We start from the raw sequence: 72,089 nt of genomic DNA on the forward strand, positions 1-72,089 counted from the left end.
GAGACTTATGATACATGAGTTCAATCCCTGGATCAGGAAGATTCCCTGGAGGAGGGCATGGCAACCCACTCCAGTATTCCTGCTCAGAGGATTCCAAGGACAGGGGAGCCTGGTGGGCTATGGTCCAAAGGGTCGCAAAGAGTCAGACACGACTGAAGCGACTCAGCACAGACACATGCATACTGACTATACGCTAGATATTCTACATAAAGTGTACTTACTATATGCTGGGTTATTGTTTAGTCACTAAGTCACATCCGACTCTTGCGACCCATTTCAGTCTATGGGATTTCCCAGGCAAGATTATTGGAATGGGTTACCATTTCCTTCTCCAGGGACTCTTCCTGACCCAAGGATCGAACCAGCATCTCCTGCGTGGTAGGTGGATTCTTTACTACTAAGTCACCTGGGAAGCTCAATACACACTGGGTACTCTAAACAAATCCTGTCTATCATATCCAGTGTGTTCTACATAAAGCATGCCTGTTGAATGCCTGACTTAATACACAAAGAACATCTACTATGTGCTGGGTGGTCTAAAAGAATCATGCCTACTATGTGCCAGGTACTGTATATAAAATATTCACTCTGAGCTCTACACAAAGTACACCTGCTGTGTGCCAGAAGTTCTGTCAACAAGATAATACATCATCCTTCCCTCAGTGCTCTGGGCCAGCACCCTGGGATCAGGCAGAGACCCAAGTGATGACAAGTGGGGAGATACCTATGAACGGAAGACCAAACTGAGGCTCAAAGAGGGCAAGCCTCTAGCCTAAGTTGAAGAACTGGAAGGAACCCATGTCTGTCATATCACCAGGCCTAAGCTTTTCCCCTCTGATGCTCCACCCTCATTCACAAGGGACAATGCCCTGTTAATCCAGGGATACTCATAAAGGTGTAATCTCAGGCAAAATGGTGACCCCAATGGGGAGATACCTTGAGATCATACTGCCATATCCAAAGGATCTCCAATGAATGAATCTCCAATGAATCTCTTCATTGGCCCTGTGGGGTGGTCTCTGGTGAGAGAGAACTTGAAGGATGGGGCTCCTGGCAGAGCTACTGATCAGGAAAGTAGTGAGGGGAGGAAGGAATCCTCCTGACACTAGTGGGATGTTGGGGAGAGCCTAAACCTCCTCCCCCAACACTGGCCAGGGGAATCAAGTGGAAGATCCTAAAACTGTCAGTGGGATGGAGTGCACCATGCCCCCAGAATTTCCTTCCCCTCTGTAGATTTCACCTCCTGACAGTTCCATTCACATCAGGGTTAGGCAGGCAAAGCCAGAATATGATAAACCAAGCAGCATCCTGGGATACGCAAGAGAAAGAGTCCCCAGTGCTCAGAGGAGTCAGCTAACTGCGGACCTACTGTGTGCTGGGAATAAGCAGGCAGCCTAGGGTATTAATTGTAGCCAGCACACCAGCATTTTCCAACATAAGCCACTGAAGCTGTTTTAAGCCCCTTCCCTGGGTAGCGAAGACCCCTGGAGAAGGGACTGGCTGCCCACTCCAGTATTCTTGCCTTGAGAATTCCATGGACAGAGGATCCTGGTGGTCTACAGTCCATAGTGTTGTAAAGAGTCGGACACAACTGAGAGACTAACACACACACAAGTATATTAACTTTTTTCATTTTATATAGTTGAGGAAACTGAGACGTGAACATCATGTGAGTGACTCACACAACGCCATACAGCTGGTGGAACCACGCTCTGCCCCAGGCTTCACATTGGGTACTCTGAACCTCTAAGCGTTGCCTTTTCCATCTCTGTAAATGGGCATTTCATTAGCACTACTTTCCAAGGTGGTGGAAATCACTGAAAGAGACAGCAGATGTAAAACACATCGGATGGAGGAAGGGCTCAATAAAGTCATTATTGCTCTTGACATTGCTTTTGTTGTAATTATCCGACAGCCCTGCAAGACCAAATTCACTACCTGTTTTTACAGAAGAGGAGCTGGAGATTTCAGAGAGGTGAGGCAATTTGCTCCACCCCACCAGCAATGTGACAGGACGGGTGACAGCAAAGCCTGGCACATAATACCTACTGATTAAATATCTGGGGAAGAAATATTTTTGAACTATGGTTGGTTGAACCAGTGAATGCAGAATCCACAGATACAGAAGGCTCCCTGTATTTGTCTTTCTCTAACATTTAATTTAGCAAATGCCCTCATGTTGTTCCATACACATTGTCACAAAGGAGCAAGCTTTCATCTTTCTCATGACTGAATAGTATTCTAATGTATATCATACTTTCTTCATCTATTGATGGACAGTTAGACTGCTTCCATATCTTGTCTGTTGTGAATAATGAGGATGGGAGTGCGGATATTTCTAATAGATACTAATTTCAGTTTTACTGGCTCTTATTTTAATTTTATTTTAAGTTTTTAAAGATTCTTTCAATTCTGGTTTCCTCGGTGTGTATACCCAGGAGTGTGATTGCTGGGTCATATGCCAGTTCTATTTCCAGTTTTTTAAGGAATCTCCACACTGTTCTCCATAGTGGCTGTACTAGTTTGCACTCCCACCAACAGTGTAAGAGGGTTCCCTTTTCTCCACACCCTCTCCAGCATTTATTGCTTGTTGACATTTGGATAGCAGCCATTCTGACTGGTGTGAAATGATACCTCACTGTGGTTTTGATTTGCATTTCTCTGATTATGAGTGATGTTGGGCATCTTTTCATGTGTTTGGTAGCCATCTGTATGTCTTCTTTGGAGAAATGTATGTTTAGTTCTTTGGCCTACAGATGAATGGATAAGAAAGCTGTGGTACATTTACACAATGGAGTATTACTCAGTCATTAAAAAGAATGCATTTGAATCAGTTCTAATGAAGTGGATGAAACTGGAGCCTATTATACAGAGTGAAGTAAGCCAGAAAGAAAAACACCAATACAGTATACTAACACATATATATGGAATTTAGAAAGATGATAATGATAATCCTGTATACGAGACAGCAAAAGAGACACAGATGTATAGAACAGTCTTTTGGACTTTGTGGGAGAGGGCGAGGGTGAGATGATTTGGGAGAATGACATTGAAACGTGTGTATTATCATATGTGAAATGAATCGCCAGTCCAGGTTTGATGCATGATATAGGATGCTCTGGGCTGGTGTACTGTGATGAACCAGAGGGATGGGATGGGGAGGGAGGTGGGAGGTTCAAGGGGGGTTCAAGATGGGGAACACATGTACACCCAGGGCAGATTCATGTCAATGTTTGGCAAAACCAATACAATAATGCGAAGTAATTAGCCTCCAATTAAAATAAATAAAAAACAAAAAAAGAATCTTCATGCTGTTTTTCATAGGTGTACCTGTAATTTACAGTATCTGTCATTTAAGTATAAGATTTCCAGTTTCTCCACAAACTCATTGGCACCTGGTACTGTCACTCAGTTTTCCCCCAGCCATTATTACAGGAATGATACATTCCTGTGATCTTAGTTTGCATTTCCGAATCGATGCTTTTGAACTGTGGTGTTGAAGACTCTTGAGAGTCCCTTATACCTTAAGGAGATCCAACCAGTCCATTCCAAAGGAGATCAATCCTGGATGTTCATTGGAGGGACTGATGCTAAAGCTGAAACTGCAATACTTTGGCCACCTCATGCGACGAGTTGACTCACTGGAAAAGACTCTGATGCTGGGAAAGGTTGGGGGCGGGAGGAGAAGGGGACGACGGAGAATGAGATGGCTGGATGGCATCACCGACTCTGTGGACATGAGTTTGAGTGTACTCCGAGAGTTGGTGATGGACAGGGAGGCCTGGTGTGCTGTGATTCATGGGGTAGCAAAGGGTCTGTCACGACTGAGCGACTGAACTGAACTGAACTGAACTGAACCTAACCTATTGGATCATAGATTTTCAAGGGATTTGTGATCTATGCTGTTACTGTGTACTGTGGCTTAGGTCCCAAACTTGGATTGGTAGTCAGGAAAGCGCCTAGCTTCGCTAGGAATCAAAAGTTCAAAGCTAGATGGAGCTCTAGCTCCAAGAGCATCTCTGAGGTTAAAGGTCAATCAGATTGGGACTGCGATGGGTTTTTTCCTTTGGTAACGCTACTCTTAGTGGACCAGAGGAGGCTCTTATACTGGTGTGGTGATGCTTGGAGGGAACATCTCGGTTTTATGTTCGTATCGGTCTTATTGTGGTCAGGAATATACTCAGGGTCGTGCACAGGAACTCAGGTGACGAATGTTTCCCCCAGCAGTTTAGCCTGGAAGGCATTCCAGAAGGTTACTCTGATTGCACCCCAGGCGGCATCAGAGAAAACAAGGTTTTAATGACAAAGAGCTGGACGTCAGTCAGAGATGCCATCAGGTCTACCCCTGGTGCATCCCCACCCCACCTCGGTGGTAGAACCGGGAGGGATGAGTACGGCACCTGCGTCGGTAAGGGACAGACTAAGTCTGACTAGGAAAGAAAAGCTTTGGTGTAAATTCTGTCTACACCCCCATCTAGAGCATGGAGGGATGCCTCTGGTAGAAAGATGGCGCTGGTAGCTTTTTTTCTCTCTTACAGATGGGAGCTAACAATTCCAGCCTCAGTCCTGTGAACTGTATCCTGAAAAACTGGGATAGATTGGATCCCCAGGGCTTAAAGAAGACACACCTGGTTTTCCTATGTGATATTGCATGGCTGCGGTACCCACTGGAGAACGGCGAACGGTGGCCAGTTGGAGGGTCTCCTAAGTATAATACTGTTTTACAATTAGACCGGTTCTATAGAAAAAAAGGGAAATGGGTAGAAGTAGCATATGTGTTGCCCTTTTTCTCTCTGTGAAATATGCCAGACTTATGTTCTAAGGGTATAGATTTGGGTGTGAAACCTTCCGCTCCCTCCTGTCCTCCTACTTTGCCCCCATACCCGGGGCTCCAAACTGAACAAACTGAAAGCCAAAGAACCCCCCCCCCCCCAAGAAAAAAAAAAGGGTTGCCTTTTTCTCAGTGGAAACGCAGATTCAAACTGCCTTGGTCTCAGTGGAAACCCAAACTGAGGTTCAAACTGCCCATGTAGAGGTCCAAACAACTCCTGACTCAGTACGACCTCAGACTACTCTGGTTTCAGTAGAAACTCAGACCATCGAAGTAAGAGATGAGATGGAGGACAGGAGACAAAGAGATAAAGAAAAGCAGTTTTCTCCAATCTATCCCTGGGATCATATGTGCAGAGCAGCCAGAGAGACTGAGGAACAGCCACACAAGCTGTTGCCTCTTCATGAAGCACTCACTGGGAGAAATAAAGAGTCTATGAGAGTTAATAAGCCTTTTTCTTATCAAAAAATACAAAGAATCAAGGAGGATCTGGGAGACTATTTAGAGGACCCATAAAAATATATTAAAGCTTTTGAAGGTGTTTCTCTGCTTTATGACCTTACTTGGAAGGATGTGATATATATTTTGGGACAAACGCTGACTCCCGACTGAAAAAGTTGAGTTTTGGGAAAAGTGGTTGCTTGTAGAGATGAATGGCTTGGTAATAAATCAGTAGAAAAGGGGGAGGACAAGATAACTGCCCTCCCCACTGAAAATCAGACGGTCCCAATTACAGAACCAGACTGGGACTATAACACAGCTAAAGGAGGATGGGATCAGAGTCATTTTGTCAGATGTATTCTTGAAGGACTCAGGCAGGTGCGTTCTAAGCCTTTAAACTATGACAAACTGGCAAACATAGAACAGGAGAAGGAAACTCCTGTAAATTCTAGATAGACTGAGAAAAGCCCTTCACAGATTCACTGAGATTGATCCCGAAGTGAAGAGGGAAAAGTGATCTTAAAGGATAGATTTCTCACTCAGTCGGCTTCAGATATCCACTGTAAGCTATTAAAACGGGCATATGGACCAAATCAGTCTTTAAGAAACCTGTTACAACTGGCTCAGGCAGTCTATTATGGTAGGAAATACGAAAACAAACAAACAAAAAAGGACAGAAAAAGACAAAGGAACAGGCGGAAACCCTCGTGATGGCTATGAAAACCGTTCTTAAACAGCCTGGGAAAAATGCCCAGAGGGACCCAGGTGAAAAGGGATGGGCTTGCTATTACTATGGAAAGGAGGGGCTCCTCAAGCCGGATTGCCCTCTGGCATCTAAGCCGCCCCCGGCTCCATGTCCGGTCTGCAAAGGAGCACACTGGAAGAGACTGCCCCCAGAGGTGTAAGTCTCAGGGATCAGACTCTCAAGACAATCAGGATTGAAGGTGCCCGGGGGTCCCCACACAAGCTCCCATCCTAATTACACCTTAGGAACCCCGGGTATTAATAACTGTGGAAGGGCAATTCGTCGATTTCCTTTTAGATACTGGGACAACTTACTCTGTGCTTACTGAAGCCCCTGGCCCACTTTCTTCCTGATCCACTTCCGTAATGGGACTGTCTGGATGAGCCAAAAGGTATTATTTCAGTTATTCCTTATGTTGTAACTGGGATTCTGTGCTATTTTCACATGAGTTTCTGATCGTGCCAGAATCTCCCTCACTCCTTTTGGGGAGGGATATACTGAGCAAGGTCCATGCCTCTGTTTTCATAAATATGGAGCCCTCCCTTTCTCTCTCTTTAGGTGAACAAAATGTAAATCCTAGAGTATGGGCTGATGGAAAATCTGTGGGTCGATCATAAAATGCTATTGCTGTAGTTGTCAAGCTCAAAGACCCGAACTTATTTCCACTTAAGAAACAGTATCCACTGAAACCTGAGGTTAAAAAAGGGTTAAAATCCATCATCAAAATTTAAAAGAACAGGGACTATTAGTTCCCTGTAACAGTCCATACAACACTCCTATTTTGGGTATAAAGAAATCAAATGGTAAATGGAGACTAGTCCAAGATTTATGAATAATAAAAGAGGCTGTAGTTCCTTTACACCCCTTGGTGCCTAATCCTTATACTCTATTGTCTGAAATTCCTTAATGAGCCAAATATTTCTCAGTAATTGATTTAAAAGATGCCTTCTATTCAGTGCCTTTGGGGGAGGAAAGTCAATTCTTATTTGCCTTTGAGGACCCTACACAGCCAGCTTCTCAGTTAACCTGGACAGTTTTGCCCCAGGAATTTCGTGACAGTCCTCACTTATTTGGACAAAGTTTGTCACAGTATCTACAAAACTTTAATAGCTCTGAAGAGGTGGTGTTACAATATGTAGATGATATTTTGCTCTGTGGTGAGACAGAGGAAGCTTGTTTATGAGCCTCAAAAGATTTCTTAAACTTTCTGACAGGCTGCAGTTACAAGACATCAAGAGAAAAGGCTCAGCTTTGTCAACAGTCTGTTAGATATCTGGGCCTAATCATATCATAAAGGACTAGGGCCATAGGCCCTGAGAGAATTAAACCTATACTAAATGGTATGGAACTAACAGAAGCACAAGATATTAAGAAGAGGTGGTAAGAATACACAGAAGAACTGTACAAAAAATATCTTCACAACTAAGATAATCACAATGGTGTGATCACTCACCTGGAGCCAGACATCTTGGAATGTGAAGTCAAGTGGGCCTTCGAAAGCATCACTACGAACAAAGCTAGTGGAGGTGATGGAATTCCAGTTGAGCTATTTCAAATCCTGAAAGATGATGCTGTGGAAGTGCTGCACTCAATATGCCAGCAAATTTGGAAAACTCAGCAGTGGCCACAGGACTGGAAAAGGTCAGTCTTCATTCCAATCCCAAAGAAAGGCAATGCCAAAGAATGCTCAAACTACCGCACAATTGCACTCATCTCACACGCTAGTAAAGTCCTGCTCAAAATTCTCCAAGCCAGGCTTCAGCAATATGTGAACCGTGAACTCCCAGATGTTCAAGCAGGTTTTAGAAAAGGCAGAGGCACCAGAGATCAAATTGCCAACATCCGCTGGATCATGGAGAAAGCAAGAGAGTTCCAGAAAAAACATCTACTTCTGCTTCATTGACTATGCCAAAGCCTTTGACTGTGTGGATCACAATAAACTGTGGAACATTCTGAAAGAGAATGGGAATCCCAGACCACCTGACCTGCCTCTCAAGAAACCTGTATGCAGGTCAGGAAGCAACAGTCAGAACTGGACATGGAACAACAGACTGGTTCCAAATAGGAAAAGGAGTACGTCAAGGTTGTATATTGTCACCCTGCTTATTTAACTTATATGCAGAGTACATCATGAGGAACGTTGGGCTGGAAGAAGCACAAGCTGGAATCAAAATTGCCAGGAGAAATATCAATAACCTCAGATATGCAGATAACACCACCCTTATGGCAGAAAGTGAAGAGGAACTCAAAAGCCTCTTGATGAAAGTGAAAGAGGAGAGTGAAAAGGTTGGCTTGAAGCTCAGCATTCAGAAAACAAAGATCATGGCATCTGGTCCCATCACTTCAGGGGAAATAGATGGAAAAACAGTGGAAACTGTGTCAGACTTTATTTTTTTGGGCTCCAAAATCACTGCAGATGTTGATTGCAGCCATGAAATTAAAAGACGCTTACACCTTGGAAGGAAAGTTATGACCAAACTAGATAGCATATTAAAAAGCAGAGACATTACTTTGCCAACAAAGGTCCATCTAGTCAAGGTTATGGTTTTTCCAGTGGTCATGTATGGATGTGAGAGTTGGACTGTGAAGAAAGCTGATCACCGAAGAATTGATGCTTTTGAACTGTGGTGTTGGAGAAGACTCTTGAGAGTCCCTTGGACTGCAAGGAGATCCAACCAGTCCATTTTAAAGGAGATCAATCCTGGGTGTTCATTGGAAGGACTGATGCTAAAGCTGAAACTCCAATACTTTGGCCACCTCATGCGACGAGTTGACTCACTGGAAAAGGCTCTGATGCTGGGAGGGATTGGGGGTGGGGGGAGACGGGGACGACAGAGAATGAGATGGCTGGATGGCATCACCGACTCTGTGGACATGAGTTTGAGTGAACTCCGAGAGTTGGTGATGGACAGGGAGGCCTGGCGTGCTGTGATTAATGGGGTTGCAAGGAGTTGGACACGACTGAGAGATTGAACTGAACTGAACTGAACTGAAATCATCCCCTACCTATGACTTTAAGATAATTGAGAGGATTTTTGGAAATCACAGGCTACTGTCATATTTGGATTCCGGGTTATGGGAAACTTGCCCAGTCTTTATATAAACTTATAGCTGAACTTCACCAGACCCAAATGGACAAACTGGTTTGGTCTCCAGATACTCAAAAGGCTTTTAAGTTTCTTCAGACTGCTCTCCTGCAAGCTCCCTCTTTGAGCTTGCCCACAGGGTCAAAATTTAATTTGTTTGTCACAGAAAAAAAGGTATGGCCTTGGGAGTTTTAACACAACCCTGAGGGCCTCACCAGTAACCTATTGCTCATCTAAACAGAGAATTGTATGTAATTTCACGTGGGTGGCCCCACTTCCTAAGAATAATTGGAACAGTGGCTTTATTAGCCCCTAAAGCTTTAAAAATAATTAATGGATGAAATCTTACTGTACTGACTTCTCATGATGTGAGTGAAATTTTAAATTCTAAGGTTAATATTTAGTTGACAGACAGTAGGCTTCTTAAATATCAGTCATTGTTGTTAGAAAGACCAGTTCAGTTCAGTTCAGTTCAGTTGCTCAGTTGTGTCCGACTCTTTGCGACGCCATGAATCACAGAACGCCAGGCCTCCCTGTCCATCACCAACTCCCGAAGTTCACTCAAACTCATGTCCATCGAGTTGGTGATGTCATCCAGCCATCTCATTCTCTGTCGTCCCTGTCTCCTCCTATCCCCAATCGCTCCCAGCATCAGAGTCTTTTCCAGTGAGTCAACTCATCACATGAGGTGGCCAAAGTATTGGAGTTTCAGCTTTAGCATCAGTCCTTCCAATGAACACCCAGGATTGATCTCCTTTAAAATGGACTGGTTGGATCTCCTTGCAGTCCAAGGGACTCTCAAGAGTCTTCTCCAACACCACAGTTCAAAAGCATCAATTCTTCGGTGATCAGCTTTCTTCACAGTCCAACTCTCACATCCATACATGACCACTGGAAAAACCATAGCCTTGACTAGACGGACCTTGGTTGGCAAAGTAATGTCTCTGCTTTTTAATATGCTATCTAGGTTGTTCATAACTTTCCTTCCAAGGAGTAAGCCTCTTTTAATTTCCTGGAGTTAACTATTCTCAAACCTTGAGTTAACCAATGCATTTTTCTTTTGGAAATGTTTTCCTTAAGCTATGTTAATGTACTATGCATTTACCCCAGACTCTATCTTCACGTCAATTCCGCCTAATGGCTCAGAACCTACTTGACAAACCAGTATGTTATACTCAGATATCGTTCCCTTAATCTATGTAAACAAAATTATTTGTAGGGTAATCTGCCCTTCTACAAGATTCAAGTCAATCGTTTTATGGCCCGGGATGAATCATCTGGTGTCGAGATTATCCCAAACTGCATCTTATGGATGAGGAGCCTGGTGCCATTCTGAGTTTTAAGACATTCCTTTCTTTCATTAACAGACTACTAGTGACTATATAACATCCAGCTGAAGACTAGCAGGGGAGTACTCTTTTTGCCCCCTTCTGATGACTATGTCAGAAGCTTTCTCTATCACCTTTATCCTTTAATAAAACTTTATTACACAAAAGCTCTGAGCGATCAAGCCTCGTCTCTGGCCCTGGATTGAATTCTTCTCCTCCGGAGGCCAAGAATCCTGGCGTCTTTTCGTTCAGCAACAACCTTTCACCACTAAACCACCACCACGCAACATCTTAATGACAGAGTGTTCTGCTCTATGACCATTTTTTATCTTTCCACTCACTTGGGTATTTATGGATTTCTTTCATCTGTGGCTTAAAGTTTTCATCCTGGAATTCATGAATATATTTTGTTAGATTTATTCCTGAGTATCCCACTTCTTCCAGTGAATGATTCTTGAAAAATGGTGTGTGAAAACATTTCCCAATTGTTTGCTGCTAGTGTATAGAAAGTGAAAATGAAGTAGCTCAGTCATGTCCGACGCTTTGTGAGCCCCGTGGACTGTAGCCCACCAGGCTCCTCAGTCTATGGGAAGGAGGTTACTGGAGTGGGTTGCCATTTCCTTCTCCAGAGATTTTCCCGACCCAGGGATCAAACCTGGGTCTCCCGCATTGCAGGCAGACGCTTTACCATCTGAGCCACCAGGGAAGCCCCTAGTGTATAGAAGAATTACTTTCTTGCATATCTTTCAAAGATAGGCCATAAGCCAGGTTTGGTCCATAAACCACAGTTTGATAACTCCTGGAATACAGAAATAGAATTAAATTTTGTGTATTTAACATGTATCCTGAAGTCTATTGGATCATTCCTCAGTTCAGTTCAGTTCAGTCGCTCAGCCGTGTCCGACTCTCTGCGACCCCATGAATCACAGCACACCAGGCCTCCCTGTCCATCACCAACTCTCGGAGTTCACTCAAACTCATGTCCACAGAGTCGGTGATGCCATCCAGCCATCTCATTCTCTGTCATCCCCTTCTCCTCCCCCCACCAACCTTTCCCAGCATCAGAGTCTTTTCCAGTGAGTCAATCCGTCGCATGAGGTGGCCAAAGTATTGGAGTTTCAGCTTTAGCATCAGTCCTTCCAATGAACACCCAGGATTGATCTCCTTTAGAATGGACTGGTTGGATCTCCTTGAAGTCCAAGGGACTCTCAAGAGTCTTCTCCAACACCACAGTTCAAAAGCATCAATTCTTCGGCGATCAGCTTTCTTCACAGTCCAACTCTCACATCCATACATGACCACTGGAAAAACCATAGCCTTGACTAGATGGACCTTGGTTGGCAAGATAATGTCTCTGCTTTTTAATATACTATCTAGTTTGGTCATAACTTTCCTTCCAAGGTGTAAGCGTCTTTTAATTTCATGGCTGCAATCAACATCTGCAGTGATTTTGGAGCCCAAAAAAATAAAGTCTGACACTGTTTCCACTGTTTTTCCATCTATTTCCCCTGAAGTGTTGGGACCAGATGCCATGATCTTCGTTTTCTGAATGTTGAGCTTCAAGCCAACCTTTTCACTCTCCTCTTTCACTTTCGTCAACAGGCTTTTGAGTTCCTCTTCACTTTCTGCCATAAGGGTGGTGTTATCTGCATATCTGAGGTTATTGATATTTCTCCTGGCAATTTTGATTCCAGCTTGTGCTTCTTCCAGCCCAACGTTCCTCATGATGTACTCTGCATATAAGTTAAATAAGCAAGGTGACAATATACAGCCTTGACGTACTCCTTTCCCTATTTGGAACCAGTCTGTTGTTCCATGTCCAGTTCTGACTGTTGCTTCCTGACCTGCATACAGGTTTCTTGAGAGGCAGGTCAGGTGGTCTGGGATTCCCATTCTCTTTCAGAATGTTCCACAGTTTATTGTGATCCACACAGTCAAAGGCTCTGGCATAGTCAATGAAGCAGAAGTAGATGTTTTTCTGGAACTCTCTTGCTTTCTCCATGATCCAGTGGATGTTGGCAATTTGATCTCTGGTGCCTCTGCCTTTTCTAAAACCTGCTTGAACATCTGGGAGTTCACGGTTCACATATTGCTGAAGCCTGGCTTGGAGAATTTTGAGCAGGACTTTACTAGCGTGTGAGATGAGTGCAATTGTGCGGTAGTTTGAGCATTCTTTGGCATTGCCTTTCTTTTGGATTGGAATGAAGACTGAACTTTTCCAGTCCTGTGGCCACTGCTGAGTTTTCCAAATTTGCTGGCATATTGAGTGCAGCACTTCCACAGCATCATCTTTCAGGATTTGAAATAGCTCAACTGGAATTCCATCACCTCCACTAGCTTTGTTCGTAGTGATGCTTTCGAAGGCCCACTTGACTTCACATTCCAAGATGTCTGGCTCTAGGTCATTCCTAATGGAATACAAATGATGTTTTCACCTCAATCTTAAAAAAAAGAAAACACTTTCAATTGACCCTGTAAGAAATAAAAAGCTTTAAGTGGTCCATTTTTAAGAATAGCTAGCTTTGAGTGACCACTTACTGGTGTAATAGCTGATAACCATAAGGCTTACACAACTGGAAAGTCTGGGAAAACAAAGGGAGGGCGGGATGCCTAGAATTTTCTGCAGGGTTCATTCTGTTGGTGAATTCAAAACACAAGAATGGGAATAGGTGCGCAGGAAAGGAGGAAACAAGATGTTACGGAGGGGCCAGTCCATAAAGAGAAAGGGAAGAAACCTAGGACACATCTGGGAAGATTGCTCACCCCATAATACTCAGCCAATGAGGAACTGGAGGAGAGATTTGTGTGACAGGATTACTTGCTCTGTGCAATGACTCTGGGTGTGCCTGCCCACCAGACACCCGATCTTGCAAGACCATCATCAAAGCCTTGCTGCATCTCAGGTCTCCAAGTCCATTCTTTCAAGTTTGGGCTGGTGAGCATCTTTTTCACAACCCCATTTTCCCATGAGTTAATACACTATGTTTTTCCCCCATTGTGGAGTTAAGCCCTTCAAAGAGTTATGTATACTTGGGTGTCAAATGTCTCCCCTTTCACTGGACAAAGGCTTTGACTTGCCACTCAAGGCTGTGATGGTGAATGAATGAGACAGAGGGAGGAGGAGAGGTGTGGTCCCTGTGGGACCCCACATGGTGCTGCACCTGTGGGTTTAATTCTCAGTACACACCCAGCCCTGGTCCTGTCACTGGCTGCTATGAGGGTGTCCGTTCCTCTCCTGAGTGTTTTGGAGGCTCCTTCTGCTGGAAGATTTGGAAAGAACAAGCTCTAAGACATTTGGTCTCCAAGTCACATTTTCTTTTATTAAATCTTTTAAATTTTGTATTAACAATGTTGTGATAGTTTCAGGCGAACAACAAAGGGACTCAGCCACACATATTTGTTGTTGTTCAATCGTCAAGTCGTGTCCTGCTCTTTGCGATCCCATGGACTGTACCATGCCAGGCTCCTCTGTCCTCCACTACGTGTATCCATTCTCCCCCAAACTCCCCTCCCATCCAGGTTGCCACGTAATATTGAGCAGAGTTCCCTGAGCTATACTATAGGGCCTTGTTGGTTATCTATTTAAAATATAACAATGTGTTCATGTCCATCCCAAACTCCCTAACTATCCCTTCCCCCAATCCTTCCCCGTGCAACCATAAGTTCTATTATTTTATTCTCTAAATCTGTGAGTCTGTTTCTGCTTTGTAAGTAAGTTAATTTGTATCATTTCTTTCTAGATTCCACTTATAACAGATGTCATATGCTATTTCTCCTTCTCTGTCTAAAGTCATGTTGTCTGGTCCTAAAAACTCTTCTCTTAATTATTGGCCTGTTATATAGTGAGGAGTATGAGCTCGGATCAGTAACATTGTTGTAGCCCATTTTATCATCCTGGGTCAGCGTCAGGTCCATATGCCCTTGCAGACAGGAGTTTATTCACCCGCTGTATGCCTGGCCAGTGCCTTTGCCCATTAACTAAGCAGACACCTGAATTAGGATAAAAATTCTGTTTCTCCCCCTGCAGGCTCCCTCCTCTCCTTTTGAGTGATGGAGAAGGGAACAGCAACCCACTCCAGTATTCTTGCCTGGAGAATTCCATGGACAGAAGAGCTTCGTGGGCTACAGTCCATGGGGTCACGAAGAATCGGATATGACTGAGCAACTAACACTACTTTTGAAACTTACCCACATTCATTTTTTTTTTTTTTTTTTTTTTGGAGAGGGTGAGAAACACCCTTCCTCCTCCACAGGGATGTACTCTATTAATCCCCTCTCCAATCTTCCCACTTTTGGGTGGTGGGGGTGGTCAGGCTACTTTTCAGAACGGGTATCAGCAAAAAATCCCATCCATGGCAAATTGAAGCTGATTGTCATGTCTTCAGGACTTTCCTGAAATGTTCCTTGTGTCTTATTTTTTTTTAAACCAGTTTATGTATTCTCCTGGTACCTATGCCAAGAAGTTGGCAATACCAGCTTACAGATCTGCCCTGACTCAGTGTGCCTTCAGGGTCTGGTTAAATTTCCTGACCTTTATTATGGTAAGTGAAATACAGTAACTGCTTCCTGCTTGTGTCTGGCCAGACTTCACCATCAGTGTGAGTCTCCAGTATAATTCGTTCTTACTTCCCCCTTGGTTAGACATGGAGGAAAATTGCCTCACTTTCTCCATTTATCTCAGCACATCTGAGGAAGGAAGCAAAAATGATACTTTTTAAGTCCATTTGATTGCTCCATCTTGTGCTGTGTCCTTTCAGGGTTGGCTAGGCTTGGGGGAATGTGTGTGGGGTTGATCTTTATTCACTACCCACTTCTCCATGTCATTCAGGTCTTGCTCAAAGGTCCTAACAGAAAATAACAAACCTGATTCTATATTGTATCTATTCCTTTACCTTTAATCTCTGTGCTCTGTTGTCTGTGCTTAGTCTGAAATACACAGTGGTAGCCCATTCTCAAGGCTCTGTCTTCCAGGCTTGACATTTAAGGGTATAAAACTTTTTTTTCATATAGGGATAAAAAGTTGTGGCATAAAGAATAACATTTGTGTTACTGGAGGTTTACAGGAACATTGTAACCGGACCTTTGTGGATAACTGCAAGAACAAAGAGTTCTAGCATCAAGAAGCTTGCAACAACCAGTTACACCCCCAATCCTCCTTTGAGAATAAAAGAAGCTTGAATTCTAACTTCAGTAAGATGGTTCTCAGCTTAATTGATGACTCAGTGAGTAAAGAATATGCCTGCAATGCAGGAAACACAGGACCCTCGAGTTCAGACCCTGGGTAGGGAAGATACCCTGGAGGAGGAAATGGCAACCCACTCCAGCATTTTTGCCTGCAGAATCCCACGGACAGAGGAATGTCCTGAGTTACAGTCCAGTCACAAAGGAGCAGGTATGACTGAGCACAAGCACAAGATGGTCCTCTGTGACATCAGTCCACCATCTCCTTGGTCTTCCAGCTTTCCAAATAAAGTCATCACACCTTGCCCCAAACCTCTTATCTCGATTTAATAGCCTGCCTGGCAGTGAGGCAGGCTATTTAAAGTTTGGACTCTGTAACAGGGCTACCTCCTCAGGAAGGCTCTCTTTGATTGCTTCATTCAGAAGAGCCCCCACGGACACTTTCTAGCAGGCCACACTATTACTTTCCATCATCACTACCACCTTCTTACTTGGTCTAGTTTCCTGTTTGCTTCCCCCATGAGACATGAGCGCACAATCCAGACACCTTGTCTGTCTTGTTCATTCTGTGTTTGGGCCCCAGCATTGTGCATGGCGCAGAGTGAGTGGCCAGGTACAGTTTGTTGTTGAGGAGTGAACTACCTGGGAGGTATAAACCCACCTCTCTATTTACAGGAGAGGACATGAAGTTTCGAGAGGGCAATCGACGGGCCCAAGGTCACACAGCCAGCAAGTGGTAGAGCTTGGATTTGAACTCAGTTCTGCTGAAACTAGTGCTTATTTCTTCACTGCAGGCAAGGAAAGGAGAGACAAAATGCCAGCCAGCAAGCATTCTGCAAGCTTGCTCTAGAGAGACCCCTGACTGTTTCCTGGGAGATGTGTCTTTATGGTGACACAAAATAAGAACTGCTCACCTGTTTGGGCTCCAAAATCACTGCAGACAGTGACTGCAGCCATGAAAATTAAAAGACACTTGCTCCTTGGAAGACAAATCTATGACAAAACCTAGACAGTATATTAAAAAGCAGAGATATCACTTTGTGGACAAAGGTCCATATAGTCAAAACTATGGTTTTTCCAGTAGTCATGTACGCATGTGAGAGTTGGACCACAAGGAAGTCTTGAGCTATGAAAAACTGATGCTTTTGAATGGTGCTTGAGAAGACTCTTGAGAGTCCCTTGGACAGTCAGGAGATCAAACCAGTCAATCCTAAAGGAAATCAACTCTGAATGTTCATTGGAAAAACTGATGCCAAAGCTCCAACATTTTGGCTACTTGATGCAAAGAGCCGACTCATTGGAAAAGACCCTGATGCTGGGAAAGATTGAGGGCAGGAGGAGAAGGGGGATACAGAGGATGAGATGGTTGGATAACATCACCGACTCAATGGACATGAATTTGAGCAAGCTCCAGGAGACAGTGAAGGACTGGGAAGCCTGGTATGTTGCAGTCCATGGGATTGCAAAGAGTCGGACAAGACTTAGCAATTGAACAACAACAATTGTACCCCTCACTGTGCCAAATCCTTATTTCTTTTTAAGATTGTGTTCTAGTGGTAGAAGTTCTAGCAGCTCAATGTGGGTGAAAAATGCACTAGAGACTTCAATTCTACTTCCTACAATTCTACCATGATGTGCAGGTTCTTCTGGATTTTTTCAATGCATATACAAACATGTTCCCCCACACACACATTCACAAGTTTTATTTATAGATAGAACCTTTATTCACATACCATTTTGAAACATACTTTCCCCTGCTGTTTCTGCCTGTGTCTAATGGGATGCTTTTCTTTGTGAGGTATTATTAGGTCCATTTTAGATGTGAAGAGTGAGGTTCAAATGGTTGATGTGCTGTGCCCAAGCTGGTGACTCACAGTGACTGGTCCCACGTGCCTGACACAGGTTTGCCCTCTGGCTGACTCCGGGTTGGGGTGGAAGGACCTGTGAAGATGGGGCAGGGGGCAAGTGGGTCCTCACTTTCCAACACTGGCTGAGGAATATTACATAAGCCAAGCTTGTGTGATTTGGCAGCTGAGATGCTCCTTGTTTGATGAAAGTCTTTTGACAATGACCCAGAACTTTCCTATCGGTGAACAGAATGTCCCCACCTGTGGCTTCCTACCTCTTGTTCTGGTTCCTTTCCCCTTCTACTGAAACCACACACTTCATCTCAGGATTTATTGAAGCTGTTTCTTTTATCTTGGTGCAGAAGAATTCCGTGAGAGACAAAGTAACAGATAAAGAGTGAATTTATTAGCATAGGATGCTTATGAGAGATACAAGTGGGCAGGCAGAAGCGAGGACCTTAGAAGCGAGTAGGCTTTAGTTTTGTAAATGAAAGAAAAGTGGCAAAGATCTCCTTCTTGCTCACTTTTTGAGTAAATGTCAAGTTTTTATCATTAATTCCTCCTACAAGTCTTGTGGGAGAGTTTTTGACCCTATATGGCCCAACCAGGAGTGTCCTGGTGCTATGTAAAAGAACAGAAGGCTGGCAACATACACACACTCACGGTGAGTCATCTTAGGTTTCAGTATGATGTCACCTTCCCCTAGTTTCTCTCACTTCCCCCCCATATTCTTGTGGAAGCTGTGTACAAGAAAGTGCTTTTTCAGAGTCCATTATCTTATAGACCTCACCAGGCCAAATGCAGATCTCATATCCATTGTTCGGTGGCATGCCTTATTCCTGATCATATAAACTAGTGGCCTGTTTAGTTTTAAAATATTCTGATTGTCGTTTAGCTGTCAGATGTTCTGGGCATCTCCTGTTTGGTGTCTAGCATTTGGTGATCTCCATGAGTCCCTCTCTATCTTCCCCAAGTGGTTTTCTAAACTAGCTGTGCAACTATCCTCTTCTGTCCCTTTCACTACCACCTGATCTAGGAAATCAGAGGAGCCAGGTGATAGAAGAGGAAGTCCGACACTCATTTATAGCTTCCATATGGGCCAGAAGTTGCTGCCCATGTTGGCCTTCCCAAATGTCAATTACATGATGTCAAATGTTAGGCCGAGTGTCAAAAGAATAAAACCCACTTGTTTTTTTGTGCAGTCTGGGTTTTCCCCCTTGTTCTGTTCTTGGAGGCTCTCCTTCCCCATTCAGGTCTCTGCTCACCCTGGCTCCTGGGCTATGGTAGGACCCCTTCTCAGGCACATCACTCATCACTGTCTGACACTCCTTGGTCATTTGTTCCATCACAGGCCATCTCCCCACAAGATGTGAGCCCGTTGACAGCAGGAATGACATCTGCAGTGCTCACTGCTTCATTTCAAGTGACCAAAATAGTGTCCAGCTCATAATGTTGCTGTTATTGTTTAGTCACTCAGTCATGACTGACTCTTTTGTGATCCCATGGAATGTAGCCTCACCAGGCTCCTCTGTCCATGGGATTTCCCAGGCAAGAATATTGGAGTGGGTAGCCATTTCCTCCTCCAGGGAGTCTTCCTGACTCATGGATCAAACCCGTGTCTCCTGCATTGCAGGTGGATTCTTTATCTCTGAGCCACCGGGGAAGCCCAGCTCATAATATGTGGTGCACAATCGTATGGTTATAGCCGCAGGAGATATAGATTTTTCTCTTTATTTTACAACTGAAAACAACTCTGAGAACCAGAAGGGTGGAGGCATTGGCTTCCTGCATCCCTTGCAGAATCCAGACTCCAGAGTCTTAAAGCAACACTTCCTAATACTTGAAGAAGTGTACACAGTTCCCCAGCAGACCTAGTTAGATGCAGTTCTGAGCCTGTGTTTCCATGTGGGGGTGTGAGATTCTGCATTTACTGCAAACTCTCAGGTGATACTGATTATGGGAGGGAGGTGGTTCAAGCGTCAGAGTTTCAGCAGCTGAACTTTAGAATCCACTCTTTGAAACTTTTCTGTCTTTCCCAGATATTTAATGAACATGTACTACATGCCAGGCTTTTCAGTCAATTGTAATATTGTATTTACCTAATTTTCTGGGAGGCTGGAGAAAGTTGTTTCAGCTGTTTTGATCTCCATGTCCTCTGTAAAAACAGGCTCATGATCTTGCAGGTCTATTGGATGATTGCATGAAGAACAACCACAACAGCAACAACAGCAAAACAATGACTTGAATTATTGGGTCCTTCCTCTGTTCTTTGTGTTTTACACTCATGGTCTCCCTTAATGATTTCCACCATCTTGGGAGGTGGTGCTAAAGAAATGTTGATTTATAGATATGGAAGGAGTAGAGCTTAGTGGTTCAGAGTCCCCAGGGTGAAGCCTGGGCACAGCCTGGTCTGACAGCTGTGTGGCTTTGGGAAAATCACTCACATAGTTTTGTCTCAGTTTCCTCATTTATAAAATGAAAATATAAAAGGTTAATATACTTAGAGAGCTTAAAACAGCTTCAGTGGCTTATGTGGAAAAATGCTTGTGTGATGGCTGAGGTCCTGCTGTAGGATGCCTGCCTATTCCCAGCACATAGTAGATCTGCAGTGAGTTGAACCCCTCTGGGCAATGGTCTCTTGTGTGTCTCTTGTGTGTCCCAGGACTCTGCCTGGTTTATCATATTCTGGCTTTGCCTGCCTGACCCTGATGTGAATGGAACTGTCAGGTGGTGAAATCTACTCCTGCAGAGGGGAAGGAGATTATGCAGAGGTGTGTGTGGAGGTGCACCCCACACAACTGAGGGTTTTAGGATCTGTCTTGAATCCCCTCACCCGGGTTGGGAGAAAGGAGGTTTGGGGCTCCTGATCCTTCCTATTTTTCCATGAAATCCTCTTTGGTGCCCCTCTCAAAGCTCTCATCCAACAATGCCATTTGCTGGATGGGAAGACTGAGCCCAGGGAAGGTCGGCACAGTCCATAGTCACGGTGAGGTTGCCCACTCAGGATATTCCAGCTCTTCCCTCCCCTGTTTGGACCATGTTCCCTATGAGCCCCTTGCAGCCTTACCCTCACACCTCTAGATGTCCTCTTCCAACTGGGCCCTTTACCCTCTGAATCTGATGCAGGTAATCCATAGCCAGGCTGGATTCTATTCTGTTCCCAAAAGTCATGTCTCACTGTAAACTTGAGATTCAGAGTCACCCTTTCCCGCCCCCCAACTTATTATCGTGGGAGGTCCTGAGTCCTGCAGATCCAATTTTCACACTATGGTACTCTGAGCTGATTTGCAGACCTCTCTCAGTAACAATCTAGCCCCTCTTACTTCAAAGTCTATTTGGGCAGCTGCCAGGAGTGGGGTGGGGGAGGTAAAGAGGCTGTGGGGATTGGCTGACTGGGCTGCCAAGCCCAGCCTCCCCTAGATCAGAGGTCAGGCCAGGGAGAGAGACCTTCTAGGAGGAGGGGACAGGAAACCTTGTGACAGCAAGCTGCTCCTGACAGAAAGTGCTAGGTTGGGAGACAAGAGGTGGGTGGTGGGAGGGTGGGGGTGGTGCCATAGCTAGGCGTGGGGAACGCTGCCCTAGGCAGTGGTTCCAGGTAATAAGCTGGCATGGGAAATGAATAGATACCAGTGGGTAACTAACACACACACTCTATCTGTGTATGTCTTTCTCTCTCTCTCTCTGTCTCTCCTCTGAATTTCTCTGGTTCTCCCTTTTGTCTCTGTCTGTCTGTCTCTCCTGCTCCCTCCGAATTCCTGTTTCTCTGTCCCCTCACCCAGCGCCTGTCTGCCTGTCTCTGAGCCCTTCTGGCCCATCCCCAGCACTCACCCTGCCCCGCACTCCCTTGCTCCTCTCCCTCTGACCGTCTCTGCCTCACAGCTCACCATCACTGCCTCTTCCTTCCCCCTCAGGACTCACCCTGCACCCCGTCTGACCACAGGATGCTGGAGCTGAGCCTGTCCTGGCTGGGACTTGGGCCGGTGGCAGCCTCCCCATGGCTGCTGCTGCTGCTGGTTGTGGCCTCCTGGCTCCTGGTCCGCATCCTGACCTGGACCTACACCTTCTACAACAACTCTCGCCACCTTCAGTGTTTCCCACAACCCCCAAAACGTAACTGGTTCTTGGGTCACATGGGCCAGGTGAGTGTGAGCAGCAAGACAGATCTGGGAGATCAAGGTGGATGAACTTCCTGAGGATCATGAATAGACCTCAGGGTTTGGGCTGGGGTCTAGGACAGCAGAGAAGCCAGGGAGGCCTGGGAGGCCGCTCTTCCCTCCCTCACTCATTCCTCTGCTCTGCCATCGAGAGCTTCCCCACATCCTGTTTTTCCAGCCCTGGTCTGCTTTGGGGTCTATTTCCTGCCTGCCTTGCACACATTAGTGCACCTCTGAGGCCGGGCTGCACAGAACCTGCTCCTTTGGCCTCTCCATTCTGCATGGTGACCTTGAGACCTCCTCAAGGGCACTGTGCAGGGTCTGCTCTGCATGTGGCCACTTTCCTGTGTCTTTTCATTCTGGATTACAGCTTCCTCCCAGGAAACAGCTATCACCTCACCACCCTCACCTATGGCATAGAGCTACCCACCCCCTCCCCTTTCAGGGACCCCTTCCTCTTCTTTTACTCCTCCTCAACCAAGAGGTCCCACTGGTCCCCTCGCCCCATCTGTATAAAGTTGTACAATCATTTCCTCTTTCAGAAGCATTTTTAGACCTTCCCCTCCTCCACACCTGCCCACCTTGTGCCCCAGACCTTGAACTTTCATTGGCCTTTCTCATGATAAATGAACAGTGAACTGTCCAGTTTTACTTATTAACCACCTCCCAATTTGATGATCTGGAGAAGGAAATGGCAGCCCACTCCAGTACTCTTGCCAGACACTACAGTGCCAAGTGCAGGGCTGGCATATACTGTAAGCATGCAAAATAAATGCTTGAAGACCTAAGTAATGAACTTTCCATCACCTCCCTCGGTCAAAGTAAAATGAATGGGTATCCAGCACCTTCTGCCTACCAGCCCAGCTAAGAGATGAACACAACTTTTCTTTCCTGCTTGGGATGAGAGCTACAACTTGGGGAAGAACTTACTGCAATTTTACTGTTTATTATGGAACATTCAGAAGGGAAATAGATTCTAAAGCCTGCAGGGAAGATTTCCTGAGATTCCTGGGTTTTGAAATGGTCTCAGCAAAGTCAGGGGGAAGTAGGAATGTTACAAAGTCACTGCAGTTCTGCCGTCCCCTCTAATGGCTTGGCGGTGGGGTCTGGTCTTGGTCACTTTTCCTTTCTCTAGCCCCTCTTGCTGTGTGACCTCAGATAAGTGACTCTTCCTCTCCAGACCAATCTCAACTGCTTTGAGTGCTCAGGTGGCCTTTGGGGAGAGGAAAGCAAGTCACAAATGTGAAAGTGACTTATGTTCACTTGCCAAGAGCATCTGAGGGTATTTGTTAGACTTGAATGGGACACCCAGATGGAGAGGATTCTGACAGTTTCACCAGGAGACAACCTTCCCTTCTTCCCGCTTTGGGGAACATGGCCTCTGTTTCTGCTGTGTAAATGGTACGCCTATATGTTAGACAGGATACAGAGCCCAGCCAGCAGAGATTAGAGCTGCTCTCCTGATGGATAAACAGAGTTCACGTCTGTCCCTTGCAGTAGATCAGGACTGGAAGGTCCTAGGTCAGCAGATCTTTCAGCATGCAAGGAACTGGAGGCTATGTAGATGGAACAGAATATGAAATGAAGTGAGAACAAATCCAGGGAGGAGTCCTGAGGCCACCCTGCTATCTACAAACCTCCCCAGTGGGCATCTCCTTCTGTGGCCACCCCTTGGGGCTGAAATCACTCCCAGGACAAGAAAAACTTGCCTTCTCAGGCCAAGGTCAGCCTCCCTGTGGGCAGAGAGCCTGTCTTTTTCCTGTGCTCTGGGGTATATCCTTGGAACTTGGAGATGCTCCAGGACCCTCTCTCCCCCAGAGGGAAGGAGGAAGCAGAAGTTCCCTCTGTCTGTGCAGAATCCCACACACTGTCCACTGTGGTGGCTTCTTTAGAAGAGTGATGGCCCTTACCTTGCTTGCAGTATCCCTCCACGGAGAAGGGCATGCAGGACTTCACCCAGCTGGTAGCCAACTATCCCCATGGATTTAGGATCTGCCTTGGCCCTGCCATTCCCATCATCATTTTCTGCCACCCTGACATGATCCGGACCGTCGCCAATGCCTCAGGTACCCATGCAGAGCTTGTGGTGGTGGGTGTCATGACACACCTCTGGGCTTCCAGCTCCTCCCTGCCAAGCTTCTATGTGGCCCCTACCAACCCCACTCCACCTCCCCTCATCTCTCTCAGCCATCTTTCTCTTTCCTTCAAATATTCACCAATACCATTCTCACTGCTTCTTCCCTCCTCCCAAGGCTGTCTCTATTCCACTCTGGTGTTCTGGGTGAAGGACACCCTTAGCCTTGAGGTCACATATCTGGTGTGGTAGGTCAGCACCTGGCCAGAGGAAGATGTTGGGCTGTGACAACCCAGAGAAGAAGCAAGGTTTTCTGCTGGGGCATGCTGGAAGGCTTTCTGTAGGAGAAGTTTCTGGAACTGGGTCTGGAGTGATGAGCAGACAGTTTTTCAAGCAGAGAGTAGAGGGATTCATAGGCATCCATGGCCTCCCAGACCCCTTTACAGGTCTGGCATCATCCCACCCATCCCCTGTCCGAGAGCAACGAAGGCTTCTAGCTGGTGCAGAATCTGGGTTGCTATTTCCATGACATCTACCTCTCTGAAGGGTCGGTTTCTTTGACCCAGTACTGGGACTTGACCACTTCCAGTTCAGTGTCCTCCTTCTTCAGTCCCCGGAAATCTTCCTGAGGAGACTCTACCAAACACTGGCTTCCTTCCATTGTCCTCTGCCCCACCCACCCTTAGACAGTCCAGGCAAACAAAGGGAGCAGACAGCATGCTGCAGAAACCTTGACTCTGACACCAGAATGTTGGGTGAGCCTGGGAAGCACCCTGGCTGCCTCTGACTGTTGAAGTTATCTTTCACTGTTAGTAGTGGGGAAAAAAAAAACCCACCCTACTATGAACTTCGCCAAGAAATAAATTGACTTTGAAGTCATCCTCCTCGAGGGTGTATTCAGGCCTAGCTGGGCCCCAGAATCTAAATAATGTCATCAGACATCTGTCTTCATCATTTAGTCCTGAGTTCATCTGTGATGGCTTCCCTCTCATCCTGGTGAAGATGAAACCCAGAAGCTCAGAAGCCACAGAAAAGTCAGCTCATTCACAACATTTCTAGGAAAATGATAGGATTTCCTTTAATTTCCCTTGCCAGATTCATAGGACCAATTTCTGCATCCGCAAGCCTCTGAGTGCCTGGTCTTGGAGGCACAGGGTCCTCTGAGCTATTGTTGGGGTTCAGGGCAGTTTAATGGCTAATAACTCAAGCTCTGTGTTTGGGCAGATTTGGACTTCCACCTCAGGCTTACTATCTGTGAGAATGTCGGCAAAATACTTTATTATGTAGAGCTAGAATTTCTTCACCTGAAATATGGGGACGGAAGAGAAGTTGCATGAAAATGGTGTTTGGGGTCCAAACAGGGAAGTCCCTTTTCTATCATGTATCCTTGCATACGTGCTGAGTTGCTTCAGTCGTGCCCAACTCTGTGTGACCCCATGGACTGTAGCCCACCAGGCTGCTCTGTCCGTGGGATTCTCCAGGCAAGAATACTGGAGTGGGGTGCCATGCCCTCCTCCAGGTGATCTTCCTGACCCAGGGATCGAAACCCTATCTCTTACATCTCCTGCATTGGCAGGTGGGTTCTTTACCACTAGCGCCACCTGGGAAGCTCATTCTGTACCCAACAGATCCCAGTTCATAAAATATGTGAGAGGGACCCTGGGAAGAGACTGAGAACAGAGGAGCAGCTGCTAGAGGTAATCCACGGGTGCAGGTGTCAATCACTGCCTTGCCAGTCCTTGCCTCTGGCAGCCTAGAAGAGTGTGAATTGGGTCCTTTTTGTTCCTCTCCAGATTCGGAGCTAAGAGGAAGGTCTCCTGTACACACAGGGCCTGACCAGCACCTATGGGGATGTGTGCTGCTAGTGGGTAGGCTCCTGGAATGCGATCATCCTCATCTTCCACCCCACCTGCATCAAGCCTGTGCTCTTTGCTCCAGGTAGATGCTTCCCTGGCTACAACTTGCTTGTTGCCATGGCCAGAGTGTTGCTTTCAGCTGTGTGGGTGACCAGGGTGCAGACAGAGGGGGGCGTGGCAGAGATACTAATGTCTCTCTCTCACCCGGACCCCTCATCTGCCTGACCTCCAGACATGTCTACTCATGCCTAGGGCTTGTCTGTGTGATGTGGGCTGCACAGCCATGTCTGATCAGGTTTATATGTCTACCTGAAATCTGGTTACAGCTGGCATGTTATACTGGGGACACCTGATATATGTTTACACCTGAGCTCAGAGATTCACGTCTGAGGCTCAGTTGTGGCCAAAGATATCTGAGGTGTGTTAGGGCTTGACTGGTTCTTTTCTCATTCTCCTGCTGGTCATGTTTGGGCCACGTTTGGGGCCTGTCTGAGGTCTGGTACTCAGGGTCACTCTGAGAAATGCCTGAGACCTTATGTGAGTCTCGTCTGATGCAGGTTTTAGGTTATGCTTCGGTCACCTGGTTCAGGTCTGGTTCAGGTCATCAGTGTATTCAAGTCCTGTCTGGAGCCTGCATGGGGCACACTGAGGTCAGGTCAGATGGTCTTCAGGTCCATGGCAGAGCTGTTGGGTCATATTAGGTTGTGTCATGCATGTTGGGGCTATGTCAGGACATGTTAACACATGCGGCCATGTCACATATCTCAGGAGAGGTCAGTGCTGTGGCAAACGTGGTGTTCTAGATCCCCATAAAGACGTTTTGTAGAGTGCTGGGCTATGCCTGTGTCTTCATAGCATGTTGGACCATGTAGGAGCCATGTCAGGGAATGTTGGGGCATGTTGTGTCATTTTGGGTTGTGTGTGTCTAAGCACACAGAGTTGTGTCTATGGACTCTGCTTTGCTCTTTTCTGTTCTGCAGCCTAGTCTGGTCCCCCCTTCCCGTCACCTCTCCACCTGGCTTCTGGCATCCTATGCTCTTGATCCCATTCTTGCTATGGAGGGCTCAGAGCAGGAATGCAGATTCCTGGCTGGGATCCTCTATTCCACACAAAAGATCCTCCCCTCCCCCTCTCCCTGGCCCCTGATGGTCCTCCTTCATGTCAGCTGCCACTGCACCCAAGGATGTGATCTTCTATGACTTTCTGAGGCCCTGGCTGGGTGAGTAACTGTGAGTGAAAGGGGTTGGGGATGACCCTGGGGACCCAGGGAAAGGTCTTCTTTTGCCCACTCCCCGTGGCTGTCTCTGCTAGGGGATGGGCTCCTCCTGAGTGCTGGTGACAAGTGGAGCAAGCACCGTCGCATGCTGACACCTGCCTTCCACTTCAACATCCTGAAGCCCTATATGAAGATTTTCACCACAAGTGCAGACATCATGCACGTAAGTCTCTTGAATCCAGGGTCCCAGCTGGATTTGGGGGGACAATGGAGACTCAAAGACATCGTTTTGGAATTCTGACTTTTCTGGGAAGCTTGAGTCCATTGTTCTTTCTTTCTGAGCCTCAGTTTCTTCGGCTGTAAAAATGAGTACGCTGTGATCCCTGCTTTGCGGGTGGTCGAGACAACATATGGAGCCATGTCTCTGGCTCATAGTGGGTTTTAGTTTCTCTGTTTCCGTTAGGGAAGCCTTGAAATCTTGGAACATGTTTGGTGATAATGATGCATACTGTGTAGTGGTTATTCCCGAGTAACAACTTTGAAACAATGAGAGTTTAGTATTGACAGCAGGACTGTGAGTCAGTTGGCCGGTCCTTGTGGAGGTGGATGAGGCCGCCCATGTATCTGTGATTATCTGTGGGTCAGATAGGAAGCTTTGCTGAGCTGAAGTTCTGTGCTCTGTCACATTAGGGGCTTGGCTGACTTCAGTTTGATCTAGGACGACCTTGCCTGGGGCAAATAGGCTTCCTTTCATGACTCTCTTCCTTTAGAAGGTATCTGAGGCTTGTTCACATCACAGAAGCAGGGTTCCATCAGATTAAGGGGAACTGCAATGTCCCTTGGGATCTAGGTTTGGGATGAGCATCTCATCATTTTCAGTATGGTCTACTGGCCAAAGCAAGTCCAGGAGCAGGTCATAAATGAAAGATGGTGAAATAGGCTCCATGTCATAATAGAAGCTTCTGAAAAATTACATTACAAAGTCTTGGGATATATACACAGGGAAATGAAGGACTAGAAGGCAGGCTTCTGTGAAGCGCCTGGGATTTTTATACATACAAGGTTCAATTGAGCTTGCTACTGTTTCATGGATTCTGCCAGAATACATGAGGTCCTGGGTCAGAGACAAAGGACAGTTTCTTACTTTTGGCACAGCAAACAGCATGTGCTTCTAGTTGGTTGCATTCTTCCTCCATGTCACCAAATCCCATGCAGATGCCACAGGTGGACTTCGATTGCTGCCTGCTCATGTAGCGAGTTGTATTACTGGGGGTAGGAGTATAGGTTTAGGGACTTCGAATTTTACAGAATTAGAAGAAAGCTTGATATTTGTCCAGGGGGAAACATAGCCTCATCCCTCAAGGTTGTTGCCTATAAATATAACCCTGCAATATGGTTAAGGTAAAGGATGGTAGAGGTCTTGCAATTTTTTTTTCATACCCAACATTAAAATGAGCAGGGTTACTCAGGGCTCATGTAAGACTACTTCTCTCAACATAGGGGACATTTTCTTAATCAGTTTATAAAAATAAGCAGGAAGAAAGTCAACATTTGCTGTGCACCCACTTTATGCATTAATGTTACCACAGGATACAAAGATGTAGGAAGCAGAGCCAGGATTTAAAAAACCCAGATCTCCTGACTCCTAGCCATGGGGACTTCATGTCCTAACAGTAACAACTTTCATTTCCACCCAAGCCTGGTTCTTCCTAGAAAGGCGAGCCCAGGCCCAGGATGCAGGATCTGGGGGAGTCCATCCAACCGAACTCTCAGTGGTTCAGACTGAGGAGAGGCTCAGAGGAACCAGATTTCAGCCCTAACCCTGTTCCCTTCTCTGTCCAGGCCAACTGGCAGCGTCTGATCACAGAGGGCCACACCCATCTGGACATGTTTGAACACATCAGCCTCATGACCCTGGATAGTCTACAGAAATGCGTCTTCAGTTACGACAGCAATTGCCAAGAGTGAGTCTTGGCCAAGGGACTGGGAACATGAGACATAGACCCAAAGGAGTAGATGAGGGATGAAAGACTGGTTAGACAATCAGAAGGGACTTCCTGGAGGAGGTGGGTCAGAGCTGGAAATTGAACAACAGGAAGGGAAAGGAGAAGGAGATATCCTTTTCTTTTTAAATTTTTTCTTTATTTTTTCTTCTTTTTTTAAAATGTAAATTTATTTATTTTAATTGGAGGCTAATTACTTTGCAATATTGTATTGGTTTTGCCATACATTGACATGAATCCGCCAAGGGTGTACATGCGTTCTCCATCCTGAGCCCCCTCCCACCTCCCTCTCCATATGATCCCTCTGGGCCATCCCAATGTACCAGCCCCGAGCATCCTGTATCATACATTGAACCTGGACTGGCAATTCGTTTCACACATGATAATATACATGTTTCAATGCCATTCTCCCAAATCATCCCACCCTAACCTTATCCCACAGAGTCCAAAAGACTGTTCTACACATCTGTGTCTCTTTTGCTGCTTCGCATATAGGGTTATCATTACCATCTTTCTAAATTCCATGTATATGGGTTATTATACTGTATTGGTGTTTCTCTTTCTGGCTTACTTCACTCTGTATAATAGGCTCCAGTTTCATCCACCTCATTAGAACTGATTCAAATGTATTCTTTTCAATGGCTGAGTAATACTCCATTGTGTATATGTACCACAGCTTTCTTATCCATTCATCTGCTGATGTACATCTAGGTTGCTTCCATGTCCTGGCTATTATAAACAGTGCTGCGATGAACATTGGGATACATGCGTCTCTTTCAATTCTGCTTTCCTTGGTGTGTATGCCCAGCAGTGTGATTGCTGGGTCGTATGGCAGGTCTATTTCCAGTTTTTTAAGGAATCCCCACATTGTTCTCCATAGTGGTTGGACTAGTTTGCATTCCCACCAACAGTGTAAGAGGGTTCCCTTTTCTCTATGACCTCTACAGCATTTATTGCTTATAGACTTTTCGATAGCAGCCATTCTGACTGGTGTGAAATGGTACCTCACTGTGGTTTTGATTTGCATTTCTCTGATTATGAGTGATGTTCAGCATCTTTTCATGTGTTTGGTGGCCATCTGTATATCTTCTTTGGAGAAATGTCTGTTTATTTCTTGGTCCGTTTTTTGATTGGGTCATTTATTTTTCTGGAATTGAGCTGCGGGAGTTGTTTGTATATTTTGGAGATTAATTTTTTTGTCTGTTGCTTCGTTTGTTATTATTTTCTCCCATTCTGAAGGCTGTCTTTTCACCTTGCTTATAGTTTCCTTCGTTGGGCAGAAGCTTTTAATTTTAATTAGGTCCCATTTTTTAATTTTTGCTTTTATTTCCAATATTCTTGGAGGTGGGCCATAGAGGATTCTGCTGTGATTTATGTCGGAGAGTGTTTTGCCTATGTTCTCCTCTAGGAGTTTTATAGTTTCTGGTCTTACGTTTAGATCTTTAATCCATTTTGAGTTTATCTTCATGTATGGTGTTAGGAAGTGTTCTAGTTTCATTCTTTTACAAGTGGCTGGCCAGTTTTCCCAGCACCACTTGTTAAAGAGATTGTCTTTTCTCCATTTTATATTCTTGCCTCCTTTGTCAAAGATAAGGTGTCCATAGGTGCGTGGATTTATCTCTGGGCTTTCTATTTTGTTCCATTGATCTATATTTCTGTCTTTATGCCAGTACCATACTGTCTTGATGACTGTGGCTTTGTAGTAGAGCCTGAAGTCCTGCAGGTTGATTCCTCCAGTTCCATTCTTCTTAAGATTGCTTTGGCTATTCGAGGTTTTTTGTATTTCCATACAAATTGTGAAATTATTTCTTCTAGCTCTGTGAAAAATATCGTTGGTAGCTTGACAGGGATTGCATTGACTCTATAGATTGCTTTGGGTAATATACTCATTTTCACTATATTGATTCTTCTAATCCATGAACACGGTATATTTCTCCATCTATCAGCGTCCTCTTTGATTTCTTTCACCAGTATTTTATATTTTTCTATATATAGGTCTTTTGTTTCCTTATGTAGATATATTCCTAAGTATTTTTATTCTTTTCATTGCAATGGTGGATGGAATTGTTTCCTTAATTTCTCTTTCTATTTTCTCATTATTTGTGTATAGAAACGCAAGGGATTTCTGTGTGTTGATTTTATATCCTGCAACTTTATTATATTCATTGATTAACTCTAGTAATTTTCTGGTGGAGTCTTTAGGGTTTTCTATGTAGAGGATCATGTCATCTGCAAACAGTGGGAGTTTTAATTCTTTTTTTCCAATCTGGATTCCCTTTATGTCTTTTTCTGCTCTGATTGCTGTGGCCAAAACTTCCAAAACTATATTGAATAGTAGTGGTGAGAGTGGGCACCCTTGTCTTGTTCCTGACTTTAGGGGAAATGCTTTCAATTTTTCACCATTAAGGACAGTGATTGCTGAGGGTTATCATATATAGCTTTTATTATGCTGAGGTATGTTCCTTTTATTCCTGCTTTCTGGAGGGTGTTTATCACAAGTGGATGTTGAATTTCATCAAAGGCTTTCTCTGCATATGTTGAGATAATCATATGGTTTTTATTTTTCAATTTTTAATGTGGTGTATTACATTGATTGATTTGCGGATATTGAAGAATCCTTGCATCCCTAGAATAAAGCTGAGTTGGTCATCTTTTTAATGTGTTTTGGATTCTGTTTGCTAGAATTTTGTTAAGGGTTTTTGCATCTATGTTGATCAGTGATATTGGCCTGTAGTTTTCTCTTTCTTTTTGTAGCATCTTTGTCAGGTTTAGGGTGATGTTGGCCTCATAGAATGAGTTTGGAAGTTTACCTTCCCCTGCAATTTTCTATAAGAGTTTGAGTAGGATAGGTATTAGCTCTTCTCTAAATTTTTGGTAGAATTCAGCTCTGAAGCCGTCTGGGTCTGGGCTTTTGTTTGCTGGAAGATTTCTGATTACAGTTTCAATTTCCGTGCTTGTGATGGGTCTGTTAAGATTTTCTATGTCTTCCTGGTTGTTTTGAAATGTCGTACTTTTCGAAGAATTTGTCCATTTCTTCCAAGTTGTCCATTTTATTGGCATATAATTGCTGATAGTAGTCTCTTATGATCCTTTGTATTTCTGTATTGTCTGTTGTGATTTCTCCATGTTCATTTCTAATTTTATTGATTTGGTTCTTCTCCCTTTGTTTCTTGATGAGTCTGGCTAGTGGTTTGTCAATTTTATTTACCCTCTTAAAGAAACAGCTTTTGGTTTTGTTGATTTTTGCTATGGTCTCTTTTGTTTCTTTTCATTTATTTCTGCCCTAATTTTTAAGATTTCTTTCCTTCTACTCACCCTGGTGTTCTTCATTTCTCCCTTTTCTAGTTGATTTAGGTGTAGAGTTAGGTTACTCATTGACTTTTTTCTTGTTCCTTGAGTTATGCCTGTATTGCTATGAACCTTCCCTTTAGCACTGCTTTTACAGTGTCCCACAGGTTTTGGGTTGTTGTTTTCATTTTCATTCATTTCTATGCATATTTTGATTTCTTTTTTGATTTCATCCGTGATTTGTTGGTTATTCAGCAGCGTGTTGTTCAGCCTACATATGTTGGAATTTCTTTTTATACTTCAGTATCATTTTTTTTATTGGAGGCTAATTACTTTACAATATTATATTGGTTGGTTTTGCCATACATTGACATGAATCTGCCCCGGGTGTACATGTGTTCCCCTTCTTGAACCCCCCTTCCACCTCCCTCCTCCCCATATCCTCCCTCTGGGTCATCCCCGTGCACCAGCCCTGAGCATCCTCTATCATGCGTCAAACCTGGACTGTTGATTCGTTTCACATATGCTAATATACATGTTTCAATGATATTCTCCCAAACCACCCCACCCTCACCCTCTCGCACAGAGTCCCAAAGACTGTTCTATACACCTGTGTCTCTTTTGCTGTCTCGTATACAAGGTTAAGGTTACCATCTTTCTAAATTCCATATATATGCCTTAGTATACTGTATTGGTGCTTTTCTTTCTGGCTTACTTCACTCTGTATAATAGGCTCCAATTTCATTCACCTCATTAGAGCTGATTCAAATGTATTCTTTTTAATGGCTGGATAATACTCCACTGTGTATATCTACCAAGACTTTCTTATCCATTCGTCTACAGATGGACGTCTAGGTTGCTTCCATGTCCTGGCTATTATAAACAGTGCTGCAATGAACATTGGAGTACATGTGTTTCTTTCAATTCTGGTTTCCTCGGTGTGTATGCCCAGGAGTGTGATTGCTGGATCATATGGCAGTTCTATTTCCAGGTTTTTGAGGAATCTCCACACTGTTCTCCATAGTGGCTGGACTATTTTGCATTCCCACCAACAGTGTAAGAGGGTTCCCTTTTCTCCACACCCTCTCCAGCATTTATTGCATGTAGACTTTTGGATAGCAGCCATTCTGACTGGTGTGAAATGGTATCTCACTATGGTTTTGATTTGCATTTCTCTGATTATGAGGGATGTTGAGCATTGTTTCATGTGTTTGTTAGCCATCTTTATGTCTTCTTTGGAGAAATGTCTGTTTAGTTCTTTGGCCCATTTTTTGATTGGGTCGTTTATTTTTCTGGAATTGAGCTGCAGGAGCTGCTTGTATGTTTTTGAGATTAATTCTTTGTCAGTTGTTTCATTTGCTATTATTTTCACTCATTCTGAAGGCTGTCTTTTCACCTTGCTTAGAGTTTCCTTTGCCGTGCAGAAGCTTTTGATTTTAATTAGGTCCCATTTGTTTATTTTTGCTTTTATTTCCAATATTCTTGGAGGTGGGTCTTGCAGGATCCTGCTGTGATTTATGTCGGAGAGTGTTTTGCCTATGTTCTCCTCTAGGAGTTTTATAGTTTCTGGTCTTACGTTTAGATCTTTAATCCATTTTGAGTTTATCTTCATATATGGTGTTAGGAAGTGTTCTAGTTTCATTCTTTTACAAGTGGTTGACCAGTTTTCCCAGCACCACTTGTTAAAGAGACTGTCTTTTCTCCATTTTATGTTCTTGCCTCCTTTGTCAAAGATAAGGTGTCCATAGGTGTGTGGATTTATCTCTGGGCTTTCTATTTTGTTCCATTGATCTATATTTCTGTCTTTATGCCAGTACCATACTGTCTTGATGACTGTGGCTTTGTAGTAGAGCCTGAAGTCCGGCAGGTTGATTTCCCCAGTTCCATTCTTCTTCCTCAAGATTGCTTTGGCTATTCGAGGTTTTTTGTATTTCCATACAAATTGTGAGATTTTTTGTTCTAGCTCTGTGAAAAATATCGTTGGTAGCTTGATAGGGATTGCATTGAATGCATAAATTACTTTGTGTAGTATACTCATATTCACAATATTTCTTCTTCCAATTCACAAACACGGTATATTTCTCCATCTATTAGTGTCCTCTTTGATTACTTTCACCAGTGTTTTATAGTTTTCTATGTACAAGTCTTTTGTTTCTTTAGGTAGATATATTCCTAAGTATTTTATTATTTTCGTTGCAATAGTGAATGGAATAGTTTCCTTAATTTCTCTTTCTATTTTCTCATTATTAGTGTAGAGGAATGCAAGGGATTTCTCTGTGTTGATTTTATATCCTGCAACGTTACTGTAATCATTGATTAGCTCTAGTAGTTTTCTGGTAGAGTCTTTAGGGTTTTCTATGTAGAGGATCATGTCATCAGTGAACAGTGAAAATTTTACTTCTTCTTTTCCAATTTGGATTCCTTTTATGTCTTTTTCTGCTCTGATTGCTGTAGCCAAAACTTCCAGAACTATGTTGAATAGTAGTGGTGAGAGTGGGCACCCTTGTCTTGTTCCTGACTTTAGGTGAAATGCTTTCAGTTTTTCACAATTTGAGGATAATGTTTGCTGTGGGTTTGTCATATATAGTTTTTATTATGTGGAGGTATGTCCCTTCTATTCCCACTTTCTGGAGGTTTTTTTTTTTATCATAAATGGATGTTGAATTTTATCGAAGGCTTTCTCTGCATCTATTGAGATAATCATATGATTTTTATTTTTCAGGTTGTTAATGTGGTGTATTACATTGATTGCTTTGCAGATATTGAAGAATCCTTGCATTCCTGGGATAAAGCCCACTTGGTCATGATGTTTGATCTTCTTAATGTGTTGTTGGATTCTGATTGCTAGAATTTTGTTAAGGATTTTTGCATCTATGTTCATCAGTGGTATTAGCCTGTAGTTTTCTTTTTTCGTGGGATCTTTACCGGGTTTTGGTATTAGGGTGATGGTGGCCTCATAGAATGAGTTTGGAAGTTTTCCTTCCTCAGCAATTTTCTGGAAGAGTTTGAGTAGAATAGGTCTTAGCTCTTCTCTAAATTTTTGGTAGAATTCATCTGTGAAGCCGTCTGGATCTGGGCTTTTGTTTGCTGGAAGATTTCTGATTACAGCTTCTATTTCCTTGCTTGTGATGGGTCTGTTCAGATTTTCTATTTCTTTCTGGTTCAGTTTTGGAAAGTTGTAGTTTTCTAAGAATTTGTCCATTTCTTCCAAATTATCCATTTTATTGCCATATAATTGCTGATAGTAGTCTTTTATAATCCTTTGTATTTCTGTGTTGTTGGTTGTGATTTCTCCATGTTCATTTCTAATTTTATTGATTTGGTTCTTCTCCCTTTGTTTCTTGATGAGTCTGGCTAGTGGTTTGTCAATTTTATTTACCTTCTCAAAGAACCAGCTTTTGGCTTTGTTGATTTTTGCTATGGTCTCTTTTGTTTCTTTTGCATTTATTTCTGTCCTAATTTTTACGATTTCTTTCCTTCTACTAACTCTGGGCTTCTTCATATCTTTTTTCTTGTTGATTCAGTTGTAGAGTTAAGTTATTTATTTGACTTTTTTCTTGTTCCTTGAGTTATTCCTGTATTGCTATTAACCTTCCCCTTAGCACTGCTTTTACAGTGTCCCACAGGTTTTGGGTTGTTGTGTTTTCATTTTCATTCATTTCTATGCATATTTTGATTTTTCTTTTGATTTCTTCTATGATTTGTTCATTATTCAGCAGTGTGTTGTTCAGCCTCCATATGTTGGCGTTTTTAATAGTTTTTCTCCCGTAATTGAGATCTAATCTTACTGCATTGTGGTCAGAAAAGATGCTTGGAATGATTTCAATTTTTTTGAATTTACCAAGGCTAGATTTATGGCCCAGGATGTGATCTATTCTGGAAAAGGTTCCGTTTGTGCTTGAGAAAAAGGTGAAATTCATTGTTTTGGGGTGAAATGTCCTATAGAGATCTATTAGGTCTAACTGGTTTATTGTATCATTTAAAGTTTGTGTTTCCTTGTTAATTTTCTGTTTAGTTGATCTATCTATAGGTGTAAGTGGGGTATTAAAGTCTCCCACTATTATTGCATTGTTGTTAATTTCCCCTTTCATCAGTTCAGTTCAGTTCAGTCGCTCAGTCGTGTCCGACTCTCTGCGACCCCATGAATCACAGCACGCCAGGCCTCCCTGTCCATCACCAACTCCCAGAGTACACTCAAACTCATGTCCACTTACATATTGCGGTGCTCTTATGTTGGGTGCATAAATATTTATAATTGTTATATCTTCTTCTTGGATTGATCCTTTGATCATTATGTAGTGTCCTTCTTTGTCTCTTTTCACAGCCTTTGTTTTAAAATCTATTTTATCTGATATGAGTATTCCTTCTCCTGCTTTCTTTTGGTCTCTATTTGCGTGGAGTATCTTTTTCCAGCCCTTCACTCTCAGTCTGCATGTGTCCCTCGTTTTGAGGTGGGTCTCTTGTAGACATCATGTATGGGGGTCTTGTTTTTGTATCCATTCAGCCAGCCTTTGTCTTTTGGTTGGGGCATTCAACCCATTTACGTTTAAGGTAATTATTGATAAGTATGATCCCTTTGCCATTTTCTTTATTGTTTTAGGTTCAAGTTTATATACCCTTTCTGTGTTTCCTGTCTAGAGAAGATCCTTTAGTATTTGTTGGAGAGTTGGTTTGGTGATGCTGAATTCTCTCAGCTTTTGCTTGTCTGTAAAGCTTTTGATTTCTCCTTCATATTTGAATGAGATCCTTGCTGGTGTAGTAATCTGGGCTGTAGATTACTTTCTTTCATCACTTTAAGTGTGTCTTGTCATTCCCTCCTGGCCTGAAGAGTTTCTGTTGAAAGATCAGCTGTTATCCTTATGAGAATCCCCTTGTGTTTTATTTGTTGCTTTTCCCTTGGTGCTTTTAATATTTGTTCTTTGTGTTTGATCTTTGTTAATTTGATTAATATGTGTCTTGGAGTATTTCGCCTTAGGTTTATCCTGTTAGGGACTCTCTGGTTTCTTGGACTTGGGTGATTATTTCCTTCCCCATTTTAGGGAAGTTTTCAACTATTATCTCCTCTAGTATTCTCTCATGGTCTTTCTTTTTGTCTTCTTCTTCTGGGACTCCTATGATTCGAATTTTGGGGCGTTTAACATTGTCCCTGAGGTCTCTGAGATTGTCCTCAGTTCTTTTGTTTTTCTTTTTTCCTCTCTGCTTCATGAATTTTTCAATTCTATCTTCTAGCTCGCTTATTCCGTCTTCTGCCTCCATTATTCTACTGTTTGTTCCCTCCAGAGTGTTTCTGATCTCATCTATTGCATTATTCATTGTATATTCACTCTTTTTTATTTCCTCTAATTCCTTATTAAACATTTCTCGCATGTTCTCAATCCTTTTCTCCAACTTATTTATCTGTAACTCCATTTTGCTTTCCAGATTTTGAATCATTTTCACAATTACAATTTGAAATTCTTTATCAGGTAGGTTCCCTATAATTTCCTCTTTTGTTTGTGTTGGTGGGCATTTATCCTGTTCCTTTACTTGTTGGGTATTTCTCTGCCTCTTCATCTTGCTTATATTGCTGTACTTGGGGTGGCCTTTCTGTCTTCTGACAGTTGGTGGAGTTCTCTTTATTATGTAGTTTCCTCGCTGTGTGTGGGGTTGGACTGGTGACTCATCAAGGTTCCCTGGTTAGGGAAGTTTGTGTCAGTGTTGTGGTGGGTGGAGCTGGATTTATTTTCTCTGGAGTGCAATGAAGTGTCCAGTAATGAGTTTGAGATGTCAGTGGGTATGGAGTGGCTTTGGGCAGCCTGTATATCGAAGTTCAGGGCTATTCTCCTGTGTTGCTGGCGAATTTGCATGGTATGTCTTTGTCTGAAACTTGTTGATCCTTGGGTGGTGCCTGGTTTCAGTGTATGTATGGAGGCATTTGATGAGCTCCTATCAATTAATGTTCTCTGGAACAGGAGATCTCTGGTGTTCTCGGGATTTGGCCTTAAGCCTCTGCCTCTGGTTTTCAGTTTTATTCTTGCAGTAGGCTCAAGACTTCTCCATCTGTCACTTCCAAGGCAGTTCCTTCTGTTTAAGCTCTTCTGTTTGCTGGTCTCTTCAGTGTCTGATTCCTGTCCTGACACAAGGACGCTGTGGTGGACGCTTTTATAGGCTCACCTGTTCAGACGTGCTGTGGGGAGGGAGGGACGCTGCTAGCAAATATCACTGGCATCTGTGGGGAGTGCTCACAGTGTCTCAGCTACACTGGGATTGCTCCTGTTCATGGCGTGTGTGCTTTCCGTGTTTATGCTGCTCAGGCTCTAGGTTGCTCTGCTGGGAGCTGTCCGCGGCCAGCGCTGGGTTGCATGAACTTCCCAGTTCTGAGCGGCTCATGTTCAGGTACTCGGGTACTCCACAAAGGCGCAGACTTCATTGGGCCTGTGTTTTGTGACTTCCCCAGTCCAAGCAGCTCAGGTGACCAGGTGTTTTGTAAGCGCGGTCGCTAGGACTTATCGTCTCCCCGGTCCCTGCTGCTTGGTTTTTTGGGTGTACAACTGGCACACCTTCTCAGGCCGATATCGACCAGCCCGAACCCAAGAGGTCTTGGTTAGCAATGAAGCCTGCCTGCAGCTTGGTATGGGAAGCTTCTCTGGGGCCATGGTTGCCCCTTCCGGCTCTGGCTTCCCTTCCCTGCGCTTGTAAAGAAAGCAAATTGTCAGTCTCCTAGAAGGCTGTCCATGTCCCTTTTTCAGAGGCATCTCTGCCGAGCTCTACAAACTACAGGGTTTTAATCTATTGCACCTGTCACTTCCAAGGCAGTTCCCTCTGTTTGTTTTAGCTTCTTCTGTTTGCTGGTCTCTTCAGTGTCTAATTTCCGCCCTGAGGGGGCACGGGAAGATGGCGGAGGAATAGGATGGGGCGGCCACTTTCTCCCCCACAAAATCAACAAAAGAACATTTGAACGCTGAGTAAATCCCACAAAAAAACTTCTGAATACCGGCAGAGGACATCAGGCACTCAGAAAAGCAGCCCATAGTCGACGAAAGGAGGTAGGAAATAGATAAAAAGATAAAATGAGAGACAAAAGAGGGAGGCACGGAGCTCAGTCCCGGGAAGGGAGGCTTAAAAAAAAAAAAAGAGAGAGAAGTTTCCAAACACCTGGAAACACTGGTGAGTGGAACCTCAGAGGGCCGCATAACTGGGAGACAAAAGACATAAATAATTAAAACTCACAGACTAAGTGCCCAGAGGAAACTCTCAGCGGAGAAGCTGGCGCAGACGCCTGCGCCCCTCACTAGCAGGTGGGGGCTGGGCAGGGAGGCGCCAGCAGTGGCGCTTAGAGGGAGAACTGGCGGCTGCGCTTAGAGGGAGACCCAGGCTTGAATGCCCCAAGGCAAACTGAGAGCTCAAACTTAAGATACCAGAGCAGAGGTTGCAGCTGAAGGGTGAGAGGGCTGGAAAAAGCCTGTGAAAATCCCCAAGCCAGCCCCGCCCACAGAACCGGGCGCAGAGCTGAGCGAGCGGCAACGGGCGGCCCCTCCCCCAGCCCCCACCGACGCGGGAGGGGAGGGGAGCCAGCGCCGGGGCGGGGGCAGCCACGGCCCCAGAGAGGCTTCCCGTGCCAAGCTGCAGGAAGGCTTCCTTGCTGGCCAGGACTTCTTGGGTTCGGGCCGGTCGTATCCGCCTGAGAAAGTGCGCCGGTTTTACTCCCAGAAAACCGAGCGGCAGGGACCAGGAAGGCGATAAGTCGCAGCTACCGCGCTCGCCAAACGCCTGGTCATCTGAGCTGCTAGGACCGGGGAAGGCACAAAACGCAGGCCCAGCCAAGTCTGCGCCTTTGTCAAGTACCCGAGGACTTGAACCTGAGCCGCTCAGACCTGGGAAGTGCATGCAACCCAGCGCCAGCCGCGGACAGCTCGCAGCAGAGCAAACTAAAGCCTAAGCAGCATAAACAGGGAAAGCACACACGCCTGGAGCGGGAGCATTCCCAGTGTAGCCGAGACACCCCGAGCACTCCCCACAGACGCCAGGGATTTTTGTTAGCTGTTCATCCCTCCCCATAGCAGGACTGAATAGGAGAGCCGGGGAGGGGAGGGGAAGTGTCCACCACCACATCCTGGTGTCAAGACGGGAAATAGACACTGAGGAGACCAGAAAACAGAAGAGCTTTTTCAACAGAAGGAACTGCCTTGGAAGTAACAGAGGGAGAAGTCTTGAGCCTCCTGCAAGAATAAGACTGAAAACCAGAGGCAGAGGCTTAAGGCCAAATCCCGAGAACACCAGAGATCTCCTGTTCCAGAGAACATTAATTGGTAGATACTCATCAAATGCCTCCATACGTACACTGAAACCAAGCACCACCCAAGGGTCAACAAGTTTCAGTGAAAGACATACTACGCAAGCTATCCAGCAACACAGGAGAATAGCACTGAGCTTCAATATACAGGCTGCCCAAAGCCACTCCATACCCACTGACATCTCAAACGCATTACTGGACACTTCATTGCACTCCAGAGAGAAGAAACCCAGCTCCACCCACCAGAACACCCACCAGAACATCCCTAACCAGCGAACCTTGACAAGTCACCCATCCAACCCCACACACAATGAGGTAACTACATACTAAAGAGAATTCCACAAACTGTCAGAAGACGGAAAGGCCACCCCGAACACAGCAATATAAGCAAGATGAAGAGGCAGAGAAATACCCAACAAGTAAAGGAACAGGATAAATGCCCACCAACACAAACAAAAGAGGAAGATATAGGGAACCTACCCGATAAAGAATTTCGAATTTTAATTGTGAAAATGATTCAAAATCTGGAAAGCAAAATGGAGTTACACATAAATAACTTGGAGAAAAGGATTGAGAAGATGGAAGAAATGTTCAATAAGGAATTAGAGGAAATAAAAAAGAGTCAATATACAATGAATAATACAATAGATGAGATCAGAAACACTCTGGAGAGCACAAACAGTAGAATAACAGAGGCAGAAGACAGGATAAGCGAGCTAGAAGATAGAATTGTAGAAATAAATGAAGCAGAGACGGAAAAAGAAAAAAGAATTTTAAAAAATGAGGACAATATTAGAGACATATGGGACAATATTAAATGCCCCAACATTCGAATCATAGGAGTCCAAGAAGAAGAAGACAAAAAGAAAGAACATGAGAGAATACTTGAGGAGATAATAGTTGAAAATTTCCCTAAAATGGGGAAGGAAATAATCACCCAAGTCCAAGAAACACAGAGAGTCCCTACCAGGATAAATCCAAGGCGAAATACCCCAAGGCACATATTAATCAAATTAACAAAGATCAAACACAAAGAAAAAATATTAAAAGCAGCAGGGAAAAACAAATAACACACAAGGGGATCCCCATAAGGATAACAGCTGATCTTTCAGCAGAAACGCTACAGGCCAGGAGGGAATGGCAAGACATACTTAAAGTGATGAAAGAAATTAACCTACAGCCCAGATTACTGTACCCAGCAAGGATCTCATTCAAATATGAAGGAGAAATCAAAAGCTTTACAGATAAGCAAAAGCTGAGAGAATTCAGCATCACCAAACCACCTCTCCAACAAATACTAAAGGATCTTCTCTAGACTGGAAACACAGAAAGGGTATATAAACTTGAACCCAAAACAATAAAGAAAATGGCAATGGGATCATACTTATCAATAATCACCTTAAACGTAAATGGGTTGAATGCCCCAACCAAAAGACAAAGGCTGGCTGAATGGATACAAAAACAAGACCCCCATACATGTTGTCTACAAGAGACCCACCTCAAAACGAGGGACACATGCAGACTGAGAGTGAAGGGCTGGAAAAAGATACTCCACGCAAATAGAGACCAAAAGAAAGCAGGAGTAGCGATACTCATATCAGATAAAATAGATTTTATTATTATTTTTTTTTCAGATAAAATAGATTTTAAAACAAAGGCTGTGAAAAGAGACAAAGAAGGAAACTACATAATGATCAAAGGATCAATCCAAGAAGAAGATATAACAATTATAAATATTTATGCACCCAACATAGGAGCACCGCAATATGTAAGACAATTACTACCAAGTATGAAAGGGGAAATTAACAATAACACAATAATAGTGGGAGACTTTAATACCCCACTTACATCTATGGATAGATCAACTAAACAGAAAATTAACAAGGAAACACAAACTTTAAATGATACAATAGAACAGTTAGACTTAATAGATATCTATAGGACATTTCACCCCAAAACAATGAATTTCACCTTTTTCTCAAGTGCACACGGAACCTTTTCCAGCATAGATCACATCCTGGACCATAAATCTAGCCATGGTAAATTCAAAAAAATTGAAATCATTTCAAGCATCTTTTCTGACCACAATGCAGTAAGATTAGATCTCAATTACGGGAGAAAAACTGTTAAAAATGCCAACATATGGAGGCTGAACAACACACTGGTGAATAATGAACAAATCATAGAAGAAATCAAAAGAGAAATTAAAATATGCATAGAAATGAATGAAAATGAAAACACAACAACCCAAAACCTCTGGGACACTGTAAAAGCAGTGCTAAGGGGAAAGTTCATAGCAATACAGGCACACCTCAAGAAACAAGAAAAAAGTCAACTAAATAACCTAACTCTACATCTAAAGAAACTAGAAAAGGAAGAAATGAAGAGCCCCAGGGTTAGCAGAATGAAAGAAATCATAAAAATTAGGGCAGAGATAAATGCAAAAGAAACAAAAGAGACCATAGCAAAAATCAACAAAGCCAAAAGCTGGTTCTTTGAGAAGGTAAATAAAATTGACAAACCACTATCCAGACTCATCAAGAAAGAAAGGGAGAAGAACCAAATCAATAAAATTAGAAATGAGAATGGAGAGATCACAACTGACAACACAGAAATACAAAGGATTCTAAGAGAATACTATCAGCAATTATATGGCAATAAAATGGATAATTTGGAAGAAATGGACAAATTCCTAGAAAAGTACACCTTGCCAAAACTGAACCAGGAAGAAATAGAAAATCTGAACAGACCCATCACAAGCACGGAAATAGAGGAAGTAATCGGAAAGCTTCCAGCAAACAAAAGCCCAGGTCCAGATGGCTTCACAGCCGAATTCTACCAAAAATTTAGTGAAGAGCTAACACCTATTCTACTCAAACTCTTCCAGAAAATTGCTGAGGAAGGAAAACTTCCAAACTCATTCTATGAGGCCACTATCACCCTAATCCCAAAACCTGGTAAAGATCCCACAAAAAAAGAAAACTACAGGCCAATATCACTGATGAACTTAGATGCAAAAATCCTTAACAAAATTCTAGCAATCAGAATCCAACAACACATTAAGAAGATCATACATCATGACCAAGTGGGCTTTATCCCAGGAATGCAAGGATTCTTCAATATCCACAAATCAATCAACGTAATACACCACATTAACAAACTGAAAAATAAAAATCATATGATTATCTCAATAGATGCAGAGAAAGCCTTTGAGAAAATACAACATCCATTTATGATAAAAACTCTCCAGAAAGTGGGAATAGAAGGGACATATCTCAACATAATAAAAGCTATATACGACAAACCCACAGCAAACATTATCCTCAATGGTGAAAAACTGAAAGCATTTCCCTAAAGTCAGGAACAAGACAAGGGTGCTCACTCTCACCACTACTATTCAACATAGTTCTGGAAGTTTTGGCTACAGCAATCAGAGCAGAAAAACACATAAAAGGAATACAAATTGGAAAAGAAGAAGTAAAACTTTCACTGTTCGCTGATGACATGATCCTCTACACAGAAAACCCTAAAGACTCTACCAGAAAAGTACTAGAGCTAATCAATGAATACAGTAAAGTTACAAGATATAAAATCAACACACAGAAATCCCTTGCATTCCTATGCACTAATAATGAGAAAATAGAAACAGAAATTAAGGAAACTATTCCATTCACTGTTGCAACGAAAAGAATTAAATACTTAGGAATATATCTACATAAGGAAACAAAATCTTGTACATAGAAAACTATAAAACACTAGTGAAAGTAATCAAAGAGGACACTAATAGATGAAGAAATATACCATGTTCATGGATTGGAAGAATAAATATTGTGAAAATGAGTATACTACCCAAAGTAATTTATACATTCAATGCAATCCCTATCAAACTACCAACGATATTTTTCACAGAACTAGAACAAATAATCTCACAATTTGTATGGAAATACAAAAAACCTCGAATAGCCAAAGCAATCTTGAAGAAGAAAAATGGAACTGGAGGAATTAACCTGCTGGACTTCAGGCTCTACTACAAAGCCACAGTCATCAAGACAGTATGGTACTGGCATAAAGACAGAAATATAGATCAATGGAACAAAATAGAAAGCCCAGAGATAAACCCACGCACCTATGGACACCTTATCTTCGACAAAGGAGGCAAGAATATAAAATGGACAAAAGACAGTCTCTTTAACAAGTGGTGCTGGGAAAACTGGTCAGCCACTTGTAAAAGAATGAAACTAGAACAATTCCTAACACCATACACCAAAATAAACTCAAAATGGATTAGAGAGCTAAATGTAAGAGCAGATACTATAAAACTCCTAGAGGAGAACGTAGGCAAAACACTCTCCGACATAAATCACAGCAGGATCCTGCAAGACCCACCTCCCAAAATATTGGAAATAAAAGCAAAAATAAACAAATGGGACCTAATTAAAATCAAAAGCTTCTGCACAGCAAGGAAACTCTAAGCAAGGTGAAAAGACAGCCTTCAGAATGGGAGAAAATAATAGCAAATGAAGCAACTGATAAAGGATTAATCTCCAAAATATACAAGCAGCTCCTGCAGCTCAATTCCAGAAAACTAAGTGACCCAATCAAAAAATGGGCCAAAGAACTAAACAGACATTTCTCCAAAGAAGACATAAAGATGGCTAACAAACACATGAAAAAATGCTCAACATCCCTCATAATCAGAGAAATGCAGATCAAAACCACAATGAGATACCATTTCACACCAGTCAGAATGGCTGCTATCCAAAAGTCTACATGCAATAAATGCTGGAGAAGGTGTGGAGAAAAGGGAACCCTCTTACACTGTTGGTGGGAATGCAAACTAGTCCAGCCACTATGGAGAACAGTGTGGAGATTCCTCAAAAACCTGGAAATAGAACTGCCATATGATCCAGCAATCGCACTCCTGGGCATACACACTGAGGAAACCAGAATTGAAAGAGACACATGTAGTCCAATGTTCATTGCAGCACTGTTTATAATAGCCAGGACATGGAAGCAACCTAGATGTCCATCTGCAGATGAATGGATAAGAAAGCTATGGTACATATACACAATGGGGTATTTTTCAGCCATCAAAAAGAATGCATTTGAATCAGTTTTAATGAGGTGGATGAAATTGGAGCCAATTATACAGAGTGAAGTAAGCCAGAAAGAAAAACACCAATACAGTATACTAACGCATATATATGGAATTTAGAAAGATGATAATCTGAACCCTGTATTAGTTCAGTTCAGTTCAGTTCAATCGCTCAGTCGTGTCCGACTCTCCGCGACCCCATGAATCACAGCACGCCAGGCCTCCCTGTCCCTCACCAACTCCCAGAGTACACTCAAACTCATGTCCACAGAGTCGGTGATGCCATCCAGCCATCTCATTCTCCGTTGTCCCCTTCTCCTCCTGCCCCCAACCTTTCCCAGCATCAGAGTCTTTTCCAGTGAGTCAACTCGTCGCATGACCCTGTATACAAGACTGCAAAAGTGACATAGGCATATAGAACAGTCTTTGGGACTCTGTGGGAGAGGGTGAAGGTGGGATGATTGGGGAGAACGGCATTGTAGCATGTATATTATCATAAGTGAGCAGTCCAGGTTCGACGCATGATGCAGGATGCTTGGGGCTGGTGCATGGGGATGACATGGAGGGAGGATATGGGGAAGAGGGAAGTGGGAGAGGGGTTCAAGAAAGAGAACACGTGTACACCCGGGGCGTATTCATGTCAATGTATGGCAAAACCAACCAATATATTAATGTAAGGTAATTTGCCTCCAATAAAATAAATTAAAAAAAAAATTTCCTCCCTGACACAAGGGGGCGGTAGTGGACACATTTTTAGGCTCACTTATTCAGTCGTGCTGTGGGGAGGGAGGAACACTGCAAACAAATAACACTGTCGTGTGCTCTCAGTGTCTCAGCCACACTGGACTTGCCCCTTCTCAGGGTGTGTGTGCTTTCCCTGTCTACACTGCTTAGGCTCTAGGATGCTATGCTGGGAACTGTCTGAGGCCGGCCTTGGGTTGTATGCACATCCCAGGTCTAAGTTGCTCAGGTTCAGGTACTCGGGTACTCCACAAAGGTGCAGACTTGGTTAGGCTTGCATTTTGTGCCCTTCCCCGGTCTGAGCAGCTCAGGTGACCAGGTGCTTGGTGAGCACTCTCACTAGGACTTATCACCTCCCCTGTCCCTGCCGCTCAGTTTTCTGGGTGTACAACTGGCGCACTTTCTCAGGTGTGCTTTGTTTCTCTTCTGGGGAGCTGATCTCTGGCTGCAACCCTCCTGGCAGATGTCAACTGTCCAGAATTCCAAGAAGTCTTGGTTATCAATGAAGCCTGCTTGCAGTTTGGTAGATGATGCCTCTCTGGGGCCGTGATTGCCCCCTTCTGGCTCTTGTTGCGCTCGCCTGCCTGTCTCTGGTGCGGGATGGGCTGGTCCTCAGCCGGCTAGCTCTGCTCAGTCCTTTGTTCTGTGAGTGGGCCTGGTGGTGTCTTAGGTTAGGGCTTTTCACCTTTTTGCGTGGTAGTCTGGTTTGCTGTCTCAAGTTAGTTCCCTCAGATTAACCTGGGGCATTCAGGCCCGGTCCTTACCCTAAGCAATGCAGCCAGCGCCTCCCTGCCCAGCCCCCGCTTGCTAGTGGCGGATGTGGGGCTCTGCGCTGCTTCTCCGCTGGGAGTTACCATTGGGCACATAATCTGTGGATTTTAATTGTTTATTTTTCCTTTTAAAATTTTATTTATTTTAATTGGAGGCTAATTACTTTACAATATTGTATTGGTTTTGCCATACATTGACATGAATCTGCCCTGTGTGTACATGTGTTCCCCATCTTGAACCCCCCTCCCACCTCCCTCCCCATCCCATACCTCTGGGTCATCCCAGTGCACCAGCCCCGAGCATCCTGTATCATGCATCTAACCTGGACTGGCAATTCGTTTCACATATGATAATATACATGCTTCAATGCCATTCTCCCAAATCATCCCACCCTTGCCCTCTCCCAGAGAGTCCAAAAGACTGTTCTATATGTCTGTGTCTCTTTTGCTGTCTCGTATACAGGGTTATCATTACCATCTTTCTAAATTCCGTATATATGCGTTAGTATACTGTATTTTTTACTGTATACTGTGTTTTTCTTTCTGACTTACTTCACTCTGTATAATATTTTTCCTCTCGGTTATATTGCCCTCTGAGGTTCCAAGGCTCGCCACAGACCTGCCAGTGAGAGTGTTTCTTGGTGTTTGGAAACTTCTCTCTTTTTTAAGACTCCCTTCCTGGGACGGATCTCTGTCCCTACCTCTTTTGTCTCTCTTTTTATCTTTTATATATTTTTTCCTACCTCCTTTGAAGGCAATGGGCTGCTTTTCTGGGTGCCTGATGTCCTCTGCCGGCATTCAGGAGTTGTTTTGTGGAATTTACTCAGCGTTCAAATGTTCTTTCAATGAATTTGTGGGGGAGAAAGTGGTCTCCCTGTCCTATTCCTCCACCATCTTAGGACCCTCCTCCCACTTCCGGAGATATCATTTTAGGTAGGTAGAATTGCTTGATAAAAACTAGCAGGCTAAAATGAGCAAAGTGTGTGCAATAGTGAGGAGACACCTTGGAAATAAGTTTGGAGGAGTGGTTAGGGTTATATCTTAAAACCTTCTGAAACCAAACAAAAAGGATAGGAACTTTATTCTGAGGTTTCCAGAGAGCCAAGGAAGATGTTTGAGCACACAAGGGTCATGGTCAAAATTGAGCTTGGAAGATGCCCAAGAGATAACTTGTCAGATGACTCAAGACCAACTGTGATAGGCAGAACACCATTCAACTGTGTTGACACTGGAAGTAAGGAGAGGAGGGAAGGCGTTTTCCGCATTGACCAGCTGGAGGAGGATAAGGTCTGAGCCGCGTGGACAGTACAGGGAAGGAGAGGGGACAGAAACCGGGTGAGAGAGAAAGGAGAGAAGCCCGATGTCTAAGCTGTGCTCTGGGTGCCTGGGGCATGGAGGCAGCTCACGGAGAGGGGATGTGGGTTGAGAAGAGTCTGAAGAGTCACATCTCCTGGCTCATCCCCACACTGTATCTGTGAACCATCTGTTCCTGGAGCCTCAGTTTCATGATGGGAGGTAGGCCCGGCTTCTGAGCTTCAGGTGTTTTAAGTGGTGGTTTTCCTTCATGCTCTCATCCTCCAGGAAGCCCAGTGAATATATTGCCACCATTTTGGAGCTCAGTGCGCTTGTGGCAAAGCGGAACCAGCAGATCTTCTTGCACATGGACTTCCTGTACTTCCTCACCCCGGATGGGCGGCGCTTCCGCAGGGCCTGCCGCCTGGTGCATGACTTCACAGATGCAGTCATTCAGGAGCGGCGCCGCACCCTTCCCAGTGAGGGTACTGATGACTTCCTCAAGGCCAAGGCGAAGACCAAGACTTTGGACTTCATCGATGTGCTTCTGTTGACCAAGGTGGGTTCCTCTGGGATCTGAGTTTAGGAAGAATGAACTTTGATCTGATCAGAGAACTTAAATAAGATACAGTGGGTACTGGGGAGTCATGGAAGGTGCTTGAGGAAAGGAAGTATGGGTCAGAGAAAAGTTTTAGAGATGATTGTGTGGATTACTGTCTGCAGGGACTGCTATGTCTGAAACTGTCAAGGGCTGAGAGTTTAGTCTACTTCCAAGTTGATAAGTTAGTCTCTCTATCTCTGTGTTGCATGTGTGCAGAACCTTGGGTCAGAGCAGAGCATTAATTTCAGTAGTCAGAGTAGAACTTAGCTTCCGTTCCGTTCCGTTCCGTCGCTCAGTCGTGTCCGACTCTATGCGACCCCATGGACTGTAGCCTACCAGGCTTCTCCGTCCACGGGATTCTCCAGGCAAGAATACTGGAGTGGGTTACCGTTTCCTTCTCCAGGGGATCTTCCCGACCGGTTCTCCATTTGCAAATTCCTTTGAGGGCACCATGATGCTTTTACCTGTACATGCAGCCATGCTAGCATCACAGCAGAACTACCTCCAGATTTTGAAATTTGGAACCCATACAGGACAGTTAATACTTCTGCCCCTTCTTCCCTAAAGTGGGTAGGGAAAGATATACGGATAAGCATAGGGAGACGGAGAGGGAGAGGGAGAGAGGAGAGAAGAAAAGAGAGAGATTGTTTGGAGCTTAAATAAATAATCTTTGGTGAGAAGGCAGTCTATGATTCTATAGGTTTAATATCCATTCCCTATCTCCAGGATAAAAAGATATTTGGATTTACTCACCAAGCCTGTGAGTAGATGTCTTTGGGGACAATGCTCAATCTCTAGCTTCCAAAACAAGTTGCTAGTTGATCATCCTGTAACCCAGGTGGACATTAACTTTTTTCCTCCAAAAGCCCTCATCATGTCAAAACATAAAAATACAAATGGATCATTGATTCCTATCACCAGGCACAACATAAGAGGCAAAGAATAGACATCTGGAGTGGGCATAAGAGGTCTAGTAATTCAGGGTGGGCTTGGATTTCTGGATGGATGATGGAGATTCAGAGGTTGTTGCAGTTTAGTCTCAGGGACTATGAGTTAGTGTGATTCTGGGGATCTTGCTTTCTCTCCAGGATGAAGATGGGAATGGATTATCAGATGAAGATATCCGGGCTGAAGCTGACACCTTCATGTTTGAGGGTGAGGGTCTCAATGTGGGACTACTTAGAAGGCTGGGTCTCTCTATCTCAGGATGTTGCCAAGGGGACCTTGGACCATGCAACCCCTCCCCATCCTCCCCATGGGAGGGTACCGTCCACCCTCTGGTGCTGAAGTAGCCCAGAGATCCAAACCTTTCTGGATACTCCTCAGGCCATGACACCACAGCTAGTGGTCTCTCCTGGGTCCTGTACAACCTTGCAAAGCACCCAGAATACCAGGAGCGCTGCCGGCAGGAGGTGCAAGAGCTCCTGAGGGACCGTGAGTCTAAAGAGATTGAGTGGTGAGTGCAAGTCCTCGTGGTGTGCTCCTGAACCTCTCTCGTTGACTCTGCTTCCTGGCTGGGGATAAGGGAAATTTTGTGTGGATTTTGTCATTATTACTTAGTGGGAATAGTAGCAAAGCTCAGAAGCTGGATCTGTTACTCAGCATGGATAGCAGGGCAAAGTTTTCTGGCTTTGGGGACAGAAACTTGGATTTCTGAGATAAGTGGTGACAATGTGGGAGGGCAGATGTTGCTACTTAGCACATATTCAGTATGTGAACTTCCCCTCCACTCTGTTACCTTTCTTTCTAAAAATCACGTTATCAAACATCTTCACTCCATGAGTGTTTGCTGATCTCCTGCCCCCTATATCCTCATATTATTTAGTCCAGGATTCACATGGAACTCTTAGGGACTAAAGTCATTCACCACCTGTCCAGGAATACCTGCATCTTCCTCCATCCAGTCCCCATTCAACAAACACTGGCACACTGCCTCCCTCTTCTCAGTTCTATGACATCTCCAGTTCTTCTCAGTCCCATTCTGTGTCCTGGAGACTCAGGAAGGGCCAGACACAGTCTTGCCTTCCAGGAGCTCTCAGCCTGGTGAGGAATAGTCCCAGGTCAGAGCACTCCCAGTGTAGATGGCCAAGGCGGGGTTTTGATTTAGAGAGGAAAGTTCAGGTTGGAAAAAATGTCCTCAACTTAGTTCTTCCAAGATGAGCAGTAGATATTTTGAGGTGCATTTGAGGTGCTCTATGGTCAAGAAATAGCCGGGCCAAAATGAAGTGATGGAGAGTAAGAGGGTGTAGGGGAGCAGGGGAGTGAGAGGCAGGAGGGAGGGAGGGGTTCAATTTGAACATGTGACTGTGTAAGGTAGATTAATTCAAAATATCAACACAAACTACTCCAGAGTGTGGAGTGGATAACCAATTTTGGATATTAAAATAATATAGTTTAAATATAGTCTGAGATTTTAGTGTGGAGATTATATGCACATTTTGTTAAATTAACCCTTGAATTTTCTCATTGCTATGGTGAATCATATATTCTACCTGGATAGAGATACATCTATATGTTCGTGTGGCATACAGACACTAACATTTTTTGCTAAATTTAAACCAGGTAGTTGATATCATCATCTTTTTTCATCATCTTTTCTATTATTTCTCATAGGAAAGCTAACAATGTATGGATATAAATTTCTTGCCCAGTGAACATGGTAACACTAAATATGGAGTGTCATATCAATAGGAAAAATAAAGCCTGTTTAGTAAAAGCTCTTGTAACAACTGGAGGGCTAGATGGAAAAAATGAATCCAACCTCTTTCTCAAGTCTTATATGAACATAAATCGACATGAATCAAAGGCATAAAATAGAAAATAAATGAATCTTAAAGGCTCTAGAGGGCTTCCCAGGTGGCACAGTGACCACCTGCCAATGCAAGAGATGCAGGAGACATGGGTTCTGTCTCTGGGTTGGGAAGATCCCCTGGAGCAGAAAATGTCAACCCACTCTAGTATTCCTGCCTGGAGAATCCCATGGACAGAGGAACCTGGTGGGCTACAGTCCATGGGGTCGCAAAGAGTCAGACACGACTGGGTGACTGAGTATACACAGGCACAAAGGCTCTAGAGGAAGCCATGGAAAATTATTTGTAGTTCCACAGAAGAGAAGGCCCTATTCTTGACACAAGTCCAGGAGCTGTACAAGAAGACACTGGTATACTGTTACATGAAAAAGATACAGACCAGGGTGTACATTATACAGCATTCTATTAACACTATATAACTTTTAAAATGCAATACATTCTCCCTGGAAGGATATAAAAAATAAAGTTACCTAGGGAAACAGTGAGGAGGGGAAATGAGTGTTGGGCCATAGGAGTGTGTAGTTTTCTAATTTTGAACTAGTTAACTGTACCATTTATTAAGAATTTAAATTACCACACAAAATGAAGAGGATTGGGGAAAAAACTCAGTCCCCTTAATGGATCTTATCTTCAAAGTTTATAGAAGTTTTCAAGTGAATTCTCTTGGTTTCTAAATATAAAATCACTATCTACCAAAAATGACACATTTACCCCCACATTCAAATGGTATTTCTCTCCTCCCTGCCCCCATCTAACTGCATTAACTAGTGTCTGTAGTGCAGTAATAAATAAGAGTAAACATTGAATCTGTTTCTTTGGCTTCTTACTCATCTGCCTTTTGATTTTGTTCTTGCTGTAAAGAATAATATATTTTTATACAAATTTTTGAATATTTTTATGGCTGGATTTTGGGTATGTTGCTCAGAAAAGCTTCTGAAAACATCAAACTCAATTTTTTCTGGTTCTTCTGTGATACTGCCTTTCTTTCTATCTTTTTAAAAACCATTTAATTGAGGTACGAGGGACAAAGAAAAAGCTGTATCATTTATGTATATGACTTCATGAGTTTGGAGATATTTGATCCATCTGTGATTTTGTTCTAGGCAGAGAGGATCTTATGGGGCACCAGGAGGGCTGGTGGTATGTCTCTGTTTTGCTCCCTGGGTAATTGTCGTGGGGGTTCCTTAGGGACGACCTGGCCCAGTTGCCCTTCCTGACCATGTGCATCAAGGAGAGTCTGCGATTGCACCCCCCAGTCACGGTCATCTCCCGCTGCTATACCGAGGACACTGTACTTCCAGACGGCCGGGTCATCCCCAAAGGTATTCACAATGACTAGGGGAGGAGTTTCCTGGTGGGAAAGAGGGGTCAATCAGGCAGGTGGGACCTAGTCCTGCTGTACTCTCCTCTCCCACAGGTGTTATCTGCCTCATCAATATTGTCGGGACCCACCACAACCCATCTGTGTGGCCAGACCCTGAGGTGATGCCTCCCACACGCCATACCTCCATCACCCATGTCCATTCCCCTTGGGAGGCCCAGGGGCGACTACAGAATTCTGATTGGCAAATCAAACACCACCTCCTTCCCATTATACACACATCTGCCTCTCCAAGGATGGATGTCCTGGGAGATCCTATCCAGTAGCCCCGTCTTGTCTTGTCCCCAGGTCTATGACCCCTTCCGCTTCGAGCCAGAAAACATCAAAGGGAGGTCACCTCTGGCTTTCATTCCCTTCTCAGTGGGTCCCAGGTGAGGGTAGTGGGCATCTGAGGTAGGGATGGGGTGGTGTGTTGGGGGTTCTGGGACTGAGATTCCAGACATGACTCTCTGGCAGGGGAGTGGGAAAAATGAAGATGTTCAGAGTTTTGGCTTTCCTTCCCTCCCCTCCCCTGGAAGTAACAGGAAAGCGTTTGGGGAATGATAGTGAGTCCAAGGAGGGGTCTCCATTGTGTTGGGAGTCCTGTTTCCCCGCCTGCTGCTCTGTGTTCCTGACTGGGTTTTTGGTCAGGCTCAGATATTCAAGCCTACGTCGGGGTCCCAGGCAAGGTTCATATTCTCTATCACTGTGGGTGGGGGTGGGAGTTGTTCTAGGAGCGATGGGGCCTGGATGAAGGTTCCCAGCCCAGTCAGAGACCTCACTCCGGCCCACAGGAACTGCATCGGGCAGACATTTGCCATGACGGAGATGAAGGCGGTCCTGGCGCTCACACTACTGCGCTTCCGGTTCCTGCCGGGTGAGGAGCCTCGCCGGAAGCCAGAGCTGATCCTGCGCGCGGAGGGCGGACTTTGGCTGCGGGTGGAACCACTGAGCGCAGGCCAGCAGTGACCCAGCAGCCCCTTCTCTCCTGGAATCCTCCCGGGTTCAAGCCACCTCCCTGAAAATTCCCAGGAATAAAAACTATGTGGTCACTTCTGCGCTAGTCTCATCAAGAGCCAGCAGGGGGCGCTTGGTACTTCTTAGGTTCAACAGGACCCGAGTGGCTGTGAACTTGGGGGATAGGAGGAATGTGTGTGGGAGGAAACGCTGATGTGGTAGCTGGAGCTCCAACCTGAGTCATGAGGGCAAGACTGCTCATTAGGGAAGGTTGGCCAGAGAGCTTGATGTAGCCAGGGTCAGATTCGTTTCCTGCTATTGTACTACCAAGGTCACCATCCCAGTCTGCCATTTACTAGCTGTTTTGTTTGGGGGAAATCGTTTCTCTCTCAAAGCCTCATTTTATATTACATAGTAGTAGCCACGTCATTGCGCTGAAGTGGAGACTGAATAAGCAAGCATGTGCAAAGTGACTGACTCAATATCTGGTAAGCATCAGTACTCAATAAGGGTTCATTTCCTTCTTTCTTTATGCATCACTTTCTCAAATTTAAAATGTTTTAAAGTCATACAAGTCATATTTAAGTTTTGAAACGGGTGGAAACCTGTTGTTGAAGAAAACTATCAGTAGAACAGTCAGTAAATAAAAAAAAATCCCCATAGTTACATACATTACACAGTTGCCAGGGACTTTAATGTGAAGCTGATCTGAAGTTAGGTACTGAAAAAAACAACTTTTTTCCTTCACAGAGGCATGACCCAGGATTTCATTTTTGTCTCTCTGTTCTAGTAAGTGAAGGTCAAGCAGATTCGCATTAGTCAGAGAAGATGGAGGTGGAAGGAGTGGCCACAGGGGCTCCTGGGCAGAGGCCTAGTCTCAGACCCTTTCAGGAATCCACAAGTTGGGCGGCAGAAAACTTAATGGCTAACTAATAAGAAAGAAACCCTGTAACATAACAAAAGCAAATATTTAATATATTCTGAGCTGAAAATCACGTTTGCTTTTCTTTGCCTTCAGAGTTCTTATTTAAAATGTTTATTTTGTACCCTAAATGATACCTTATCATAGAAGAAAATGTGAATAAAAAAATAAGAAGTAAAAATCATGTCCATAGCCCAAACATGTCAAAGTAACCACTGTTCATATCCTCTCACACATATTGCCACGTTTTAAATGTATATGTAATCCTTATCCCAGTAAAAATTTGGCTTTACATCTGAATGTGTTACAATTATATCATGCAATCTCCTTTAAAAATGTGTTTTTACTGACCACGAAGCACATGAAAGGATGCTCAACATCATTAGAGGTTATTGCAGTGCAAATCAATACCAGAATGTGATACTGAGAAGGAAGGAAGGAAGGCCAGGGGTCTCCAAATGGAGAAAATAGGCTGCAAGTGTTGGACATTTCTATCTCTCTTAAGCGGCAGGAGGAAACAAACTAGTGATATTTTTTTCCTTCTCTATACAAATTTAAAAGGAGGTTTCTCTTAAAATACTGTGTTGCCATAATGACACCTGGTCGCACCTCAAGTTAACTATTCTCAAACCTTGAGTTAACCGATGCATTATTCTTATGGAAGTGTTTGTCTTAAGCTAAGTTAATATACTCTGCCTTTACCCCCAAACTCTTGTCTTCAAGTCGGTTCCACCTAATGGCTCAAAACCTACTTGACAAACCAGTATATTATACTCAGACATTGTTCCCCTAATATATGTAAATGAAACTATTTGTAGAGTAATCTGCCCTTCTACAAGATTCAAGTCAATCTTCTTACAGCCCGGGATGAATCATCTGGTGCCAAGATTATCCCAAACTACATCTTATGGATGAGGGGCCTGGTGCCATACTGAGTTTTAAGACATTCCTTTCTTTCATTAACAGACTGCTAGTGAGTATATAACATCCAGCTGACTAGCAGGGGGGGTACTCTTTCTGCTCCCTTCTAATGCCTATGTCAGAAGCTTTCTCTATCTCCTTTAGTTCAGTTCAGTTCAGTCGCTCAGCCGTGTCTGACTCTTTGTGACCCCATGAATCACAGCATGCCAGGCTTCCCTGTCTATCACTAACTCCCGGAGTTCACTCAAACTCATGTTCATAGAGTCGGTGATGCCATCCAGCCATCTCATCATCTGTCGTCCCCTTCTCCTCCTGCCTCCAAACCCTCCCAGCATCAGAGTCTTTTCCAATGAGTCAACTTTTCCAATGAGTCTCTTCGCGTGAGGTGGCCAAAGTATTGGAGTTTCAGCTTTAGCATCAGTCCTTCCAATGGACACACAGGACTGATCTCCCTGAGAATGCACTGGTTGGATATCCTTGCAGTCCAAGGGGCTCTCGAGAGTCTTCTCCAGCACCACAGTTCAAAAGCATCAATTCTTTGGCGATCAGCTTTCTTCACAGTCCAACTCTCACATCCATACATGACCACGGGAAAAACCATAGCCTTGACTAGACGGACCTTGGTTGGCAAAATAATGTCTCTGCTTTTTAATATACTATCAAGGTTGGTCATAACTTTCCTTCCAAGGAGTAAGCGTCTTTTAATTTCATGGCTGCAATCAGCATCCACAGCGATTTTGGGGCCCCCAAAAATAAAGTCTGACACTGTTTCCACTGGTTCCCCATCCATTTCCCACGAAGTGATGGGACCAGATGCCATGATCTTTGTTTTCTGAATGTGGAGTTTCAAGCCAACCTTTTCACTCTCCTCTTTCTCTTTCATCAAGAGGCTTTTTAGTTCCTCTTCACTCTCTGCCATAAGGGTGGTGTCATCTGCATATCTGAGGTTATCAATATTTCTCCCAGCAATCTTGATTCCAGCTTGTGTTTCTTCCAGCCCAGCGTTCTTCATGATGTACTCTGCATATAAGTTAGATAAATAGGGTGACAATATACAACTTTGACATACTCCTTTTTCTATTTGGAACCAGTCTGTTCCATGTCCAGCTCTAACTGTTGCTTCCTGACCTGCATACAGGTTTCTCAAGAGGCAGGTCAGGTGGTCTGGTATTCCCGTCTCTTTCAGAATTTTCCACAGTTTCTTGTGATCCACACAGTCAAAGGCTTTGGCATAGTCAATGAAGCAGAAATAGATGTTTTTCTGGAACTCTCTTGCTTTCTCCATGATCCAGTGGATGTTGGCAATCTGATCTCTGGTTCCTCTGCCTTTTCTAAAACCTGTTTGAACATCTGGAAGTTCACAGTTCACGTATTGCTGAAGCCTGGCTTGAAGAATTTTGAGCAGGACTTTACTAGCGTGTGAGATGAGTGCAATTGTGCGGTAGTTTGAGCATTCTTTGGCATTGCCTTTCTTTGGGATTGGGAGGAAGACTGACTTTTCCAGTCCTGTGGCCACTGCTGAGTTTTCCAAATTTGCTGGCATATTGAGTGCAGCACTTCCACAGCATCATCTTTCAGGATTTGAAATAGCTCAACTGGAATTCCATCACCTCCACTAGCTTTGTTCGTAGTGATACTTTCGAAGGCCCACTTGACTTCACATTCCAAGATGTCTGGCTCTAGGTCAGTGAACATACCATCGTGATTATCTTGGTCGTGAAGATCTTTTTTGTACAATTCTTCTGTGTATTCTTGCCACCTCTTCTTAGTATCTTCTGCTTCTGTTAGTTCCATACCATTTCTGCCCTTTATCGAGCCCATCTTTGCATGAAATGTTCCCTTGGTATCTCTAATTTTCTTGAAGAGATCTCTTGTTTTTTCTATTCTGTTGTTTTCCTCTATTTCTTTGCATTGATCGCTGAGGAAGGCTTTCTTATCTCTCCTTGCTATTCTTTGGAACTCTGCATTCAGATGCTTATATCTTTCCTTTTCTCTTTTGCTTTTCCCTTCTCGTCTTTTCACAGCTATTTGTAAGGCCTCCTCAGACAGCCATTTTGCTTTTTTGCATTTCTTTTCCATGGTTAATAAAACTTTATTACACAAAAGCTCTGAGCTATCAAACCTTGTCTCTGGCCCTGGATTGAATTCTTCTCCTCCGGAGACCAAGAATCCTGGCATCCTTTCGTTCAGCAACAATCTTTTAATACAATTTCACACCCACTAGGATCACAAGAATACGAAACTATGGAAAATAAAAAGTTTTGGTGAGGATGTGAGATAATTGAAATCCTTATACACTGCTGTTGGGAATGTAAAATGGTGCAGCCACTGTGGATAATAGTCAATAAATTAAACCTCAAATTATTATATGATCCAGCCATCTCATGCTTAGGTATGTACCTTAAAGAATTGAAAACAGATACCTGTACATGATTCTTTGTAGTGACACTGTCCATAATTGCCAAAAGTTGAATATTTGGGAAACAATCCAAATATCTATTAACAGATGAATGGGTCAATAAAATGAGGTATCATAATAAGGAATATTATTGGGTCATAAAAACGGATGAAGCACTGATACATACTCCAACATGCACAAACTTTGAAAATATACTAAATTAAGGGAGCCAGACACAAAACATCCATATTATATATTTTCATTTATATGAAATTTGCAGAATAGGTAAATCCATAGAGAGAGATTCACGAGATGGAGGGTGGAGTGGGAAATAGAGTGACTGCTATTGGGCACCTTACTGCTTTCAGACGATGAAAATATCTTGAAACCAGACAGAGGAGATGTGGTGGCTGTACAGTATTGGGAATGTACTAGATGCATGGAATTGAACCTTTTATAATGGTCAAAATAGTGAATTTTATCTTATGTGAATTTTGCATCAAGAAAAAAATGCTACTTTATCCTAATTTTTTTCTTCCTAATCTGGGTTTTTCATATAATAATATATTGTGAACATCCTCGCACAACATACAATCATCATCTGGGGTTCTTTAAAAATCTTTAAGTGTTAAGTATTCAAGTCACTCTTTATTTTTGTAAATGGCGTTATGTTAGGAAAAAGTTTAGTTTGTCTCACCGTGTAAGGATTCTTTTTATGCACTTTGACGGCTTGATATATCACAAGTTACAAATTGAGTTACTCTTAATCACATAACTTTGGGTGTAGAAATTTCATTTATATGCAATAGATACAACTACATGAAACACTTTTCATACAGCATGTAATACCTGGTGACTCCAGACACTGTTCATTTGGTCCTAGTAACAGAGGTGACTAAGACTCATGTAGGCTCACTCCTCCAGTCCCCAAGGGCCTGTGTTTATTACCTTTTTTACTGAGAAGGAATGTGAAGTTCAGAGAGGGCACATCAGCTCGAGAATGGCAAAGATCAGCTTTGACCATGAGCCCTCTGACCCCAAGCCCAGTGCTTGCTCTTCTCCTAGGAGCTTCTACCCTGCTAAGGCCAGAGGGAATGAACAGGGGTTGTTCATAGCCTGCAAGATAACTGATGTCTGTGCCACAGGGACCTGTCTCTCATGGCTGGTGCCCAAGTCCTCATTCTTTTTTGAAATCAGGAAACAATGGTAGTTATTCATGTTTGGTGCTGACTGTGAGCCTGGGCGTGTTGTTACAACCACTTAACTCATTTAAATTCACTTGAGAAGAGACATGCCCAAATTTAGTCTGTTGGTCCTGATTTGAATCCTGGAAACTGGAGTTCTTGTTTGTTTGTTTTTTTTTTAATCAGGATGCATCTGGCTTTTCAGTATGTATATGTTGTATCCTGCTGCATGGCAGGCAGGGCATTAAGTATGCAATAAGCATGGGACTACCATAAAACTAAGCATTTTTCTTTTTAATTTTTAAAATTATGAAAATTAAAAATGTTATAATTTTCAAATTATATTTTATAATTTATAATCACATAGATTAGCAATTACAATGAAAAACATTTTGCAAGATTCATCTAAGGAAAGGAAACAATTGGTTACACTTAGACTATGTGTAGTCAAAGGTCAAAGCCTTTGACTGTGTGGTTCACAACAAACTGTGGAAAATTTTTAAAGAGATTGGAATACTAGACCACCTGACCTGCCTCCTGAGAAATCTGTATGCAGGTCAGGAAGCAACAGTTAGAACTGGACCTGGAACAACAGACGGGTTCCAAATAGGAAAAGGAGTACGTCAAGGCTGTATATTGTCACCCTGCTTATTTAACTTATATGCAGAGTACATCATGAGAAACGCTGGGCTGGAAGAAGCACAAGTTGGAATCAAGATTGCTGGGAGAAATATCAATAACCTCAGATAGGCAGATGACACTACCCTTACGGCAGAAAGCAAAGAAGAACTAAACAACCTCTTGATGAAGTGAAAGAGGAGGGTGAAAAAGTTGGCTTAAAACTCAACATTCAGAAAACTAAGATCATGGCATCTGGTCCCATCACTTCATGGCAAATAGATGGGGAAGCAATGGAAACAGTGAGAGACTTTATTTTTTGGGCTACAAAATCACTGCAGATGGTGACTGCAGCCATGAAATCAAAAGATGCTAGATCCTTGGAAGAAAAGCTATGACCAACCTAGACAGCATATTAAAAAGCAGAGACATTACTTTGCCAACAAAGGTCCATCTAGACAAAGCTATAGTTTTTCCAGTGGTCTTGTATGGATGTGAGAGTTTGACTAAAAAGAAAGCTGAGCGCTGAAGAATTGATGCTTTTGTACTGTGATGTTGGAGAAGACTCTTGAGAGTCCCTCGGATAGCAAGGAGCTCCAACCAGTCCATCCTAAAGGAAATCAGTCCTGAATATTCATTGGAAGGACTGATGCTGAAACTGAAACTCCAGTACTTTGGCCACCTGATGCAAAGAACTGACTCATTTGAAAAGACCCTGATGCTGGGAAAGATTGAAGGTGGGAGGAGAAGGGGACGACAGATGGTTGGATGGCATCACCAACTCAATGGACATGAATCTGAGTAGGCTCTGGGAATTGGTGATGGACAGGGAAGCCTGGCGTGCTGCAGTCCATGGGGTTGTGAAGAGTCAGACATGACTGAGCAACTGAACTGAACTGAACCGAGACACTTAATAGAACCATTGTTCCTTCTACTCTGCTCTCCTGTTCCAGTTGTTGGGTGTATATTTCCATTTTTCTGTGCCTACACAATCAAGGACACTGTCATGACTGGATTGCTGAGGTGTCCCATCTCTTTGGGGAATGTAATAGTTGGGTCCTGGCAGGGACCTCAGATGGGCTACTTTGTCAGGTTTAAGTAGGGGCCGCTTACAAAATATGAGCTGTGCAAGCAAGAAATACTTCTCGCTATCTGGTTCTATAAAGATTAAATCATTAGCCACTGCAGTCACTATTCAGCACAGAGAACAGGATGGGGTACTCTGTACATTGGAAAAAGAGGCAAAAAATGCCTTTAGATAGCTATACATATATATATATATATATATATTTCAGGAAAAAATTTTTATGAGCCTGAATTTTGCATCTTGCCATACTTAGAAAAGTACTTCAGTGATTAACTGAGAAATATGTTCCCTGTGACTGGCAATAACCTTCTCCCAAGGTGTATATTGGATTTTCTGTACCCCTTAACCAAAATTACATGTATGCTGATTACCTCTTTGGAGCAGTTCCTCAGAGCTAGGTGAGAGACTGTATCCTGGGCTATAGTGCTCAGTAGGTTCTCTGAATTAAACGAAACTCACTGTTCTTACACTGTGTTTTTCATTTTAGTTTACAACAGTACCAAGGGGACCCATCAAGTGTAGCACTCTGGGAGCTAGCATCAGTTAAGAGCTGACACCACCCCCAGGACAGGGAATAGCTGGTCCTGGAACACAGAGAGATGAGCTGAAACTGCAAGCAGCAGTGGCCATTGGAGACGATGGATGTCAATCCTCTAACCCCCTCTGATTGCCTGAAGATGCCTTCCACTGACCAAACGTCATCTCCTTTCTGTACCCAGAGAGGCTGCAGGTAGATGTCTAAAAACTCCTGTTGTAAAAGGGAAGAACAAATGTGACTTCACATCAGATCTATTCCTTTAACTCTAACCTGTGTGCTGTGTTGCCAGTGCTTAGGCACGCTGACTCTGCACCTTTGTAAAAGAATGTTGCCTATAGCCTGAAATATACATGATAGCCCTATCTCAAGGCTTTGCCTCCAAGGATTGACCTTTAAAGCCATAACACTTTTTGTTCACTGTTGTTGTTGTTCAGTCCCTAAGTCACTTCGGACTCTTTGCAACCCCATGGACTGCAGCACACCAGGCTCCTCTGTCCTCCACTATCTCCCAGAATTTGCTTAAATTCAGGTCAGTTGAGTTGGTGATGCTATTTAACCATCTCACCCTCTGCCTCTCCCTTCTTTTTTTGCCTTTAATCTTTCCCAGCATCAGGGTCTTTTCCAATGAGTGGGTTCTTTGCATCTGTGGCCAAAGTATTGGAGCTTCAGCTTCAGCAACAGTCCTTCCAATGAATATTTAGGATTGATTTCTTTAACTGATTGATTTCTTTTCTTTTAGGATTAATTCCTTGCATCCCAAGGGACTCTCAAGGGTCTTCTCCAGCACCACAATTCAAAAGCATTAATTCCTTGGAGCTCAGCCTTCTTTATGGTCCATCTCTCACATCCACACATGACTACTGGGAAAACCCTAGCTTTGATTATGTGGACCTTTGTCGGCAAAGTGGCGTCTCTGTTTTTTAATACACTGTCTACGTTTGTCATAGCTTTCCTTCCAAGGAGCAAGCGTCTTTTACTTTCATGGTTACAAGCACCGTTTGCAGTGATTTCAGAAACTAAGAAAAGAAAATATGTCACTGATTCCACTTTTCTTTCTTCTATTTGCCATGAAGTGATGGGACTGGGTGCCATGATCTCATTTTTTTTTAAAATGTTGTGTTTTCAGGCAGCCTTTTCACTCTTCTCTTTTACCCTTTTCATTCATATACAGATAAAATGATGCAAAACAGAAAGTGCTTGTCTTCTTGCAGGTTTACATAAATATCTTGACAACAGCTGCATGGAGAGCTTCAAGAACAAGGGATTATCAGATCTCCTCCAGTGTCTGGCTGGACCCAAGAAGTCTAAAACAACCAACCACATCACCTCCCTTTCTAGTGTAAAAGAAGCCTGACTTCTAACTCCAGTAAGTTGCTTCTTTGGGTCAGTTGGCCATCTTCTCGGTCTGCTAGCTTTCCAAATAAAGTTACTATTCCATGCCCCAGCACCTTGTTCTTTGCCTGTCTTGTGGTGAGCGGTAGAAATTTGTACTCAGTAACGCTGCTGTAGTCCATTTTCTCAACCTGGGTCAGTTTCAACTCCACATGTCGCTACAGATGGGGGTTCACTCACCTTCTGTGTACCTGTCCAGTGCCTCTACACCCTGACTAAGCAGACACCTGGATGGAGAGCAAAATTCTGCCTCTCTAGGCACTTTTCTCTCCTTTTGAGTAAAGTTCTTGGGGGCTCTCTCCATTGGTTTTTGGGTGAGAACCCCCTCTTTCTCCCTCCACAGGGATGTTCTCTATTGCCCCCCACACACTGAGTGCCCCCACTTCTGAGTGGTTGGAGTGGTCAGAACTAGCATCACCCAATAAATCCCAACCAAGGGAAGTCAATGCCATTTACAGTGGGTCTTTTAGACCTTCCTGAAGTTTTCATTGTGCCTTACCTTTTCCAAAACCAGCTCATTTGTTCTCCTGATATGTATGCCAAGAAGTTGACAGCCCCAGTTTACAGATCTGGTCAGCTCAGATTCAGTGTGCCTTCAGGGGCTAGTTAGGTTTCCTGATCTTTATTATGGTAAGTGAGATGCAACAGTTGCTTCCTGCTTGAGTGTCTGGTCAGATTTCATCATCAATGTGGGTGTCCAGTACAGCTGTGTGCGTGTATTAGTTGTTCAGTCATGTCTGAGTCTTTGTGATCCCATTTTCTGTGTAGCCTTTCAGGCTCTTCTGTCCATAGAATTCTCCAGGCAAGTATTCTGGAGTGTAGCCATTCCCTTCTCCAGGGGATCTTCCTGACCCATGGATTGAACCTGGTCTCTTGCATTGTGGGCAGATTCCTTACCATCTGAACCACCAGGGAAGGTTAGTACTTGCTTTTCCCACAGAATGATATGGGGTGAAACTGCCTCCCTTTCTGTGTGTATTTCAGTGTGTTTGAGGAAGCAAGCAATAATGACACCTTTTTAAAAAATTTATTTGATTATCCCAACTTGTGCTGGGTCCTAGAAGGAGGAAACTTCATGGATTCCATCTTAGGCCAGGCTGTGAACATTAGGTTACACACATGGTCACCCTCCCAATGGACTCTGAACTTTGTGCCCCGTGTCCATAGAAGTGGCATACCAATGGGAAACCAGACCCCCCAAATAGAAGAGCCTCAGGACTTGTACTTGGACTCTCCGTTGCCTAAAAGAATATGCTAATCATTTCTGTAACAGAACAAAGTGGTCAATTCCATTATGTTTATCGGGATATGACTGCAGACTTATTGATAAATATCCACTATTTATCTAGTCTTGTGACACATGAATCACGGGTTAACTTTGATTGTATCTCTCTTTTACCTTGTCCAGACTAGCTTCAAGGAATTTGGGGAGGTGGGTTTGAGCACGTACACTTAAGGTATTTAAGGTTTTCACAAAAACTGGTCGGGGTCCTTGGCTAAAAGGAGACTCTGCCTTGGGTCCGCCGGTGTAGTAAACTGCACTTCGCTATATGCATTGTCTTTTTGAGTGACTTTGTTTCCCGGAACGCATGGCTAAAACATTTGGTGCATTGTCTGGGAAACTCTTCACTTTGAGGAGACAAGTCCCATTTGGGACTACTCTGAGGCCTTGCGGCTTGAATCTTCTAGAGGGGGGAAGGTGCCTCTCCCTTCTGGAAGGATTCTGCTTCTCAACACCCGGACCTTTCATGTTAGCAGGTAGTGGACAGCAGCAGGGAAACTGAGCGCTCAGGTGAGGAGGAACCCACCCGGCAGAGTGGAGGAGGGGCCTGATCACCCCCCTGGGAGGGACTAGAAGGAGCGGGGACCCACAGGAGCCTGGAATAGGCAGGCAGCGATTGCTTGGTATACAGGTTGATGAGCGTGTTAGGGCTTAGGAAGGGAATTTGCGAAGGTCATTTAGGAGGTGTGTCCACACCGTCTCAGGGAAAATTATTACCAGTGATCGCCAGGGGATTTTTAGGATAGGAAACTGGTCCTTGTATGCTCATATTCTGCCCTACCCCAGGAGGTGTCCCATATACTGTGAAATTCTTGACCCCCTTGGAATTGTCATGCAAGAAGGAGGGGGATACATAAGTGAGTATGAATTGGATTTTCCAGAGATGGCTTGGGACATGGGATATTTAACCTATCTATGTTTTCATCTGCACCTGATCAAGCCCACCAAGGCAGAATGGACTTTAAGGGAGAAACAGTCTTGGACCACGTGGTGTTCTGGCTCGGCCTTGCTGACTGGCAGGTGAAGACACGCCGATCCCCATTCTCCCTCTGGTATCTGGCAGGATTTGGACGAGGATGCTCTGCCCCTCCCCCATACTGGATGATGAGGCGACCGCCGTCCCAGTGCTCCATCAGGACTGGAGGCCACCTTAATGCCCAATCAAGGGCCACGTGAAGTCCTGCAGCAGCCACTGCTCCTCCACCAGCTCTCCCGGAGGTCATAGAGCCGCCATCTTGGTGGGCTACAATCCCGGTGGCAGAAGACTCTGGCCAGCACTTCCAGGATCTGGCTCCAGCCAAACGGCCCAAGCTATACCCACCTCTCCCTGTGAGTACTGACAGGAAGGGGAGGGAGACGTTGGAATTAAGCAGAGATTGTGCTCTGCCGGAGAAGGCAATGGCAAGCCACTCCAGTACTCTTGCCTAGAAAATCCCATGGATGGATATAGGGCGCCTTACATGTGCTCACAACAAGATGGCGCCTGACGGATGTCAGGAGGGCGTGGCCCCAGATAACCACAAAAATTCTGATTGGCTGCTGAACACCTCGCCTTGCATGCTTTAATGTGATTGGAAAGCCTTTTTCAAAAACCCCGCCCTTGCCTATATATACGAGGAGCTTACACCAATAAAACTGCCTTGACAGAACCCCCGCTGCGTCTGAGTGTCTCTCTCAGGGCGAGGGAGGCTGTGGGGCGGGCGGTCCGCTCACCTCTTCTTTGGGGCTTGCTCCTTCGGACCTAGACCCCTGGAGGGGCTAATCTCGGGCGGCTCTCTTGCTGAGACCGAGGCTCCCCTCAATCTCTGGCTTCCGTCTTGGAGCGCTACAGGGCGGGAGAAGGGAAAGGGAGAGAGGGGATTCCATGCTTGGCGCTGGAAGGACCCACATCTGGTGCCGTGACTCGGATCTTCTCGGTGAGAGCCACCCCCACTGCACGGTCTTGAAAGAGAGACGATGAGACAGCCCTCCGGCTTCAGTGCAGCGGTCCCACTGAGGGCCACAACCCCAAGGTAAGTGTTTGCAGGTTGAAAAGAAACCTCCAGGGGTGAGTACAGCAACTGACCCTACTTCTTCACATTTTCATCCTTTCTTCATTTTTCTCTCTTCCCACTTCTTCTTTGCCTTCTTTCTAAGGAGTTCAGTGAACGGCAATCATTCGGTGGAGCAACTGAGGTTTCCTGCCCAGGGCACTCCCTGGGGGATAACTGAAGGCTCTCCGAGTTGGTGGTCTAGTAACGGGAGCCCAATCGGGTGAACTCCCTCCTTCCCTTTCATTGCCAGGGGCAAGGCCAATACCACCCTGTGGGCATGGGTTGGGCACTTAAGAACCACTAGGGCACCCTCCACTAGAAGACTCCCGTGATAGGATAAGGAGGTCATGGAACGGGCCAGAAGCCATCAGGGTGTCCGCCTCCCGGAAGCAAATTTCCGTGCAACGTTCAGGCACACCATTGTTAAAGCATACCACAACCCCAAGATACAGGCTGCCACCACACCCCGTGAGGCTTTTTCGGTGGATATCCCTGGCAACCTTTCTAACTATCCATGGTCTCTCTTGAATCATGGGGAACTCCATAAGTAAGACAGATGAACCTTAAGGCCCTACTATATATGCTCAAAAGTAAGGGACTAGAAATTTCTGACACCCAGGCTGTTAAGGTCTGGGGAACTATCACCCAGTTGGCCCCATGGGTAGAGTCAACCAACCTATTCTCCTGGGATACTTGGGACAGAATACATGTCCTAGCAAGAAAGAGGGAAATACAAGACAGGGAAGACCCACCCCTAGGGTTCTACCCCACCATTACTGCCCTTAAGAGTTGTTTCTCTACTGAATCTAAATCCCCCAATGGAGAAGGACTTCTACACCTGAGTGTGATAAACAATGGGAACAATTTGAGAAAGAACAGCTGACCCCGGACAGTGAGGAGAGAGAAAAGGGCATCACCATAAATAATAACCTATGGCCACCAATATGGGGGGAAGATAAACCCAATAATGGCAAAAACCCACCTAGCGCGCCTGAGTCTGAGATTCCCAAATCCCACCTCTACCCTCCACTGATGCCCACCAACAAAAAGGAGGTAAATGATGCCCAGCCCCATCCGGTAGGAGAATCCCCTTGGAGAAGAAAAACCTACCCAGAGGACCCTTGGGGAAGGCCACCACCTTTTACAAATTCAATACAAGCCTTCCCTGTTAATGTAAACCCTGGGGGCAATCGACCAGCAGCTTGGTACCCCTGGGAACCAAATGATCTCAAAGAGCTCAAAAAGGCAGTAGCAGAAGATGGCCACAACTCCCCATGGGCAGAGACTATTCTCCAGGGCCTAGCCCACCAACCCTGTACGACACAGGATTGGAAAATGTTATGTAAAGCGGTCCTTCCTAGTAACCAGTACATTAAATGGTGCACCTTCTTTAAGGAGGAATGCCATACCCAAGCTGAGAGGAACCAGACCGCCAATCCTGTTATCCCCATAACATTTGGAATGTTATCTGGCACGGCCGATCAATGGAGTACAGGTATCCAACAAGCCGCCATACCGGCCCCATACAAGCCGCCATACCGGCCCCATACACGGATCAAGTTCTGACCATTTGCCTAGCCGCCTGGAAAAAGTTAGAGGAGGGTCCCAGTGAGCCTGTAATATCAGGGATCACCCAGAAAAATAATGAAGACCTCCCCACCTTTATTGACAGAGTAGAAAAGAGCATGCAAAGAAAGTTCCCTCCAGGCCCTTTGAGAGACCAATTCATTAAAATGTTGGTACGGGAAGGAATGAATTCAGACCATAAGTTGGCTTGTGCTGGGCAGAAAGATAGGTCAATGGAACGTTGGGTAATAGCCACCAAAGATATTGGAACACACCATCACCAGGCGCAAACAATGGTGGCAGCCCTAGAGGCTCAGACTAAGGCTCTGGCCAACGCTTTGTCCTCGGCTCTTAACAAAGTGACAACCACTCAAAGCTCAGGCTCAGAAGGGACCCAAAAGGAGAATAAGGGCAGATGCTGTTACCAATGTGGAAAGGAAGGGCACTTTAAAAAGGACTGCCCCCTGAAGCCGGGGAGAATTGGAAATAGAGGACCACCTACAACCCCTTGTCCACGTAGTAAAAAGGGATACCATTGGAGAATAGACTGTAGGTCCAGATTTGATAAAGATGGGAAGCCTTTAAACTAAGTGAGGGGCACTCCCCAGCCCCGTCATCCCAAGGGGAAGCCCCAAGCCCTCCTCCCGGGGTATGCCAGCCTGAGGTTACTGAACTCTCCCAAGAGGTGTCTGATAAATTAAAAAAGCCATTCCCCGGGAGCAATTCTACCAGAAAGCCCCCTTACCAATTAATGGGCATTAATAAACCTATATATAAGAAACCTGAAGTCAAATGGACAGTCCCCATAGTGCCCGGACTTAGGCCAAAAATGGACATGACTATAGGAGGAAAAAAGTTCAGATGCCTAGTTGATACAGGTGTTGACAGAACTATATTGAGATAAGAAGAAGTGCCCCCCCCCACCTGGTCTACAATAGACGGCCCTCAATTAGCAGGCATCGGGGGTAACACCCCCTCTCGAGAGTCCGTTAAATGGCTAAAATGGGAAGACCCAGACTGGACTGAAGGCTTAGTCAAGCCTCTCATCGCCCCTGGGATTAATGCCAATTTACTAGGTCAGGATATCCTGGGACAGGCAGACGCTTACATAACCACAGATTACAGAGGGTTCTATCAAGATATATTTGATGAGGAAGAATACCAGCAACAATTTACACCCCCTGGTATCCCAAACTACCGAGGGGACCCAGAATTCGAAAAGTTGAGAAAAGGAGAACCACTAACAAGATGGAAGAAGGCCCACCCCCAATTCTAAAGATCACTGCTCCCTCGGCGCCCCCTATCACATGGACGCCGGTACCCCCAATATGGGTGGAGCAGTGGCCACTCCCCTCAACAAAACTTCAAGCCCTAAAATTATTGATAAAAGAACAACTCCAACTTGGACATATCAGACCCTCCAATAGTCTTTGGAATACACCTATTTTTGTGATAAAAAAGGCCTCAGGGAAATGGAGACTACTACAAGACCTTACAAAAATTAATGAAAGAATGAAAGTATAAGGAACCCCCTTAAGGGGAATGCCCTGGGTCCCAGCCATTCCCACTGTTTACACCTTTTAGTGATAGACATTAAAGATTGTTTTTTCTCAATATCCTTGAACCCTAAAGATTGTGAGAAATTTGCCTTCTCGGTGCCCTCCACCAACTTTGAGGGACCTGACAAACGGTATGAATGGGTTGTTTTGCCCCAGGGTATGGCCAATAGTCCTTCTTTCTGCCAACAATTTGTATCAAATCTAATACAACCCGTTCGACAACTGCCGAGGGTTTTATTATATTTGTACATGGACAACATCATCCTTGGCATACCCAGTGCCCCGGAACTCTTGCAGGCATCCGAGTTATTGCTTGGGTGCCTCACCAGAGGGCAACTCATAATTTCCCCCGACAAAATTCAACATGTGCCTCCCTTTAGGGTCTTGGGCTCTCAACTTACCCTAGAGGCCATTTCCCCATTAAAACCTCAAATAGAAATCAAAAAATCCTACTCCCTAACAGAACTCCAAAGCCTGTTGGGAGAGATTAACTGGTTACGACCTTGGCTCTCCATATCCACTGGCGAGCTAATGCCACTCTTCGACCTCCTTCGAGGTAAACTCCCTCATGACACGATAACCCTCTTGCCTCCCCAAGAGACGATCCTCCAGAAGGTCCAACAAGCCCTTGATGCCGTCTAACTCTCCAGATTTGATCCCACCCAAGAGCTTCAACTATGGGTGCTAACCTCTCCCGAGACATTCCTAGCCACATTGATACAAAAAGACAAGCCCCTTCAATGGATACATGTTTCCTTGGGGGGAGCCCCTCGGGCCTATACTCATCTAGATCAAATGGCCGACTTAATCCAAAGGGGCAGAGATACAGCTCTTAGATGCTTCTCCCGGGATCCTGACAAGATTGTTGTACCATATAGGATGGCAGATTTCCAATGGGCTCAAAGAAATAATAAAAGAATAACCCTGGCCCTAGAGGGTTTCCTAGGAAAGGTTGATTGCCACTACGGGCCCCATAAATGGGTAGCCGTTTTCTCTCGGCTGCCATGGAAGTCTCCCCAATTATTCCTCTTTAAGCCTATCTTAAATGCTACTAATGTCTTCACTGACGGGGGAAAACAGGGAGCGGCAGTAATCGTCTTTGCCAACTTAAAGACAACACCCCATAGACATCACTCCCCCTGTGAAGGGTCAGCGCAATACAAAGAGCTATTCGCTGTCGTTCTTGCACTTTCCAAGGTCCCTGAAGCCATGAATCTATTCACTGATAGCCTCTATGTAAAAAACCTCCTCCCTGGACTCATATTCGGCTTGATGATAATCCTATTACCCCCCCCCCCCTTATGATGCAAGCCCGCTCCCTTCTCCAAACTAGGAACCAACCCCTCTACCTACATCATCTCCGAGGCCATCAAGCCCTACCAGGGATTCTTTCTTTAGGAAACTCAATGGCCAATCAAACCGCCTCTGCTAATACATACACTGCTCAACAGGCCCCCAAATTCCATGATCTTACCCATGTTAATTGGAAAGGACTACATCAAAGATTCCCTCAGGTCCCTATCAAAGACCTAAAAAGAATCATACATACCTGCCGATCATGTATCCCCTTCCTCCAGGTCCCCCCTCTACAATCAGCAGGAGTTAATCCCAGAGGAATGAGGCCCAACACTCTCTGGCAGACAGATGTCACACACTACCCCCACCTTTGGCAAATTTAAATACATTTTTGTCTCAATTGACACCTACTCCCATGCATACTAGGCCACAGCTCATGTCAGAGAAAAGGTACAACACGCTAAGAGTCATTTCCTTCAATGTTTTGCCACTGTGGGGCTACCAATACAGATAAAAACTGACAATGGACCATGCTTTATTAGCAAACAATTACAAGAATTCTTCAAACAATGGAATAGTCAACATACAACAGGGATTCCCTACAACCCTCAGGGACAGGCAATCATAGAACGATAAAACAGAACATTAAAAACTCAATTACAAAAACAAAAAGGGGGAACAAACCCCCACCAGCAGCTAGGAATGGCCCTTTTTACCTTAAATATTTTAAATTTTTAAAAAAATGAGCCACTCACAGCCTTCCAAAAACATCGGACCGACCAGGAGCCACGGCCAGAGGTGGTAGTAAGATGGAAGGATCCCCTCACGGGACAATGGAGGGGACCCGATCCGCTGCTAACCACTGGGAGAGGATTCGGATGCATCTATCCCATAGGAGAAACCAACACAATCTGGGTGCCAGCCCGAAATCTTAAATATCTTGACCATCCTGAAGATAATAAACATTCAGCCCAAGAACAACAAAAAGTTCATGAGGCGGTACTCTCTCTCTGTCTTTTTCAGATTGCCCACAGAAGAGGCCAACACCTATCTATGAGTGACCCCTACTGTGGAAGTTGAGTAATGCTCAGTTGGGACCTAGCTCCTTTATCCTTGCCATCCTTGCTGGCCCTATTGTTTGCTGTTGGCTTAATTTCTGTTGCCCCCAGCGATTGGTCGCCCTTTCAACGCTTCCTTTTAGGTTTCTTCTATCTACTGGCTTGTACACTCCTAGGCAGCTGTTACTGTTCCTTCGTTCTTACTTCCTTACCAGTTCAGGTCTCTAACCTTAGTCAGCCTTAAACTTCTCCTGACAGACTTGCTCCAAGACCTCCAACTGGCAAC

At 44.3% G+C, this 72,089-nt stretch overlaps 1 protein-coding gene across 1 annotated transcript; it reads left to right on the forward strand.

Moving 5' to 3' along the window:
* Window positions 1-17,881: 17,881 nt before the first annotated feature.
* Window positions 17,882-55,108, forward strand: LOC129558312 (cytochrome P450 4F2-like). Its single transcript, XM_055429356.2, has 13 exons — window positions 17,882-17,898; window positions 21,400-21,598; window positions 23,535-23,679; window positions 26,709-26,762; window positions 26,855-26,982; window positions 28,602-28,723; window positions 48,510-48,780; window positions 49,911-49,977; window positions 50,149-50,278; window positions 52,821-52,954; window positions 53,050-53,114; window positions 53,302-53,384; window positions 53,787-55,108. The coding sequence occupies exons 1-13, from the start codon at window positions 17,882-17,884 to the stop codon at window positions 53,959-53,961; spliced, it is 1,590 nt and encodes a 529-aa protein (XP_055285331.2). The 3' UTR covers window positions 53,962-55,108.
* Window positions 55,109-72,089: the final 16,981 nt, after the last annotated feature.

Source organism: Moschus berezovskii, chromosome 8 (genome assembly GCF_049115385.1).
Source record: "Moschus berezovskii isolate FMDL1 chromosome 8, NW_MosBer_1.0, whole genome shotgun sequence".
NCBI classification, from domain to species: Eukaryota; Metazoa; Chordata; class Mammalia; order Artiodactyla; family Moschidae; genus Moschus; species Moschus berezovskii.

Coding starts and splice junctions, on each gene's coding strand:
- LOC129558312 (XM_055429356.2), top strand. Junction 26,763..26,854: donor CTTTCTGAGGCCCTGGCTGG/GTGAGTAACTGT, acceptor TGTCTCTGCTAG/GGGATGGGCTCCTCCTGAGT. Junction 52,955..53,049: donor CGGCCGGGTCATCCCCAAAG/GTATTCACAATG, acceptor CCTCTCCCACAG/GTGTTATCTGCCTCATCAAT.